Genomic DNA, 72,089 nt, shown 5'->3' with positions numbered 1-72,089 from the left:
GATTTTTTACAACTCTCTTATTGCCGCTAACCTCATCACCACCAAAAATTGAGGGGATACAAACCTCATCAAGAGGAGAGACAGGTATCCAGTGTTTGTTGGCTTTGGAAAGAATTTGTCATTTTAACTCTGCTGAATAGAAAGGACCTAAGGGTAGACCAGAAAGAGCACAAGACTAGGAATAAAGCAGAAGCTCAGTTAGGGAGACCTTATAGTGGGAGCAGCACTGAGGGAGTCAAATTTTAAAAAGAGATTGTGGAAATATAGTCTCATGGTTTGGGGTTTAGTCAATCTAAGAGAAGACAGTTTAACTACCAAAGACAGAAATCTAACAATTATGTGAGGCGATTTACTTTAGGCATATCAAGCAGAAATGGAGAAAACAGGTGGAAGATAGGAGATTAAGACAAAAAGCTTTAAGAGCTAGCTCCTTTGAGATCCTCAAAGGATAAGGGCCACACAGAGCCAGGAACTAGGTTAAAAACATGTTGAGGTCATTTGAGCAAAGCTGTTTTTCATCAGAAAAGAAATGGGGAAGACTGTGGTCTCTTTGTGCCCAAAGCTGAAGGATAAGGAAGTAGATTTGAAAATCTGAGATATTACCACATTAAAATCTAACTAGTGAGGTAAAACCATGAAACTATTGGGACACGGTCTGGTAAAAGAAAGTGAAAGACCAAGAAAAAAAGGACTAGTTTCCTATATACATCATGTATAGGATTAGGATTAATTTTTTAAAAATATGTGTTATTGCCCCATGCCATCTTCCCCTATATCCCCAATTCCAATAAAGCTTCTCACAATAAATAATTATGATAATTATAATAGCTAGAATTCATGTATATATATTTAACAATTACAGATAATTTTATATATCTTAATTCATATGATCCTTACAACAACCCTGTGAAGTAGATGCTTTTATTACCATTGTTTTACATATATATTTGTATACATGTATATTTATATACACATATATGTAAATGTGTGTGTTTGTTTGTATGTATGCATATGCCATGGGTCAGAGTCCACGATCTACTTAAAATTATATATCTAGCTAAGGAATGCAGAATAATACTTATTTATCTCTAGTAAAAGTTCCAATCTGACTTCTTATGTCTCTTACCTGAATAACAATGCAGACAATCCTTCTTTATCTGTACCTTAACAATAAGACATCCTTCCTTATCTATACCTTGCTTTTCTCAAGTAGTCTGTCTGTTAAGTGAAGCCCCAAATTCCAATATATAAAGTTCTTCCAACTTTTACTAATTACCAGACTCTATCAGAGCCTGGTCTACCATGCTTTTACATTAATAGTCTTTTGTGACTATAAGAGAATCCTTTTGAATTCTTGCAAATCAACTATGAACCATGACTCTCAGACACTTCAAATGTATGTATACACATATACATATGCATGCATATGGGTTCCTTTACTCTTTCTTTAATTCTTTGGGGCTTAGGAAAATGGTATGACTCAATGAATGTAGAGGGCCAGAATTCTGAAAAGACATACTTGAATCGAGGACAGCAGGGTACTTATAGTTAAGCACCTACTCAGTGTGAGATAATGAATAGTGATGTAATGGTTGTGCATGCTTAGTGTGCTGTGGTGAGGTAATCACTGAAGTATTTAAGGGCTGGGAGAATTGGGACACAAAAGAAGACTTCAGGCTGGAGACTCCTGACTTCATCTTTGACCAGACACATGGTAGCTCTCCTGCCTCCTTCATTCCTCCACTAAGACAAAAGACTCATGCTGATCCTGAGGTCCTCTGGAGAGCTAGTCTGGACATTACAAAAGAATATACAATTTAATTTTTTGAAAATATTGCAAATTATTTTCTAGAATAGTTGGGCAAATTGACAACTCAAAAGTGCATTTATATGCTCATTTTCCTCCAATATTTTACCTTTTTTTTTTTTTTTTTTTTTTTTTTTTTGTTTGCTGATCTAATGGGTATGGGGGAAGACTTGAGTTGATCTAAATAATTTTTCATGTATTTGTTTATAGCCCACATTTTATCCTTTAATAACTGTTCATATCTTATTCTTATATATGTCAGTTGCTTATACATCTTGAAAATAAGACCACTCGGAGAAACTTGCTTAAAAGATTTTCCCAGTTAACTATTTTCTTCTAATTTTAGCTGTACTATTTTTTATTTATATAAAACCATTTACATCTCATGCAATTAAAACTGCCCATTTTATATTCTATAATTTTTTCTATCACTTGCTGCATCATGAACTGTTCTCCTATCCATAAATCTGAAAAAAAATTTTTTCATCTAATGTATTTATGATGTGTTACTCATATCTTTTGACCAACATCCTTCATTTTAAATAATCAATCTTCCTTCTCTGATCACTTTATAGTAATCTCAGAAAGTAAGGAGAAGATAACATAGATTATTGTTCTTATTTTATATTAATCAGTTTTTCTTGATATACTTAGAATATAGCTGAGCATTGGCTGGTAAAAATGGGCCACTCTCTTTGTGGTCTTTAACAAAAGCCAAGATTATCAGAACCGCATTCATTCAAGAGAGGGATCAGTTTTGTGAAGTGTGATCATCCACAGGGAATAGTATGCGATTCTCCTTGCCATTTCTCCCATCAGCATCTTGTAGAAAAGTCATTAACTCCTAGAAAGAGCTACCATCTCCAGTTCTAGAGTTGAAGAGACATACAGATTCAGGAGTAGGAAGAAGATTGCCAATTATGAATTTAAGAGACTTACCCTGGTAGCTGAGATTTGACCTATAGAAAACAGCAGACCTGAAAACTTACTAATCCAATTCACTAGAAATACTATGGCCAGGGGAAATAATTTGAGGATATGGTATGAAGAGAAAATATATTAGGTTCCTGCACTACAAAATGGGTAAATTATCTGTCATATTTGCATCTTGAAATGTGTTTCACTACCAGAATACTGTAAATTTATAACCACTCTTATCAAGGATACTGGGTATATTTGTGGAAGAGTGTGCCCAGATTTATTGGGAGGAGGGAAATTGGGAAACATTTTATAGATACTATTCTTACTAGGCTATCTATGTATATGCCTTTATTTTGTACTAATTGTGTCCACTAACTGACTATTAAAGGCAAGCACATCAGCAAAGGATACTTTCACTTTGAGATATTTCTATTATATATTCCTTCCCTACTATAGGAAAAAAAAAAAAAGATGGTCTGCATTAAAAGGGAGATATAGAAACAATGAAAGGTGAAGTAACCCTAGTTGATATACTCCAATGGCTTCTTATCCCTAAGATCAAATATAAAATCCCCCCTTTTTTGGCATTGAAAACTCTTCATAATCTGGTCATTTCCTAATTCTAGTCTTCTCATATTTTACTTTCTTCAACATATTCTGTGATTCAGCACCATGGGCCTTTTTATAGTTCGTACAACAAGAAACTATCTCCTGACTCCGTCATTTCAGTGATGATCTCTTATAGTCTGTAATACTCTTCCTTCTCATCTCAACTTGCTAGTTTCCCTGACTTCATTAAAATCTTAAGTTCCTTCCTTAAGAAACCTTTCTTAGTCCTTAATCTTAGTGCCTTCCCTCTAAGACTACTCTCAATTTATATATATTTGTATGGATGTATATATTTACACACATATAAATACACGCTTACATAATATGTATTTGTAATATGTTGTATGTATACTTGGAAGTTTAATTTGAAAAAGGACATTGATATCTATTATCTCATCCTGTCAGTTGATCTTTAGAATCTTCCTAAGACAATTCAAATGGAAGTAATTAGGTTTCCTGGCTGGCACTGGTATACTTTTTCACATGGTATACAACAAGGTCAGCACAATGGCTCAATCAATAGACCTTCATTTTGGTTGTCAATCTAATACCTCTTCTCTCCCACACTTTCCTTTGAAGCTCCCCAAACACGGAGCTAGCTCTTGCGATGAGTGTCAATCTCATTATCAATGTGAACATCCCTGGAAACTGTACTGCCAATGTAAAGGAACTTATCTACTGTATTCAGAATTTCGCCATTTGCTGTAATTGATGGTTCCACATAAGGATGGTGTGGTGCTGGCTGATGGAGGACTGTTTTCTTGGTGTTAATTGTTAAACCAAAAAGCATAAGTAGCAGAGAATTGATCTATACTTTGTTGCATCTCAACTTCAGAGGCTGCATTGAGTGCACAATCAAACTGCCAAGTATTCCAACTCTACTGCAGAGAGCATAACTCTGTTGGGCTGGCCACATTGTTCCAATGCCAAATGTACACTTGCCAAAAAGACTATTTTATGGAGAATTCACACGGGGCAAGCACTCACAAGGTGTTCAGAAAAAGTGATATATGAACATTCTCAAGGTCTCTCAAGAACTCTAGAACTAATTGTATGATATAGAAGACAATGACACAGGACCACCAATATGTATGCTCTCATCAAAGAAGATGCTGTTCTTTATAAGCAAAGTAGTATTGAATTAGAAGAAATGCCTTTTTGCATTTAATTTTGAGGTCTTTATGTCCTAATACATGGTCAGTTTTGGTATAGGTTCCATGAACTGCTGAGAAGAAAGTGTACTGCTTTCTGTCTCTATTCAGTTTGCTTCAAAGATCTATGAAACCTAACTTTTCTAATATTCTATTTACCTCTTTAACTTCTTTCTTATTTGTTTTGTGGTTTCATTTATCTAATTCTGAGAATGCAAGGTTGAGATCTCCCACTATTATAGTTTTGCTGTCTATTTCTTCTTGAAACTCTCTTAACTTCTCCTTTAGTAAGTTAGATGCTATACCACTTGGTGCATATACGTTTAGTATTGATATTGCTTCATTGTCTACGCTACCCTTTAGCAAGATATAATTTCCTTCGTTATCTCTTAAGTAGATCAATTTTTGCTTTTGCTTGATCTGAGATCAGGATGGCTACCTTTTTTTTTTTTTTTTTTTTTTTTTTTTTTTTTTTTTTTTTTTTACTTCACTTGAAGCATAATAGATTCTGATACAGCCTTTTACCTTTACTCTGTATATATCACCCTGCTTTAAATGTGTTTTCTGTAAACATTTTGTAGTGTTCTGTCTTTTGATCCAGTCTGCTATCTGCCTTTGCTTTTGGGGAGAGTTCATCTCATTCACATTTATGGTTAAAATGACTAATTCTGTATTTCCTGCCATCTTATTATCCCAGATTATGCTTTTCTTTATCTTAATCTCCTTAACTCCCCTCCCCAGTATTGAACTTATTTGCATCACTTGCTTCACGTTGCTCTCCCTCTTTATAGTCCCTCCTACCTCCTTTTAATCCCTTCCCCTTCTTATACTTTTCCTTATTACTCTTTTCCTTTTCCCTTTTCCTCTCCCACTTTTTAACAAGGTGAGAGAAGTTTCTCTGTAAACCAAATATGTCAGTTATTTTCTCTCTGAGCCAAATCTGAGGAGAGTAAGATTCACACAATGCTCCTTCCCCTATCTAAATTCCCAAAGGTTTCCTTTGCCTCTTCATAAGATGTAATTTCCCTCTTTTTATCTCCTCTTTTCCATTTTTCTGATACTATCCCTTTCTATTTCTACTTCCCCCTTTTTAATATTTTATCAGTAAAATCAAATTATACATGAATCTTTATGTATGTCCATAACAGAAATACAGTTCTCAAGAATTCTTACCTTTTTCTTTTTCTCTTGAGTCTTATATTTGGAGGTCAAATTTTTTTGTTTAGTCCTGGTTTTTTCTTTGGAAACAAGTGGAATTCACCTATTTCATTAAATGTTCATCTTCTTCCATGGAAGAAAATGCTCAGCTTAGCTGTGTAGTTTATTCTTGGCTGTATTCCAAGTTCTTTTGCCTTTCAGAATATCAGATTCCAGGCCCTTCAATCCTTTAGTGTGGAAGCAGCTAGATCTTGAGTGATCTTTATTGTGGCTCCTTGGTATTTAAATTTTTTTGTTTTTGTTTTTTCTGGCTACTTGTAATATTTTTCCTTAGTCTGGTAGTTCTGAAATTTAGTCACAATATTCCTTGGGGTTTTTATTTTAGGGTCTTTTCCAGAAGGTGTTAGATGAATTCTTTCAATGCCTGTTTTACCTTCTGATTCTATTACCTCTGGGCAGTCCTCTTTGATGATTTCCTATAAAATAGTGTCTAGGCTCTTTTTTTTATCATAATTTTCAAGAAGTCCAATAATCCTCAGATTATCTCTCCTAGATTTATTTTCCAGGTCTGTTATTTTTCAAAGTAGATATTTAACATTTTTTTTTCTTTTTTTTCATTTTCTTGGTTTTGCTTGACTGATTTTTAATGTCTCAATGAATTATTCATTTCTAGTGTTCAGTTCTGATTTTCAATGAATTATTTTCTTCGTTAGCTTTTTAAATTTCTTTTTGTATATATCCAATTAAGTTTAAGTGAGTTGTTTTGCTCTAGGGAATTTTTTTCCATTTCACATCTTTCTTGGGAGTTTTGTTTTCCAATTCACCAGTCCTACTTTTCTGGGAGTTCTTTAGTTCTTTATGTTTTCCAATTTATAAATTCTGTTTCCCTGTACTCCCTGGGAATTCTTTACTTTTTCACATTCACATTTCAGGAAGTTGTTTTCTTTTTCCACTTTATCAAATTTTTCTTTAAGTGAGTTATAAGCCTTTTCTGTACTCTCTTGCATAGCTTCTCTTTTCTTTCCCTATTTTTTCCCTAGATGTTTTAAAAGATTTTTTATAATTTCTTTTAGAAGAGCCTTGTGTGATGGGGGCCAGGTTATATCCCCCTTTGGTGTTTTGTCTGGAGACTGTCTGCTAAGTCTCCTCGGGATTGAAAACCTACTCTTTCTGTATAGAAAGCTGTCCATGGTTAGACTTGGCTTTTTTACTCATTTTTTTAAAAAGCCCTTGGGGTCTGCCTTCAGAGTAAAGAGGTTGCCAGCTTCCTCTACAGAACAGGGATAGATAGATAGATGAGCTGCTAAGAGTGGCTGAATTACAAGAGTGCTATGGGAAAAGAGCCCTGCACTGGAAATGTTTCTGCCCTGGGAATGGTCTTGTGGATCGGCAACTGCCCTGAGGCTAGCAGCTGAGCAGCAAAAGTGTCACTTCCCAGGCAGAACCCTGCAGATTGGTGCTGCCCTGGGGCTAATGGCTGAGCAGCAAAAGTGGTGCTGCCCCGGGCACAATCCCAGTGGCTGCCCTGGGAAGAGCCCCTCACTAGAAGTATTTCTGCTCTGGGAAGCACAGCAGGCTTATGGAAATGATATTGCCCCATGCAGAACCCTCTTGCTGTGCAGATTTGTGGCTACCCTGGGCAAAGTCCTTCTATCCCCCTTTCCTCCCCGTGCAGATTAGAGGCTTCCCCCCTGCTGAGCTCCCCTGCCTTGCAGAAGTGTGGCTGCCCTGGGCAAAAGCCCTGTGCTGCAGAATGCAGCTGTACAGCTGTGCTGTGGTCTGTGCTGAGTCACTCATTTCTGGTGCTATGTGGGTGTAGCCAGACCCTGTTAGATTCTGGCATTTGGGGGGGGAGTACTCTACCTTTGGCCTTTTTGTAACTTCTCTGCTGATCTACTGCTTTGCAACCAAAGCAGAGCAGCCAACCTGTGGTAGAGTCCTCCCTGTAAAATCTCCACCATTGTCTGCTCAGTGTGCTAGCTTCTGATTCTATCTCCCTGCCTGCACTGGCCTGCCCCTGCCAATTAGGATAAACCTTTTCTGGCGATCTTCCAGATTATCTTGTGCTGGTAAGTTGTTGTACTTCCAATATTTGTGGATTTTACCAGTCAAACACTATTTTTGAGGCTGAATATGGTAATTAGTAGTGAGGGTATGAGAGGAGCTTAGAATGTCATGTGTGTCTTCTCTGCTATCTTGGCTCCGCCAGCTCACTTCTTTCTTGAGAATGATATGCCTGCCAAGAGAATCCCTCTTGGTGTTTCTTTAGCAACAAAGCTTTTTGACCATAGCTTTTGGGTTTAGTGAATTCCTTTGCCCTAACCTTCACCTGCCTAACCTTTTCATTGGTACCCTCCATCCCTCATAAGGAGAACCTGAGTTCAAATCCTGCTTCAGACACTTAATAGTTCCTACTTGTGTGACTCTGAGCAAGTCACTTAACCTTAATTGCCTTGCCAAAAAAAACAAAAAAAAAAAAAAATGGACCTGAAGATAAGACTTGAAGCAAGGACTACTCCAGGGGATCAAGGTTTTCTGGATGAGAAAGTAGGGGAAAACATTTAAATCCAGTGTCAACAGGGTTCTGGAGATACCCTAGGAAACCAGCCTGAAACCTAAATCCATCTCCTGTGGAGACATTCCAGGAGCAGAAACCTGAGGCTTTGGTCTCCCAAATAGGGAGGTTGCACAAGGAAATTGGCAGAAACCTAACAAGTAGGCTTGGGGTGGGGGTGGAGGGCAGTTCTAAGGACTGGACTGGAGCCAGTATGATCTGGTTCTTACTGTTCTAAGGGTTAACATTTTAAGTTTACTCAGATTGCTTTTGTTCTGACTCAAATCCATTTGGTTGCTAAGTAGAAAGGATCTGGAGAATGTATGGCTCTCTGTTATATTTTTAACAGGAAGCCAGGTCTATGAGACTCAAGAGCATGCAGAGTGCACTTTGCTTGCTCCCAATCCATACAGAAGAGGCTAAATATCCTTCTTTGGAAAAGGGGAAAGGAAGGAGGGAGGAAGAGAATAAGCATCTACATAGAACATACCATGTGTGTTATGTTCTTTATAAATATTATCTCATTAAATTTTTCCTAAAATTCTACTAAGGCGGGTGGTGGGGAAACAGGCCTAAAGAGGTCACATAACTTGCTTAGGATCACAAAGCTTATGAGTTTGTGAGGGCAGGAATTCAAACTGGGTTGTTCCTGACTTCAGGATTCTATTGAATTAACCACCTAGCTGTCTCAAAGGGAACACCAGGAGACGCTTCTCAAGTGATCTTGTGAGCTTTGAAATGTCAAGAGAATGAGCCACTGGAAACCTGGGAGCTTGAGTTCATGTCAGATTTGTGGACAGCCTAGAGAAGAATGAAATCATTTGGAATGGCATATGTGACCCAGTAAAAGCAATGGATTTGATGAAGTTTGGTGCAGGGCAGAGAGTTGTGGGAACTCCTGGTCAGTGTAGTTCCTTCATAAAATAATTATGAACCCAAAAAGTTAGACTGGCAAAAAGTTTATTGGCATTGAGAAGTCGGCCTTTGCTAGGAAGACTGACTTCCTTCCTGGCAAGGTCCAGAGACAGAGAGAGAAAGTTCCCAGCAGAGAAATCTCCTAGCAGAGAAATCCTGACAGAGAGGTAAAGAGGAGTGTGGTCCTGTTAGGGAAATAGGTGAGAGAGATAAAGAGGGAGCAATGCTGAAAGTGGGCAGAGGGTCCTCAAAGACAGCTATGCCAAGAGAGATAGAGGTTCCTTGGCATGATTCCTGCTCTTGGCCCTCTGCAAGGAGCTGAGCCCAGATGCCCCTTTTTATAAGGAATTTGAAACTTGGTTAGGGGCTGGGGGCAGTTTGAGTTGAAATAAGACCGAAATATTCTAATTGAATAGAAATTTTCCATTTGAATGAGTGTCTCTGGACTAATATCCAACTCAATAGAGCTCCCATAGAAATCTAGTTCTCCAGCTCAGGCTAAGTAGGAGTGGTCCTGGACGCAACTAGTCCCACCAAGATACAAAATTAAACCACTTTATCTTGATTCCCTGGGGCAGGTCTTTCTCAGGGGAGAGCTTCTCTGAGGGTTCAAGGAGTTTTTCCCCTTCAAGGAGTTCTCAATCTCTTTACTGCAAAGTCAGGACAGATTCAGGGTTCATCATTTCGATTGAATGCATACAAGGAGTGACTCATTCATTGGATATACCATATTTAGAAGGAAGGAAAATATTCATAAAAATCACTTCAAATTTGAGCCTGCTCTCCAAGGACATTGGTGGTATATAGGAAGTATATCCTCTACCCAAGTACTGAAGAAAAATGCTTTGCAACTTAAGTTTTTGCAATATCTTAGCAGTAAGTACTGTAATGCTGGAGAACCTTTTAAAAGATCTAATTGACTTTAACTGGCTAAATGGTACTGGTATGTTAATCATTGGAGGATATATATGGGAGAGACTAAGTGTAAATAGATATTGATATGGGGAAGCACAGTGAAATGGGGGGCTTAATCTTACTAGATTATATCTTCCTCTCTCCCACATTCTCTCTAATCCACTAATACTGACTTCCTTGCAGTTCCTTTCATAAGACATCCCATTTCCCCCATACCTAGAATTTTTTTTTAATCTTCTCTTCTACCTTTTGGTTTCCTTAGTTTCCTTTAAGTTTCAACTAAAATCATACCTTCTGCAGAAGCCTTTCTGATCACATGGCTAGCATCACAAAATGACAAAGTCACAAATCTGAGGCTGGATTTGATCTCTTAAAGTTGCGTCTTTCTGATTCTAAGCCTACTGCTCTATCCACTACACCCAGCTGTGCTCATGCACATGCATACCTATACACTCCACACCCAGACACACACCCAGATACACACACACAGTTTACTCCACCACCTATCTGCCCCACAAACAATAACAACACACATGTTCTTCTCCTACTCTTCCCTAATGAGAATCTTCCCTAATGAGAGATTTTTAAAAGAAAATATAGTTCAGCACCATAGCTAATTGCATCAAAGAAATGTAATATTTAGATAACATCTTGAGATTCCTTTCAATCCTATGATTCTATCTCATCAAACCAAAATAGTTGAGAAAATTTTGTCTTTTCTGTGTTTGACTGATTTTCATCTTTTCTTTCCTTACCTTCTTATCTAAGTTTTCACTGAATCACCATTTCAGGGAATTTCTTCTTCTCTTTTTCTAGTCTTCTGAAAGATAATAGGGTTAATATAAAGTCCCAGGTATATAACACATGTCAAATAGTTTTGCTTGCAACAGCCCTGTGAGTACAAGTGTATCATATCCATTTTACAGATGAGAGGCTTAGAGAGTCTGAATAGTTTCATGATTAATAAATGGAAGTTAGGACTTCTTTTTAGAGATTTAATCAAGACAACATTATTGAGGCATTCGTGAAGACCATTTTTGGAGCTTCATTTTATATTAATAAAATACCCTAAGCCAACAAGATAGAAGTTCAGCAAACACTTCAGAAATGGCTAGTTTTACAGCAATCTTCTGGGCTGGAAAAATTCCCAGTGACCCTCTCTCCAAGTTGAGTGAACCTGAGCATCTGCAGCCTTGATTAACCTTGGCTTTGGAGCTTCTCCCAAAGGCTCTGTAAAAAACCACCAGCATTTCCTGTTTTTTCAACCTACTGGGATAAAAACGTCCCTAGTCTTCATTGGCAGTTCTCTTCATTGTATATAAAAATCTAACCAGAAACCACTCATTTTTCCTATAAGGGTATACTTTCCAAGCAGTATAACCAGTAGAAAAGGGATTCTACCTTCAATGTGGAAAGGTTTCCAAGGGACTTTATAGACCATGCTTAATAAAAATGCTGTTGTACAGTATTCCCAAGCATTTTTTACCTTTGGTCGAACTCTAAGTCTATAGTTCTTGGCTTTTACTCTTCTATTGCAAACTTCTAAAAAACTATATATTTTAGGGACAAATAGTGGTCTGAGTGGGATGTGTGAAAGTTTCACTGATATCAGTGTTGTGTAGTCTTAAAGATCTCTGCCAATGTTCTATCAACTGATGTGGCAAGTTGGTGATGCAGTGTATAGAGTGACAGGCCTGGAGTCAGGAAAACTTATCTTACTGAGTTCAAATCTGGCCTCAGACACTTACTAGCTGTGTAAGCTTGAGCAAGTCACTTAAACCTGTTTGTCTCACTTGTAAACTGAAAATCCAGTTTTCTCATCTGTAAAATGAGCTAGAGAAGGAAATGGCAAACACTCCAGTGTTTTTGCCAAGAAAACCTCAAGTGGATGAAGAATGGGACATGACTAAAAATGACTGAATAACAAATAATCAGCTACTGAGACTTAATTGTAGTGCCATGGAAAGAGAGAGAATGAATAAGTTTACTAGTTAAGAAAATCTAGGTTCAAACCCTGTCCCCTGTCATATTTAATTTGTATTGTATTTTATGTATATACATTTAATTTCTCTTTCCAATGAATATAAACTTTTCCAATGAATATAAGTGAGTATAAGCAAATACTTAGGCAAGTTACTCTTTATGCCCTATGCAATTATCTAGGATTATAAATTTCCAAAAACAAAAACAAACAAACAAAAAAACCCACCCTTCCTCATTGGCAGAAAAGATGCTCTGCCAGGAACTCTTTTATTGATGAAATAACAAAACTGGTTTTAAAAAAAAGGCAATCTGTCAATAAACCATTTTCCTTTTCCTAGCAACTTGGTTTTTCTTTTAATAGTTAAATCTTTGAATTCACTGAAGATCTCAAATATAGGAATGAAGGGGGAGAAGCAAATAAATGCCAGAGAGAGACAATCACTGCCCACTGCTTTCTTATCTTTTTCCATAGACTTTTGTGCTCACATTTAATTAGAGATATTTCTAGACTAGAGATACTTTAACTGAAAGAGGCAGAGGGGGGTGTAGTGGATAAAGGGCAGACAATCAGAAAACTTGAATTTGAATCTTTTTTCCAGCAGGTATTTGTGTAATCCTGCATAAATTTATTTCACTAGCTTGAAGTATAGGATTCCTTTTCTATAGAATAGAGATAACAATTACTTTCCTTTTGTCATTGTTGTTGCTCAATCATGTATGACTCTTTATGAGCACATCTGGGATTTTCTTGGCAAAGATATGAAGTGGTCAGTCATTTCCTTCTTCAACTCATTACAAATGAGGAAACTGAAGTAAACAGGATTACATTTGCCCAGGGTCACATAGTAAGTGTTAGAGGTCAAATTTGAATTTAGCTCCTTCTGATTCCAGGCCCAGCATTCTTTCCACTGGGTCACCTACCTGGGGTAGTGCTTCTTAAATCTTTAAATACTATATAAAAATAGCTAGCAAATATCTAGCAATTTAACTTTTGTCTTAAAATCATAAAATGCTTTAAATGTGATTTAATCCTCACAATAATTTTGAGAGGTAGGTTCTATCATTGCTTCCATCTACCAGATAAAGTAATTGAGGCTGAGATTACATAGCTTGCTAGAGGTCACATAGCTAGCAAATATCTGAGAAGGTATTCAAATTTAGGTCACCCAATCTCCATGTTTAACTTTTCTAAGCAATATATATTCAATATATATTCTAAGCAATATATATATAGAGAGAGATGGCAGGAGTGATGGAAGAAGATGGCTTATGAGTTTAGAACTTAGAACTTAAATTTCCTTTCTGCTTTTCTAGTAATTAGTATGTTTCTTTCTACTGCCCCTGCCCTCAGAACTGATTTCATGAGCAACCAGAGCTCTTTGAGGAATTTCCTATAACATTGCCTAATGCCTTTTCTGTCTCTCTCTCTGTCTCTCTTGTTTTTGTGAGGCAATTGGGGTTAAGTGATTTTTCCCAGGGTCATATGAATAGGAAGTATTAAGTGTCTGAGGCCAAATTTGAACTCAGGTACTCTTGACTCCAGGGCCAATGCTCTACCCACTGTGCCACCTTATAGTACTTTTAGAGCTCCTCTTTCTTTTCTTCTTCTTTCCCTTCTTACCATTCCTCTCCCCACCCACCATGCACCAAGAGATCAAGTGATTTTTCCCAAGGTACAAGATAGTCAATATCTGTCATGGATAAGACTTGAACCCACAACTTCTGCCTCTGAAGTCAGTTTTCAAGCCACAATACTAGACTGTGTCATATTCTAAGACTTATATTTTTCTTATTCACTCATTATATTTTTCTCTTTCCATTGAATATAAACTCCTTGAGAGCTTTTCCAGATTCTAGCTTCATACATTTCACAACCTTTCTTCCCTTCTTTTTGTAAAAGAAGGAAGGAAAGGAGTCACGTTGGGGGAAAGGTAGAAAGGAAAGAAGACAGAAAGAAAGAGAGAAAGAAAGAAAGAAAAAAGGAAAGAAAAGAAAAAGAAAAAAAAGAATGAAGGAAAAAGGAAGGAAAAAAGAAAGATTAATTAATTATTAAGTTTCTTTCTATTGCTCCTGCCCCACAGATCATAGATCTCATGAGAACTGAGAGTGGTATGGGGGAGGGAGGGAGAGTCCCTAAATAAGGATAAAAGCAAAAAGAAAGCAAGTCCTTGGCCTTGCATTTATTTTTTATTTTTTATTTTTTATTTTTTTTGCTGAGGCAGTTGGAGTTAAATGACTTGCCCAAGGTCACATAGCTAGGAAGCAGTATCTGAGGTCAAATTTGAACTCAGGGCTTCCTGACTTCATGGCTGCTGCTGCTCTATCCACTGTGCCACCTAGCTACACCACTGGCCTTGCATTCTAATGAGGAAGACAACACACTAAAGGGAAGCAGAGGGGAGGACAAGATACCCCATTCATGTCATAGTTCGTGGTCCACAAAGACAGTATTGGTCAGGAGGGGAATGGAGTCTGACTGGTCAGGGCCCTCCACAAAATAGAGGCCTTAGGAGAAACTCACCAATGGAAGAAAGGGGTGGGCCTTATAGAGGAAAATAGAGCAGCTTGAGCAGACTATAGGGGTAGGAGGCTGCTGGGGTAAGGAGGTCCTAAACACTGAGGAAACTTCTAGGATGAGCCAGCAGTTCTAGGATGAGACATGATTCTAAAATTTATAATTTAATACATATATGTTGAATAAAATATTGCTGCTTTTTCATGTTTCTTCTAGATTTGCTTCATCAAATCTTAAATCATATATTGAATCATGACCCACCAGCTTTGAGAAACACCAAAGTCTTGTGATTTACTGATTGGAGATCGGTTATTTGAGCTAGTGCTATAGAAAATTCAGGATTTTGTGGCTATAAATGTAGACATAATAAGATTGCTTCTCTCCCACATTTAGAGAATACAGCCTAGATGGGCTAAGTTTACACATAGGCAGAGCAGGTGGCTGCTTACATAATTCATTCTCACCACCACACTTGCCAAAGAGATTTTTCCCATGCTGCTGTAATACCACCTCTAGAGGGATTAAGAATGACCTAAAACTGAATAAACTTCTTGAATTATATAGTTTTATGCTTATCTTTTGAGACAAGAAAATGGCCCAGTGCCCTGAGATTACAACAGCAGTAGTGGCAAACTTGGCATTTCCTCCTCCTGCCTCCCTTGCTTCTGAACACAGTGGAGATTTAAAAGCCAAAGGAGCAAGAAGCAAGGTACCCAACTGTATTTGTATCAAGGGTGCTGGTTCAGATAGTGGAAACACAGAAAAGAAACCCTCTCTCCAACAAAATGTTTTGGGGAATATGTTGAGGGGAATACAGAAAGAAGTACTAGTTGTTCGTAACCATTTCTTTTCCTTCCCTTCACCTAAGTGGGACTGGTAGCGGTATTTTAATCATGTTCTATTATGTGAAAGACTGCATCTGACTGATCCATTTTATTTCTTATAAATCTCTGTGGGCGACCATGTTCTTCGTATGGAAGAAAGTCACAGAGAAGAGAAGATAACAGTGTTGGAATCCTCACCTCCCCACATCCCTGCCCATTGTTAGAGAGTTTCTTTTCTTGGGGTTATTAATCACTAATAATTCATATGTTTTATAACTATTATTCCAAATGGCAGAATTACTCTGAACATGAGTCTTTCAATCTGCTCTAACAGAACAGGAGCATGAAATGATATGAAATCTAGTATGTTACACTGATATATCCCACTACAAGATTTCTTTGCATTTGAAGGATTTTTCCATTTAATGTTTACATAGTAAAGAGCAAATTTACTGCCTAGAATATTAAGAAAGATCAGAGGTTTGTGAATGGAAAACAGGATAGTCTGGGTGAGGGAGTCATAATTGGCAGGGGCAAAGGTCTAGAAAGAGTTGTGGGAGGTTGCCAACATCAAATGGTGCTCATTTTGTTGTTATTCCTTCATCCATGCGTGCATTTTTCATTCTCTGTGAGTCATCCTAGTCCTCAGAGTTCAGAGATTCACTAATATTTTCCAATTTTTTTTGTTATCCACTGTTTCCTTTAGCCAACTTATTTTCTTTTTTTTATATGATTTATTTTATTAAAGGTTTTTACTTTTCAAAACATATTCATGGATAATTCTTTGACATTAACCCTTGCAAAACCTTGTGTTCCAATTTCACCCCTCCCCTAGATGATAAGTAGTCCAATATATGTTAAACATTAGCCAACTTATTTTCAATTTTATACATGACAGCTCTTCCTTTGGTTGAGTGGATCCTGAAGTCTCCAATGAACTCCCTCTGCCACTCAGGCTTATTGAATCCCTAGCTTACTTGGGAATACAACTTGGATGTCACCTTCTTCATGAAGTTTCTTCTCATTCACATGGTTTTAGCTCTTCTATTTGAAATTACTTTATGTTGTTATGCATACGCTTTGTATTTGTATATATATGAAAAGTAATTGTATAAAAAGTTAGCTCGGTGCTGCTGTAGATGGAGTGTCAAGCTTCAGAGTCCAGAAGACTAAGTTCAAAACCTGCCTGAGATAATAGCTGTGTGATCCTTAGTTTCCTTATCTGTAAAAATGATCTGAAGAGCAAAAAGAAAAAACTATCTAGTATCTTTGCAAGCAACCCCCAAATTGTGTCACGAAAAGTTGGGACCCAAAAGACTGAACAACAATAAACAACAACATATTAAATGGGGAGACGAGAGTACCAGCTGCTGGAGGGATCAGGAAAACCCTCATACAGAAGATGGTACTGAGCTGAATTCTGGAGGAAGTTAGAGTTTCTAAGAGGTGGAGAGAGGAGATATTACATTCCAGGCCTGGGAAACAGCATATGCAAAAGCCTAGAGGCAGGAAGTTGTATCTGGAAAACAGCAAGAAACAGCTACTGAACTGGCTGTACAATAGTATGAGTTAAGGGGGTAATGTGCCAAAAAGCTATTAAAGTGGGTTGGAGCTAAGTTATGAAAGCCTTTAATGCCACATAGATGAGTTTGTATTGGACCCTGAAGGGAATAGGAAACAATCTGAATTTCCTGGTGTGGAGAATGATCCAGTCTGATTTATGCTTCAGCAATATCATTCTGCCAGCAGGTTGGAGACTGGGGTAGAGGGTGGGCAGACTAATTAAGAAGCTCCATTAGCTATCCATTTAAGAGGTCTGTGAGTAGGGAGAAGGGAACACATTATAAAACATGGAAGGACAGCTAAGTGGTACAATGGATAGAGCATTGGCTCTGGAGTCAGGAGGACCTGAGTTCAAATCCAGTCTTAGATACTTGACATTTACTGACTATGTGATCCTGAATAAGTCATTTAACCCTGATGGCCTCATCCCCCCCAAAATTAAAAGCATAGAATCTGGGGTACCCCTTTCTCAAATATGGGGACTCAGAAAAGCTAACCTATCTTCCAGATATATTGTGGATCTACAGCCATTCAAAAACAGTTTGTGGGCCCTCAGTGATGTTTCATTTTCCTCTACTCAACCTGAGAACAAATTAGTTTAAAGCAAAGACATAATAAAATTATCTAGCAAGAAAATTTTAAATAGAGCATACCTCCTGTTGACCTAAGTACATTCTTCTGCTAACACATATATCTTCAATGGGAAGAATAGGCACACAGAGGACCATACTTGAAGGATACAGATGATGAGGTCACATATGTGGATGGATAACTCATAATCACAGGGGCAGTTCACAGGGCAGATCATGAAGAGGCTAATCAGACTTTGATGCTGTAGAATCATTAGTGTTTGCTGGTATTGTCCTCATCTTGCTCTCGTGGGATTGGCTTTCTCCTGGCTACTATTTCTACTGGGAATGTTACTTCGTGGATAATGAATGTTTTTGCACGTTGTCTTGTCTGCTGTACTGTTTAGCTGGCCCCTGGTATTTCCATGGGCATATTGCTCTGGTTTGTAGTGGTCTTATTGTGAATGCTTGGTACATGGTCCCAACTTGTTCTGATGGCTTCTGAGAACCATGTAATATCTGTTGAATGTTTTGTTGGGCTACAAACTTATTTGTTTATTCTGGGTTAGAATACACGGAAGCCACCTGACAGTGGTTGGTGGAGATCCAACCCAGACCTGAAGAATGGATCTCCTCATGTGAGAGGATGAGACAAGGAGACTGAGAGGCAACTGCTGTTCTCTGACCTCTCTGACTGGGAGGCTGTTGCACTATCTGACCTCTCTCCTCTTCCCTCTGCCTCCAATTTATCTCATTCCCAGTCTGCAACACCTGTGTCAGCAAAGGCTGCCTTGCAACTCCTTCAGATGCTATGTTCCACAGCTGTGGAGGCTCTCAGAGAATTGACCTGTCCCTTAACACTGGGCCACTCAAAATATTTCAGTGCCTTTCTACTAGGGTCTAGTGACAAGAACTTCTCCTGATAAGGAAAGGGTTAGAGTTCTTCAGTCATGGCTAGTAAAAACAGCTAATAAAATACAAAGACATCCTTCAGAGGAAGATAACCTCTGACTTTTTGAACTATGAAGTCTATCTCCCCAGGGGAGATCAAAGCCCTCTATTTAACTGATAACTACCTAATTTAGTGGGAGACATTCCCCAGATCATTTCTGGTTTGGCGAAAAAGTGAATTAGAGCAAATGTACAAGAGTGAATTAGAAGGTAAGCTAAGGAGACAAGATCATTAATTTTCAACCACTGTCTGTCTTCATTCCACCTTTATTTTCTTCATTTTGTCTGCAGCAAAACTTGCTGACTTCATAATTATATTTTGGGTAGAGGAAGAACCTCAATCATCTTAGGGAACTTCCTTGAGATCAGACACTGACAATCACCCTACATGGTGCCTTGCACAAGAAGGAACTTAATCAATGTTAATTTTCTTTCTTTCTTTTTTAATTGAAGCTTTTTATTTTCAAAACATGTGCAAGGATAGTTTTTCATTACTGACCCTTATAAAACCTTATGTTCCAATTTTCCTCCCTCCCCCTCACCTCCTCTCCTAGATGGCAAGTAATCCAATATATGTTAAACATGGTAAAATATGTGTAAATCCAATATAGGTATACATATTTATACAATTATCTTGCTGCACAAAAAGAACTAGATCAAGAAGGGGAAAAAATGAGAAAGAAAATAAAATTTAAACAACAACAAAAGAAGTGAAAATGTTATTCTGTGTTCTACACTCAGTTCCCAAAGTCCTCTCTCTGGGTTCTCATCATCACAAGTTAATCATTGTTTATTGACTAATTAATTGACTGAGTCTTACTCTGATTTTCAACCACTGTGGAGATTAGGGATATAGTAAGACCAATTCCACTTCTGAAGGCCTATTTGTTGTTGCTTTGATCTCTCCTTAGGGGCATTTCTTTTGGTTCTTTTTTATGTCATACTATTGTTCATTCTATTGGGTCTCGTTATTTATTCCTTTCTTCAGTCTTTCCATTAGTTTTCTTGGGAGTGAATTTCTTCCTCCAGCCCCTTCCTTTTTTTCTGTTTTATTTTATTTGGCACTGCTCCAGTTGGTGGAAGGAACTGGGGCTGTCACAATCTTAACAGAATTTCCTCCATATTCTTCTGACTTCATATTTTTTGCCTCATGCTTACTATGATTATAGAGAGACAGTGTGCTGCCTTAATGGGAAAAGCACTGGTCTAGGAGAGAGAAAATGTGGGTTCTAGTGTTGATTATACTCTATCTACCTATGTGATCTTGGACAAATTATATTCTCTTTCTGAGCCTCATTTTTCAGTTTATTTGAATGGAGCAGATGATTCTCTTATGTTTCTTTCTAGTTCCACTGTGTGAGATATCTATGTTCACCTAGGTGGTTTGAATGTATCATTGCTGGCAGTGAGAGATATAATTTGAGACCTGGTCCTACCTTTGGAGAGGAAAGCCAGGAGCAGTGCATGCTAGCTGGGAAAAGGAATTGGAAGGGACAGGCAGGTCCAGTAGTACCACTAGGCTGGCTACAAAGGGAGATAACAGGCTATATACATTATCTATTGGACCTTTTCAAATATCTCTAATCTAGAGGGATGAAACATTAGGATTCTAATATTACTTTCCCTGATTAATCTTGAGGGAGAGACTTTAAAATAACCCTTAACTTATTCTCGGGCAGGTAGGTGGTATAGTAGATAGTTTTGGGCCTAGAGTCAGGAAGTTCAAATCTGGCCTCAGACACTTAGTAGTTGTATAACCCCGGGGGGAACTCATTTAACCTTGTTTGCCTCAGTTTCCTCACCTGTAAAAATGAGCAGGAAAAGGAAATGACAAACCACTCTAGTATTTTTGCCAAAAAAACTCCAAATGGGGTCAAGAAGAATCTCAACTGAAATGAGTGACAATAAGTTTACACTTTTTCTAGCTGAATTCCTTCCCTCTGAACATTGGTTACATGAAAAGCTATCACTGATAAGAAATAATGGTAAACCCATTTATCCAAGCAAACAGCAGCATACAGAAAAATCATGTAGCTTACAATATAGTAAGGAATACACAAAATAAATTCTTTAGCTAGAAGTGATATGAGATCTTAATTTAAATCAGATAAGAGTCTGATCTCACTTAAGGAAATAGATCCTAGCAATTTCCTTCTTTCTTTCTTTCTTTTTTTTTTATTAAAACTTTTTATTTATAAAACATATGCATGGGTAATTTTTCCAATATTGACCCTTGCAAAAACTTTTGTTCCAAATTCCTTCCACCCCCTCCCCTAATTGGCAGATAGTCTAATACATGTTAAATATGTTAAAATACATGTTAAATCCAATATATGTATTGGACATATATCTATACAATATAAATTCATATTTATACAGTTATCGTGCTACATACACAAACAAAAATCAGATAAAGATGGAAGAAAAAGAAAAACTGAGAAAACAAAATGCAAGTAAATAACAACGGAGAGAATGTTATGTTGTGTTCCACACTGTTTCCACGGTTCTCTCTCTGAATGTAGATGGCTCTCTTCATCACTGAACAAGTGGAAGTGGTTTGAATCATCTCATTGTTGAAGAGAGTCATGTCCATCAGAATTGATTATCGTATAGTCTTCTTGTTGCTGTGTATTATGATCTCCTGGTTCTGCTCATTTCACTTAGCATCAGTTCATGTAAGTCTCTCCAAGCCTCTCTAAAAATCATCCTGTTGGTCATTTCTTATGGAACAATAATATTGCATAACATTCATATAGCACTTATTCAGCCGTTCTCCAACTGATGGGCATCCACTCAGTTTCCAGTTTCTTTCCACTACAAAAAGGGCTGCCATAAACATTTTTGCACATGTGGGTCCCTGTCCCTCCTTTAAGATCTCTTTGGGATATAAGCCCAGTAGAAACACTGCTAGATCAAAGGGTATGCACAGTTTGATAACTTTTTGAGTATAGTTCCAATCTGCTCTCCAGAATGGCTGGATCAGTTCATAGGTCCACCAACAATATATCAGTGTCCCACTTTTCCCACATTCTCTCCAACATTGGTCATTATTGTTTCCTGTCATCTTAGCCAATCTGACAGGTATGTAGTCGTATCTCAGAGTTTGCTTAATTTGCATTTCTTTGATCAATAGTGATTTGGAGCACCTTTTCATGTGACTACAAAGAGTTTCAATTTCTTCATCTGAAAATTGGCTGTTCATATCCTTTGACCATTTATCAATTGGAGAATGACTTGAGCTATTATAAATTTGAGTAAATTCTCTATATTTTAGAAATGAGGACTTTATTAGATCCTTTGGATGTAAAAAATGTTTTTTCAGTTTATTGCTTCCCTTCTAATCTTGTTTGCATTAGTTTTGTTTGTACAAAACCTTTTTAACTTTAATATAATAAAAATTATCTATTTTATGATCAATAATGAACTCTAATTCTTCTTTGGTCACATTCTTTCTTCCTTCATGAATCTGAGAGGTAAACTATCCTATGTCCTTCTAATTTGTTTGTAATATCATTCTTTATGTCTAGATCATGAGCCCATTTCAACCTGATCTTGGTATACGAAGTTAGTTGTGAATCCATGCTTAGTTTCTGCCATACTAGTTTCTAATTTTCCCAGCAGTTTTTGTCAATAGTGTATTTTTATCCTAAAAGCTGGGGTCTTTGGATTTGTCAAATATTAGATTGCTATAGCCATTGACTATTTTGTTCTGTGAACCTAACCTATTCCACTGATCACCTTCTCTATTTCTTAGGCAGTACCAAATGATTTTTATGACTGCTGCTTTATAATGTAGTTTTAGATCTGGTACAGCTAGGCCACCTTCATTTGCTTTTCTTGAATTCCTTTGAAATTCTTGACCTTTTGTTCTTCCAGATGAATTTTGTTATCTTTTCTAGGTCAATAAAATAGTTTCTTGGGAGTTTGATTATTATAGCACTAAATAAATAGATTAGTTTAGGTAATATCTTTATATTCGCTGGACCTATTCAAGAGCACTTAATATTTTTCCAATTGTTTAGATCTGACTTTATTTGTATGGAAAGTGTTTGTAGTTTTGCTTATATAGTTCCTGACTTTCCCTTGGCAGATAGATTTCCAAATATTTATACTATTGACAGTTATTTTAAATGGAATTTCTCTTTGTATCTCTTGCTGTTGGATTTTGTTAGTGATGTATAAGAATGCAGATTATTTGTGTGGATTTATTTTGTATCCTACAACTTTGCTAAAGTTGTGGATTGCTTCTAATAGTTGATTCTCTAGCAATTTCGAAGGAGGCAAGACAGAAATCAGGGACAAGTTGAGGAGTTGAATTCCCCTACATGTTGGCTGCTTCTCTGTGTCTTTCCTAAAGAGGCATTAGAACCACTCCCAAAGAATCTTTTGCTCCCAAAGCATGTCTGTGTTCAGACATTCAGTCTTATCTGAGTCTTCATGGTGTCCATGGAGTTTTTTTAACAAAGATACTGGAGCAGTTTGCCATTTTCTTCTCCAGTGGATTAAGACCAACAGCAGTGAAGTGACTTGCCTGGGGTAACATAGTGTATGAGCTACATTTGAACGCAAGTCTTCTCCACTCTAGGCCATCCCAAAATACACTCAGAATTATTTTCACCAATATAGGATCAAGTCTCCTTTCATACATGTAGAGATACTCACTCAAAATGCCTCAGGCTTGGTCTGAATCCTGGTTATATTTGAGGTATTTTCTCACTGCAATAAGACTAAATGAAGAAGCTATTATAGGCTACTTGCACATTCAGGGTTTTTCTCTGGGTTTTGGTCAAGTGCTAAGTCCTACTTTATGCCTTTACTAGCATCTTTCCTACCATGACCAAAGAATGGTCTTAACTGGTGACCATAAAGTAGGATCAGAGAATGTCAGAGTTAGAAGGGACTTTGGGAATAATCTAGTTCCACCATCTCATTTTATAGAAGAGGAAAATGATGAGGTGAAATGATTTATCTGGGGTTATATAAATAGTAAGTTGAAGACCTATGAATGTGAACCCTATGTTTCTCAGCTCTTTTACCATTACATTAGCCTAGGGGGACTACTGATTTCAAAAAGATAGGAGAGAAAGCATAGACTCTACTAAGGAGTAGTGTTTATATCTCTGCTGGAGCTCCAAGGGGGCACAAGTGATTACATCTTATGAAGACTGAAGGGGAGATTAGGTTGAAGAGATATTTTTCATTGCAAATAAGTGATCTAGGAATTTTTTTTTTTTCTGAGTCAGGGAATGAAGAAAAGGAATCCATCCTTTGCCTCTTTGGGGCTCATAAATACTGGGAATCAGGTAAACCCTTAAGTAGGGTAGAAGGACAATCTGGAAAAGAGAAGGTGAGATCTGAGTTGGAAGAAAAATCAACATAAATTACAAAGTCAGATTGGGTTTATCCCAGGGTATCCATGCGGTGAAGAAATAAAAAAGCCAGAGTATAGTGAAAAGACTAACTGCTAAGCAAAGATTCTGAGACAAGGGAGTTGGTACTGAAAGTCAAAATTCAGGAAGTGCTAGGGAGTTGACGGCTTGTGTGACTCAGCCTCATTTCCTAATGTTCCAGTCATTTTATTGTGACTGCTTGTGTTCCATAATCTCTCTGGGCACTGATCTGTCATCATGTCTGTGGGTGGAACCTTCCAAATCTCCTGATTCATCCTCCTCCTTTTGATTTCTGGAGAATAAATGGAAAAAAACCCATTTATTTAGCACTATATTTCAAGCACTTTGCCAAGGCAGAGATAGAAATATGAAAGTAATGGCAATTTCTTGGGAAATGGGAAAACAATACCCAAAGAAGATTGGCATCCTAGGTGAGGTACTTAGGTCCATAAAGTTACAGGATGATGATAGGGATTTAGGGGAATATATTGACACATCCCAGGGAGCTTGGTGATATAGTAAATAGAGCACTAAGGTAGGAATTAGGAAGAATCATCTTTGTGAGTTCAAATCTGGCTTCAGTCATTTATTTTTTTTAATTTTTTTTCCTTTTTTATTATTAAAGCTTTTTCTTTTCTTTTCTTTTCTTTTTTTTAATTTTTCCAAATTATCCCCTCCCTCCCTCCACTCCCTCCCCCCCCATGACAGGTAATCCCATACATTTTACATGTGTTACAATATAACCTAGATACAATATATGTGTGTAAATACCATTTTCTTGTTGCACATTAATTATTAGCTTCCGAAGGTATAAGTAACCTGGGTAGATAGACAGTAGTGCTAACAATTTACATTAACTTCCCAGTGTTCCTTCTCTGGGTGTAGTTGGTTCTGTCCATCATTGATCAGCTGGAAGTGAGTTGGATCTTCTTTATGTTGAACATTTCCACTTCCATCAGAATACATCCTCATACAGTATTGTTGTTGAAGTGTATAGTGATCTTCTGGTTCTGCTCATTTCACTCAGCAACAGTTGATGTAAATCTCTCCAAGCCTCTCTGTATTCCTCCTGCTGGTCATTTCTTACAGAGCAATAATATTCCATAACCTTCATATACCACAATTTACCCAACCATTCTCCAATTGATGGACATCCATTCAACTTCCAGTTTCTAGCTACAACAAAAAGAGCTCTGGCTTTAGTTATTTATTAACTGTATGATCCTGGGCAAGCCTTTTAATCCTGTTTGCTTCAGCTTCCTCAGCTGTAAAATAAGCTACAAAAGGAAAAAGCAACCCACTCTTTTATTTTTGCTAAGAAAAACCCAAATGGGGTCCTGAAGAGAAACATATAACTGTACAATTGGCACATCCCATCCAGAAACAGTGGCAGATTTGATATGATCATGGTTCATTTCTGTCCCCCTCTCCCTCCCCTTCCCTTCCTTCTCCCTTTCTCCTCTATTTGGAGATAGACTGGTGAGGAGGATACTCACTGTGGGGATGGGTGGTGGGGGAAGGGAAAGGCATTTGAAGCTATGAAGGAGATAAGTGGCGAATCAGGAATGAAGGGAATCTTGGGTAGAGTTTTTCTTGAAGTAGTCATCTGAAAGAGGGATTTAGCCATCAGGAGAATGGGTGCAGAAGGTGATTAGTGAGACAGGGGAATTATAATTATAATTGACAGGAACTTAAAATTTTGTGAATAGTATCTTGGTCAGCTGCTTCATAGTTCATGCACTGATTTTGTAACAATCACATTAAATCCTTAAACAATTTTTTCCAGGGCCTTGGGCCTTCCATTTAACAGATAGCCAAAGCATTTTTTCTATTTCTTCACCACATTGTATTGCATCCTATAGATGCATCCTATGGTCTCTATAGAGTTCATTGTCAAGAAATGATCCAGAATTGTTTTCAAATTGTCCCTTCATGGCAGCCCCTAAACCACAGTCCCATGTGTCTTTTATACCTCCAGCACTGGATTGTCAGTCCAATAACAATATCCTTGATATTCATGTTGCATACATAGATACAATTAATCAGCAAACATTTAGTAAGTATCTACTTTGTGGCAGACACTGTGCTAAGCTTGAGGATACAAAGAAAGACACAAAGACAATACTTGTTCTCTAGCAGTTTGGAATCTAATAGGGGACTTTGTGTAAACAACTGTGTAGAAATATACCATACACAGAATAAATGAGAAATTATCAACAGCGGGAAAGCACTAGTACCAGGAATGATCAAGAAAGGCTTCTTGTTGAAGGTCAGACTTTAGCTTGAAGATATAAAGAAGATATAAGGATCACTGAAGTTAAAATATATAAATTAGAGAATATTGACTGCTATTATAATAATGTGCTCTAGGAATGGAAGTCATAATTATAGGCACATAATTAAGGGGGCTGGGATGGAGTAGGTATGTAAAAGCCAGGGCTCTGTGTTAGTATTAACCATTACATTATGATAGTGCTGTGTGTTTTAGAAGTATGAGTTTTTAGTGTGAGGAGAGTCTTTTCTCCTTGCTCCTTCCTCCTTCCCCTCCCTTTCCTCCTTTCGTGAAATAGCTGGCTCCTTTTGAGGTGTTAGCTACCCTGTGGGGGGATGGGAGAGCCACGATTCTCCAAAATGATATGTAGCATGAATTTCCTTATTTTATTGTTATTATTACTCACAGTGAAGATGACAAGTAGTGGGGTGATGCTGTGGAGATCAGAACTGAACAGCTGGGCTGTTGGTCCTGGTCCCTTTGCAAAAAGAGATAGTGTGTGTGTGTGTGTGTGTGTGTGTGTGTGTGTGTGTGTGTGTGTGTGTGTGTATGACGGGGGTGGAGATGGGGGAGTTCCTAGAGGATTGTTCTGTTTTTTGTCTTGTGTGACTTAAAACCAGGGTCTGAGGGGGCCAAGTGTGTATATTTTTTGGATCAGCTTCATTACTACTGACCTGTTTTTAGACAGCTATCTTATACTCACACGAATGTTGGAACATTCTTTTTTTTTTTTTTTTTTTTCTTCCTTCCTTCCTTCCTTCCTTCCTTCCTACCTATGTGAAAATTCTTTAATCACTTTAATTTTTTTTTTTTAGGTTATTCATGTACATTCATTTTTGACATATTTTCATATAAGACATGTTGGGAGAGAAAAATCAGAACAAAAAGAAAAGACGAGATTAAAAAAAAACAAGAAAAAAAGACAAAAGTAGCATATTGATCCATATTCAGTCTCAATAACTCTCTCTCTGGACAAAGTCAGAGCTTAATAAGTGTTGGTAAATATACAAATGGTGAAGGAATTAAAAAAAAGGCAATGAATCTGTGATTAGGATTTCTCTTATGGATCTTACCCAGGATTATTTCCTGTCTTCTTCTCCAGTCCCCCATCTTCTCCCATATGCATCAGCTTGCCTGTGGTATATTTATGCAAGCCCATTTTCCAAGCTGTTTAGGCAACCTTGCTGAATGCTAGGAGGCAGCACAAGACTGAGAGCTTCATAAGTTTGGAGCCTCCATTGTAAATACCTTTTAAGAGGAATTGAAGACTTCTGTAAGGAGCCCTATGATTCATTTTCCTGATGACTCCAGATCCTGTTTCATGTCTTTTGTATGAAGTACACAGAGAGCGTTCATTATGACACCGGAGAGTTAGCTTGATTCCTAAGACATGTCTAGGTATGGAGCGCCCACTGCAGGTTGCCCAGCAATCTTGAATGGTCAAATCTCCCCAAAGTAGAAATAATGCCTCCCCCCAAGGAACCAGGAAACATTAATCCTCCTATACTTTTACTTTGCCAATAATAAGATCAAGTTAATAATTCCCTTGAAAATTTATACAATGGATGTTTACATCTCTTTGGAAAGGTTGTCATAGCCAGAGTTGATTTAGAGGCTGTCAGTTCTGATTCAAAAAAATCAGTTAGACAGGAGTCAGGGGATTCAAGCTCCAGTGAGGCCATTAAATTAGTGTGATTTTGGGCAAAGCATTTCCCTTCTCTTGGCCTGGTTTCCCTCTATATAAAACAAGAGGTTTGGATTCAGTGATCTGTGAGGTCTTTGCCAGCTCTGATTTTCTCCCGATGATTCCATTCTGCTTCCTTGAAGCTCAGCCTTGATAAGCTCAGTAGGGCTTTTAACATTGGTTTGAAAATGGTGTTCTTCATTAATTTGGTTTTTGTCATCTGTTTTATCTTAAGCTTGCTGCACATTTGGGGAAGAACATGTGATATTTCTTTGGGATACTAGATGGATTGAAAATCATCCTTAAGTTTTTTCTTACGGTTTCCTTCCACAAAGAAGAAATCCATGCTTGCTATCTTCTTACCTAGCTCTGTATTCACCCTGCTGCCAATAACTTGATTAGCTGTGCTGGGAACTGTGTCAGAAAATAAAGAGATGTATTCTGGTAATTTTGGATGTTCTTTTTTATTACCCTGAAAAATAAAACCACATTTCATGTAAGTTATGTAAAATATTTGTATCTAAATTATGGCACGGCATATATACACATGTGATCATGTAGCATTTTGGTATCATAATGATGACAACAACATAATAATAACAGCAGCTAACATTTATAAATGCTTAAAGGATTTATAAAGGAAACATGAATATATTAAGCACCTATTTGTATGCCAGAAACTGTTAATACTTAAACTTATTCTTCCACTTGGTCCTTCCAACATCTCTGTGAGGTAAGGGCTATTATTATACCCATTTTACAGATGAGGAAACTGAGGCAGATAACAATTAAGTGACTTTAGGGTTTCACAAGTAGTTAATCTTTGAGGCTGCATTTGAACTCAAGTCTATTGGATTCCAGGCTCCTTGCTTTGTCTACTGTTCTTCAATGCTGCCTATAGATTTCAATATAAAGAGTTGAATTGAGTCCAAAAGACTTAGGTTCAAATAACTTCTCTGTACTAGAGCAAATCTCTAAGACTCCAGGTTTCAAAGAAATGATAGATCTGCATTGGTCAAACACCCTCTTCACTGAGGAAATAATGTCTTTTTTTTTTTTTTTTTTAAGGGATGTGTACATGTAGGGGTGGATGGTTGTAAAGTGCTTATTATATATATTACTTTCTTTGATCTTTCTAATGACCCAGTTTGGTCATGTTTTTGACAGATGGGGAAACAGAGCATAGCAAAATAAAGCAACCTGCTCCTCATTGTACAACTTGTTACCTGGTCTAAGTTCAATAATGAGAGTATTTTGTTCAGAAGGAATTTACTTATTTAATTTTTTTAAGGTCTTGGAAACTGTAGTTAGAATGGCAAGTGATTTCATTTCTAGATTCAGCATTATGTAGTAGAAAGAATAGTGGGTTTAGACTCAGGGTACAAGATGAAATGTCTTTTTTGGATATGACTAATGTGGGAATTAGTTTTATGTGACTGTATATTTGTTACATGGGTTTTGATTTGCCTTTTTTTTCTAAAGAAGGAAATAGGGATAATAATAATAATAATGATAGGGAGAAAAAGAGATATTTGCTAGGGAGAAAAAGATATTTGCTAGTAAGAAAATTAAATTAAAAAAATAAAGCATTTCAGAAGAGAAGTGGGCTTGGAATCAAGATCAAGGTTCAAATTCTTTCTCACTTATTAGCCATTGTGGTTGTTGTTATTGGTTCTTCGTTTTTGAACAGGAACAATAACATCATGGAGTGATGCCTTGACTCATGCATGAATTGGATAAATTATCTGTGTGACCTTTGGCAATTCACTCTGAGCCTTGTTTTCCCACTTTAAAGTGGTATTATGATAGGATTATTATAAGTATCAAATATGGTGACATATGAAATACTACTTTACAAGCGTTAAAGTGCTGTCAAAATAACTACACCAGCTATTTCAAATGTAGCCTTTTCCCAATTCCCACAGGATTCCTTTGGCATAAAAGTTCAGATGAAAAGAAAGTTAAGAAAAAATTCAGGTTGTTTAACCTGGAGGAAAAAAGCTGGAGAAATGTCATTTTCAACTTAATTAGATAATCTGCTTCTACAGAATTCTCTCAATCTATTTCAAAGGCTTCAATTATGGTCCAAAAAAACCCATTCTGTAGGAGGTGACCATGGGGACAGCACAAGAGGAAGCATTCTATCTGAATCACTGCTAAAAGGATTTGATTGATATCAGAGACTGTATCTATACCAAACTAATATTGCTAGTCTCTGGGCATTAATTTGCTAGATGCATTCTTCTGACCCATTGAATCCCCAAAGAAGGCTTGCTAGATATAAATTTCATCTTGTAAGACAGGATTTACCATTCTTATTTTTTAGAGAGGGGGAGGGTTCTTAAAGTTTTGTACCTTTTTTGCTTTTAAGTTTTCAGCAGTATTTTACTTTTCCAAATATATGTAAAATAGTTTTCAACATTTATTTTTGTAAAACTTTGTGTTGCAAATTTTTTTCCTTCCCTACCTTTCCTCCCCACCCCCAAAACAGCAAGTAATCTGATAGAGATTAAATATGTACAATCCTTTTCAACACATTTCCATACTTGTCTTGTTGTGTAAGAAAAATCAGAACAAAAGGGAAAAAAAAACATGATGAACCCCCCCCTACCTCCAGAGTTTTGTCCTTTTAATTTACAAGATTTAGAACTGAAAGGTACTGTCTAATTTAATTCTTCCATTTTGTAGGTGAGAGAACTGAAGGCTGAGAGAGGAAAAGGAACTTTCCCCCCCAAAATAGCAGAGATGGGATTTGAACCTGGGTTTGAGAGCAAATTCAGTTCTTTCTATGAAATCATTTTTAGAGTAGTGTCACTCCAAGGTGGTTTTGCAGTAGTAAAGTATTGTTTACCCCTTGCCAAATTGTGGATATCCCACAGTGGTGATTAAATTTAATTCAGTAAAATTTTATTAAGTGTCTACTATGTGGGAGACACTGGTACTTACTAAAGACACAAAACATGAAAATGAAACAGTCTCTGCCTGCAAACATTTTATATTGTATTCAGGGATTCTGCATGTACACACACATATGAGAAGGCTATTCCAGAGTTCTGAGATTTTACTCACACAGGGAAATATTGATGTGTTAATCACCTCCATGGCCAGGTTGGAATCTAATTAACAATCTAGTAACCACATCAGAGACCAAATTTGAAGGTAGGTCAATTCAGGCCTTATTGACTCCAAGCTTAGGATTCTGCCTATTAAATGACATTTTCCTCTATTCTAAAAATATGATGAAAATTGAGAACAAAAATATGCTGTTTTGCTTTTTTTTTTTTTTTTTTTTTTTTTTTTTTTTTTTTAATTTTATTTTATCACTACTGGGCATTTGGGTATTTTGGTTTAAAATGTTGCAGGTTTTAGGAATTTCTGAGGATTAGTGCTATAGTAATATTATTGAAGACTCCTTATACTTAATTTCTATAATTTCACTGGAGTGGGTACTTTATAACTGCTATAAAGACAATTATTCCTTTACAACAAGAGAGATGGTCTTTATAAGCTGCTTTGAGCCAAAAAACAATGAATCATATTTTAACCAAAATTTTGATAATTATCCTCTGTAAACTTAATGATATTGATCCTTTTATGAAATAAACTTACTGAATTCCTTCTCAAAAAAATATATATATGATGAGCACCCAAGTAAACATACAGACTTACTGATCACATCATGAAAGGTTTCCTGATGATAGACTTCTTTCCTAGAGGTGGTACATGAGAACCAAGAACAAATTTTTTATCTTCATCATTTGTTTGTTCTTTATTTTTAAAGCTGATCAATGGCACCATGAGGTAGTCTTGAACTTATGAGTGAATTGGATTTAAATGAGGTAGATTGCACAAAGTCATTAGACAATTAGACAAAGTCTTTGTTCCAGAGTCATCAAAGTCCAAGACAAAAGTCAGGATGATCGGTAATGATTTGGGGATCCAGTGATGACCGTGGTGCCTTTGATATCTAACCAAGCTCTAATTGGTTCATAGCACCTGTTCCCACCACCTTCATGGCCATTAGAACAAACTGTTCTTATCTACTTGTTCCACTAGAGGAAATCTTCTATGCTTATGTATTTGGAACTTATTTACTTGTTTACATACTGTATTCCACAAGCAGAATTAAGTTCCTTGAGGTCTAATACCGTTGGGATTTTACTTTTGGATCTTGAGAGCCTCATACAATGCTTGTACATAGTAGATAGGTACTTAAGAAGTGTTTGAATTTCCTGTTTTGGTGCGTTTGTTCAGGAAGGTCCAGGGACAGCAGAAACACAGTCTGTCTATCATGAAGCCAATATTTTAAACCTTTCCAATTTTGGGGGGCCAGCTAGAGTTTAGCTCTTCCACATTATTGGGAACTCAGGGTTATCTTTACTCCATGATGACACATTAGAAGATATTGAGTAGACAACATTAACATACAAAAATATATCTTACCATTTGATCATAGTCTTTCAAAAAACTCCAATTTTCAACCCTGGGAAGACATAACAGATTATATAAAATCTGAGATATTTTTCTTTCTAACTTTCATAATAAATAAATTCCTCTTTTGTAGTAAACTGGTTACAGAATACCTATCCATATTTCATTGTCTCTCTAAAATATTCCTTTTCACGATTCCTTTCACGATTGTTCTCAAAGCAGCCTTCCCAAACTCCTCCCTTCAGGGGAAGCTATTATCACAAGTGTTCTCAATTTATGCCACTATTACATCATATGCATATACATATAGACATACAAGTATGTGGTGTTTAAGCACAGGTGTTTAAGTACAGAAGCTTAAAATGCACCAATACTTTAGGAACACCCTGTATACACACATGTGTACACACACACACACACACACATCTATATAATATATATATATTATATAGGTGTGTGTGTGTGTGTGTATATATATATATATATATATATATATATATATTATATAGATGTGTGTGTGTGTATATATATATATATATATTTATATATATATATGTAGATAAATATGGATGAGAGACTAGATAAATATATGATTTAATCAGGGTAATAATAAAATTGCTTTAATGGGACCCCCTTCTTTACTTTTTTCTTTCTGTATATTTAAAAATATTTGATGATAATTCTTTTAGTGTCTATTGTTACCTATTATCCACTAACCTACCTTGTTCCCCACTTTCCTTCTCAGAAGAAGTCCTTCATTGTAATAAATATGTAGAGTGAAGAAAAACAAATCAACACATTAGCCATGTCTGAAAATTGGTTGTCTGAGTCTGTACTTCTAATCTATTACTAATATGACAAGAGGTAAAAGGTATTTCTTCATCATTATTTGGAAGTTATAATTGGTCATTGATCACAATTCTTTGGTCTTTCGAAGTAAACTGTCCCTTCTTCTCGTACTCCTCTCTGTCTTCCTTCCTATCCTCATCCCACTTTTGACTACATTTTAAAATGCCTTAAATTTCACTGACGATTCTCATTCATTAGCAATTGGATCAAATTCAAAGTTGCACTCATTTTTCTCCTTAAACCACCCCTTCCTTCAAGATCCCGAATTCCTGATGTAGACTCCACAATCTCTCCTTCCCTTGGCCTTGTTTCATGGGTATCATCTTGTACTTCTCCCATTCTGATCATTCTCTTTATCTGTCTTGTCATGTCTGCTTCTGCAATTTCTCTCTTTCCCATCCTCTCAACTTACATGGCCATTCCCTAGTTCAGGCCCCTATTGCTTCTCATATCAATCATTGTGATGATTTCCTAATTAATTTTCCTAATAGATTTTCCACTCTCCAATATATCCTTCACACAAGTTAAAAATTACCTTCCTAAGGCACAGTTATTCCTCTTCTAAAAACTTTTAATGGTTCCCTAATGCTTTGAGGGTAAGGTACAAACTTTTCAATTTGACAATTTTTTGTTTGTTGCTGCTCTGTGCAACTGGGTTACTTAGCTGCCCCTAGCCTGGAAATTAAAGTTCTCTATAATCTGACTTCAAGATACCTTCATGTATGCTTTTATTCCAGCTAAAGAACTAACAGCTACTCTTTGACCTCAAAAGGTTTCTCTCAGCCCTAGGGAAAACTCTTCCCCCGTACTGGGAAAGCATTTCTTTTTTCAGTTCAGCCTTCAAGAATCATTAGCTTTCTATAAGGCTTAGCTCAAGCTCATATTGTCTATGAGCTCACAAACTCTCCAGTTATTATTAGCTCCCAATCCTTCTTTAAATGACCATATATTATGCCATGTACAGAGATGCTGCAAGAAAATACAGCCTTCTTGGCAGCAGATAAAGTTTGTTTCTTTGTCACTCCGGTAGTCAGAACAGAGGAGGAGTAGGGACCTTAATAAATGATTATTGCATTGAATTAAAATGGTATTTTACTAAAAGACTTTGTATTTTATGTACTAAATTAAATAACAGTGAAGATTTCCCCTTCTCATCATTTTATTAAAAAATTAGACCACTAATTAATTACATTTGTATGGAACTAACCTTTCTTACTGATTTAAAAAAATTCTATTTTCCCAAATGAAATTCTAACATTAGATAACTGGAGAGAAATTGAAGCATGTTGAAATTCCAGGTCTTCAGGGATAAAAAAAAAACTGCATGTTTAATATACTAAGCTTTAGAGCTGGAAGGGATCCCAGAGAGCACCTAGTCCCCTCCCCTTCTTTTTTATAAATAAGGAAGCTAAAACCCAGAGAGATAAGTGGCTTGTGAGTATGGGAATTAAACTGGTCTTTCCATGCTCAATTTGGTATTGTTCCCACAAAATCTCTTGGACTTTGAATTGGCAAAGAATTTTGACAGTAAAAATGAAGGTAAATGATTTCTGTATTTCATGCCAGCTCTTGGATACATGTTCTCTTCTTTTCTCCTGAGCCCACCCTAACCTTCCTTCATTGACTATAAGCATCTCCCTGTTGAAGAAGCATGGTATATTGAACATCGGAGAATAGGAACCTCTTAAGATCATAAAAGGGGATACTAGATTAAGTCCCATGTTTATAAGTGAGGAAACTGAAGCTTAGAGAGACAGGAGAAATAACTTGTTTAAGGTAACAAAAGTATAAAGTGGAAGATCTGGGATTCAAATAACTTGTTTAAGGTAACAAAAGTATAAAATGGAAGATCTGGGATTAGAGGAAGATGCCCAGGCTAGGTACTTAATAAATGTTTCTGTTGAATGAATGACTGAATAGCTAGTGCACTTTGGAGACATGAGTTCAGGTCTCAGCTTTAGTTTTGCTAGCTCCCTGACCCTGGACAAACCATCTTATTCCTGGACTTTAATTCCTCCATTTATAAAATGGGGATGATAATGTTCCCTGCTTCTTACTTCCCCTCACTTTCCTCATAGTCCTGGGCTGAGGAAAGGGCTTTGTAGGCTATAGAATCTAGAGACATGAGAGTTACTGTTATTCTGATAACAGAAGAACTTTCATTTTTTTTGAAGGGTTTTACTGACTTCAAATCTAAGGTTTATAAATCCTGTTTTGAGCCAGAACTTGAAACAAGGTACTAAGTGAAATTGAGGAGATAAAGGTTAAATCTAGTTTAGTATTGACTTAATCCTACAACAGATAATGGTTTCCTAGTGATATAACATTTGGTGTATACTCAGTGTGGAGCATATAAACTAGGAACCTTAGCCAGGATGGACATTCAGAGAGAAGGCAAAGGATTGGAGGCAGGAGCTTAAGCTCTCAGAACCTAGGGGAGAAAATCAATTCGATCTTAGGTCTTCCTGGTGACTCTTGCACTTCCTCCACTAAGACCAAGGCCAGACTGAAAGGCTCTCCAGAAAGTTGCCCAGCCCCAGGAAGGAGACATTAAAGGATCTGGACTATAAGAAAGCTAACTGGACCCCAGGAAAGGAGCAAGACTTTGAAAGAGACAATAAAGAATTTGGACTTTAACACCTGGCTGCTACCAAAGACCTCCAGGAAACCGAACCAAGAAAGAACATTACATATTACTACATCATGAGCACCTACTGGGGGCTAGGAACTTCTAAAATGAAAAAATCAAACCAAGACATAGTTATTTTTGTAGTGATATATGAACTGTTTGCCTTAGAAGTATTCCAGACTCCCCTATTTTGGATTTTAGGATGAAAATAAAATAAGTTTATGAGAAAATGAGATTAAAATGAGTGTTATGCACTAGAGCACTGGCCTGAAAATCAGGAAACTTGAGTCCTCATCCTAGTCTACCATTTATTGACTGTGCTCCAAGCATAATATTGCTCATCTCTGGGCCTCGTTTTCTCCTGAGTTCCAACTATATGATCTCTCATGTTCTTCCCAGCTCTAACAATCTATGTTTTTAACTTTCCCCCAGTTCTAACACTCTGATTCTAAAATAACCCTCCAGTTCTAACATTCTGGTTCTAAGGTCTCCCCAGTGCTGACATTCTGTATTCTAATGTCTCCCTCAGGTCTAATAATCTGTGTTCTAAGATCTCCCCCAGTTTTAGCATTTTATGTTCCAAGGACTCCCCCAGTTCTAGAATTCTGTTACAAGACCTCTCCCAGTTCTAGCATTCTGTTTTCTCTTCCCCCTCTAAAATTCTCTCTTATAAAATTTCCTCCAATTCTAACAATTCTAAAGTCCGCTTCCCGGCCCCCCACCCCCTAACATTCAGAAGTTAAAATTAATTAAATTAAATGTAATGTAATTTAAACAATTCAGCTGAACAAACCCTTATCAAAGAGTTCCAATACATAAGGCATTGGGAGATAAGAACAAAAATTAACATTCTTTACCTCCAGGAAACCTACATTCTTCTGGGGGATATGACACTTATACTAGTCAATAAGTAATCCGAAGTGGGAGCCCACCCTAATCCCTGTAGGGGTAGGGGTGGGACAGAAATCAGAAAAGACTTTCTGGAGGAATTGGTACCTAAACAGAGGAAGGTAGGGCCTCTGGAAGGTGGAGGTGAGGTAGGGGTGTACCATGCATGAGTGGGGGATTTGAATGTATGACCTTTGTTTCGAACTTTGCTGAGTAACTCCCTAAGGGCCAAAAAGTGATGAAGTTATAGAGGGCAGCTAGGCTGCCTCCAGCCGAAGAGGACCGGAAAGGGAGCTTACTTACCAGCGTTTGTTGCTTCTGAGCTCAGCCTCCAGCAGCTCCCTCCACAGGTTATCCTGATGGACCTGGTTTGCCTGCAGTGCAGCCTGCTCAGCCTCCCGGCCTTGGGCCACCTGTGTCCTGGTGGGGTTGATATCTGCTGGAACACTTGGGAGGGAAGGGACGGAAACCAGGGCTGGGTCAAAGGGCCTGGGTGCTTGTTGCCTGGGGCCAGCTAATGTGGCTCTCTTCAGTGCTGGAGAAGGGCCCTCCATTCTGAAAGTATCTTGCATAAAGTGTCTGTCAGAGAGGTCTTCTGGTATCCATTACTCCCTCCTAGTGATGGAACCACCTGCATCCCAGAATATTAAAGCGAGCTTCTTTGCTTGTTATTTCCTGGTTCTGCCCCGTGCGCTGAGCCCCTGAGATCTGGGAGCTAGAACAGATCTCCAGGCTCATGTAGCCTGCTCTGGGCCAGAACAGAATCCCCTCTGTAAGTTATAAAGCTTCTCTCTTCTGTCTCGGCTTCCCTCCAAACCCCAGTCCACACGAGCGGGGCCAGTGAAGTTTGCTGGAGCTCAGAGACGGCCTGATCCTGTCTCTTTGTCGGAGAGCTTGCGACAGTGAGTGCTCCATCCATGCCAAGGGTTGCTCTAGTGTGTTTACAGTTGTTCCTGGAAACCAGACAAGCTCATGAATAATCACCAGAGATGAACCAGAAACCAGTGCTAAGAGAGAGGAACTAGCCCCTTCTGCCCCCGGATCCTTTACTCGGGGTGGGGGTGAGGGGTGTCAGAGCAGAACAGAGCTTTCTTTATCTAAACACTGTAGCATTTCCCTCTCATAAGTATAAAGAGCTTCTGTTAAGAATCTCCAAAGTAACTTGGGGTGGGAGTGGGAAAATCTAGATTCTAGTGAGAGTGGCCACTTGCAGCTATTTAATTTGGGTGGCCAGCATTTTATTCCAGGCAAAACGGTGCAGTGTATTATCTCAGGTGTATCATAGTGTGGGGGAGATAGAATGCATTACCCGAAAGTTCTAGATTAAAAATCAAAAAGTCCTAAGTTTCAGAACTCAACACTGTATGGCCATGATCAAATGGCTTAGCCTCTGGGAACTGTAGGCAATTATCTAGATTTCACATTCACAAAATTTATTAAATCACAGACTCTTTCTTCTTTGTGGGAGGTTTATATGATAAAGGTCTCATTTTAAAGATGTAAAAGCAATTGATTCAACTTTATAAGAATAAGAGCCATTCCTTCCCCAAATGATCATTGATCAAACACTATGATCAGGGACTTTTCAAGTCACTGGACATTTATTTTACTTTCTAAAGTAATTTAAATCATTTAAACAAACAAATAAATTAAAAAATACATTTAAATAAATAAGTTAAATTTTAAAAATTAAAAATAAGTTTTTATTGATGTCTTCTGGTTCTTTTTTGTTGTTATAATTATTCCCAATATTTCTTTCCCTCCCCCCTCAGAGTGCTCTACCTTATGAAAAATAATATTTTTTAAAGACCAAAAAAGCAAGAAAAAATCAGATCTGATCAATACTTCGAAAACATCTGAAAACATGTATAATGTGTAACTATTGTGAAAGACAAACTGGGGTAAGTTATTACAGAACAATTAAAATTCAATTCCTCAGAAACCTTGAGCAGACAATAAGAAATATTGAAAAGCTAAGTTTCCACAGAATGTTGTAAACCTCAAGGAAATGTAAGATAATAAGTTATCTCTGACCAATGAGCTTTCAAAAGAAAGGATTTACTTGGCTCCAAACTTTTGATAAAGATGTCTAGGCTAGAAACTGGTTTAAACTGAGCAGATTTGAGGATCCGGAAAAGGCTTTTCTTTATTGTGCTTGCTTAATAAGCTTCATGCATATAAACTGATATACCCCTAATAGAATTAGAACTTCATTAACAGAAAAGAGGATGTATGACAAGGGAGAGAGGACATGTTAAAGAGTGGCATGAAAGAAATGATCTACCCTAAAGGGATCTAACCAATCCATTCTTTGGGGAGGAGGGAACTGCGATAAAAATAACAGCATAAAGCTTGTCTGCTTCTGTGCCTAGTGCTCCCTCTTCCCATCAGAGGGGCACAGACCACTTCTGTTCAGAAACATCCAATTCCTCTGTATTTTCTCAATAAAATTTCTTTGTTACCTTTCAATCAGCTTGTTTCTAACACAGCTGTGGATCTCTTATCTCCAAAGGGGTGGGTTAGGAGTGTCCTTTCACATCTCTTCATTTTAGTCCTTTTTGATCTTTAATAATCTTGTTCCATTAATTTTTTGTTCTCATACACTTTTAATTTTTTGGTGTATGATATTCCTTCCCATTTTATTGCTGTAGTTATTGTGTATCCACCCCCCCACACATATAGGTTCTCTTCATTCTACATATTCTACATATGGATCTTTCTATCATTCTCCATATTCATTGCACACATAATTTCTTACAACTCAGTAGTATTCCATTACATTCATATACCACATTTTAAAAGTCATTTGCTAGATGTTAGGCGTTTACTTTGTTTCCAATTCTTTGTTGTCATAAAAAGTGCGGCTATAAATATTCTAGAGCACATTGGGGACTTTTTCCTTACCAATGGCTTCCTTGGGAATAATGCAGTCTTTGTTTCAAAAGAAATGGTTGGTCACTCTATTAGGGTATATAATTCCAAATTGTTTTGCAAAATGGTTGCACCATTTCACAGCTCTACCAACAGTATATTAGCATGCCTATAAATCCACAACCCGTCTAATATTGACTATTGCCATTTGTTGTCATCTTTACCAATTTTCAGAAAGTGAAGTAAAACCTCAGTGTTGTTTTGATTCACATTTCTCTTATTATTAGTGATTTGGAGTATTCTTCCATATGGTTGTAAACACTTTACAATTCTTTTGAGAACTGTTCATAATCATTGGCCACTTATCTATTGGGGAATGGTTATAAGTCCTACGTATATTTATTTTTGTTTATATACCTTGGAGAACAAATCCTTATCAGAGAGATTTTATATAATAACAAGCATTATTTAACATTTTCTCTGGGCTAGGTATAGTGCTAAGTTCTAGGGATACAAAGAAAAGCAAAAACCAAACCAAACCAAAACAAAACTCACAGACCCCAAAACAAGAAGCCAGTTCTTGATTTCAAGGAATTTGTGGTCATTGGAGATAGGCAGCAAGCAACTGTAAACAAATAAGATATATTCAGGACAAATTGAAAATAATTTTAGAGGGAAAACTTCTCTAAGAAAGTAAGATTTGGGGGCAGCTAGGTGGCGCAGTGGATAGAGCACCATCCCTGAATTCAGGAGGACCTGAGTTCAAATGTGGTCTCAGATACTTAACACTGCCTAGCTGTGTGACCCTGGGCAAGTTATTTAACCCCAGCCTCAGGAAAAAAAAAAAGTAAGATTTTTGCTGGACCCTGAAGGAAAACAGAAACCAGGAGACAGAGATGAGAAAAGAATTCTAGGTAAAGGGGGAAGGCAATGAAAATTCAAGGTCAAGAAATGGAATGTTTGGTGTAAGGAATAAGAAGGAGATCTGTATTACTGGATCACAGAATGAAGGGCAAGTAAGGTAGATTGGAAATGAAGAAAGGGTCTATTTCATAGCTGAGTAGAGAATGGACTGGAGTAGAGAGAGACTTGAGGTAGGGAAATCAAGCAGCAGAACTATTACAATAGTTCAGGTGCTGAGGTCAGGCAAGAGGGTGATGGCAGCATAAAAGAGAAGGGGTACATATGAGAGATGCTATGGAGGCAAAATCAACAGGTCATGATGACATATGTGGGGTGAGAAAGTTGAGAGTTGAGTATTTAGATTGCAAGCCTGGGTGGCTGAAAAGATAGCAGTGCTCTTAATAGTAATAGAGTAATTAAGAAGAGAGGTGGATTTTGGGGAAAAGATAATGAATTCAGTTTTAGACATGTTGAATTGAAGTTGTCTATGGAATAGATTATGGTAGGTAGTTGGAAAAGTTTAGGACAGAAATGATTTTGAGAATTGTCAACATGGAGATGATAATTGAATTCATGAGAGATGATGAAATTAATACATAGAATAGTATAGAGGGGGAATAAAAGAGGAGCCAGGACAAAGCTTTGAGGTATACCCAAAGTTTGTGGGTATGAAATGGATGAAAATCCGTAAAGAGATGTGATCAAACAGATATAAGGAGCACAGGCAAGATCCATATTAGGTTAAAAACTTAGAGAAATGAGAGTATCAAGGGGAAGAGGGTGATTAGTAGTGACAAAGACTAACAAGTACAAACAGAATGGAGGCTAAGAAAATTCCATTAGATTGGGTAACTAAAAGATCATAGGAACTTTGGTGAGAGATGTTTCAGTTGAATGATAACAGATTGCATCAAGTTAAGAAGAGAATGAAAGGAAAGAAAGTGGAAGCACTAATTTTGGGTGGTCACAAAAGGGAGGAGAGATATAGCATGATAGCTGGTGGAGATGGAAGGGTTAGTGAGGATTAGACAATAGAAAAACAGTAGATAGAGATTGAAGATACATGAAAGTGGGAATGAAAGAGGAGGGAAAGCTCCAAGAGAAGATGGGATAAAACATTATTTGAGCTATCTGGAAAGCAAGAATAACAATTTTCTTCAGCTAGTTTGTCTTTATATATGAAGAAATACCTAAAGTTAACTAAATGTAAAATAGAAATTTGAGCATTAAAATAAAATTGAAAAACTACTTATCTTCTATTATTTTTTACAATAGATATGTGTGTGTACAATAACAAATATCCATTTAAAAAGATATCATACGTGGTTGTGGAAAGACCTCTGTACTGGCAATCACAGTACTTAGGTTATAGTCATGACTCCACTCTTTAATCAGAAGAGTAGGTATAACATTAAGATGGAGTAGCAAAATTGATGAGATATTTCAGGATAATGAAGTTTTCACACTAATGAGCTTGCTGGACATGACGGAAGAGTCAGGAAAGTCCCAAAGTAAAGCAGCTAACTAAGAAATAACCAGTTACAAAAGAATTTAACAGTTCCATGATGTCTTAACTCTTTATGGGATTTTCTGGCTTTATTCTGCTGCCTGTTTCCCCAGTGTCATTTTTACATTATTTTATGTTTCTCTGAAACAAAGGAAAATCCTTTTTTTTAATTATAGCTTTTTATTTTCAAAATTTATACATGGATAATTTTTGTATTTATCCCTATAAAACTGTGTGTTCTAATTTCCCTCTCCTTTCTTCTCCCTTCCCCCAGTCGGCAAGTGATCCAATATATGTTAAACATGTGCAATTCCTCTATACATATATTGACTAATATCATGAGAAAAATCAGATCCAAAAGAAAACAAAGTGCAAACAAACAACAACAAAAAGAGTGAAAATAGTATGTGGTGATCTGCATTCAGTTCCCACTGCTCTCTCTCTGGGTACAGATGGCTTTCTTCATCACAAGATCATTGGAACTGGTCTGAATCACTTCATTGCTGATGAGCCACATCTGTCAGAATTGATCATTGTATAATCTTGCTGTTGTCATATATAATGAACTCTTGGTTCTGCTCATTTCATTTAGCATCAGTTCATGTAAGTCTCTGCAGGCTTCTCTAAAATCGGCCTGCTGAAGATTTCTTATAGAACAATAATATTCCATTATATTCATATACTATAACTTGTTGATCCATTCTTCAATTGATAGGTGTCCATTCAGTTTCCAGTTTCTTGCCATTACAAAAAGGGCTGCCACAAACATTTTTGTACATGTGGGTCCCTTTTAAATGGAAATACTTTGAAGCAAATTAAGGCTCCTTTTAAAAATAGTGTTTTGTGTTTGTTTTTTCAATTATATATATATATGCATTTAGATTATGAAAAAAAAAGACATTTAACATTCCAGCCAAAGAAAGTATAATACTATTCAACTGAGCCCACTGGTTGAAGATAGTAAAATATATTATACTTCCCCCTGAAGAGGGATTTTAAAGAATTTAACTGCGAAAAGACTGGCAGGAACTGCCCATCAAAAAAAGAAAGAATATAAAAGCTCTGAAATCTTATAGGTCTGAATTTTCTTAGCCACATATGTTCCCTATTTATATGCTTTTCTACTATTATAATTTAAGTTCATTCTCATTCTTCTCTATAGATTTTGTATATTTATGGGAGATTGCGTTCCATTTTTCTGAATGCTTTGTAAATTACTCTTCTGGTTGTGTCATTTGATAAAATAACTCTACTAAAGAATTTAGTCTATTGGTTTATTGCTAAGGGGAAGCAGTCTTATGGGGGCTCATGAGTTAGTATTATGAAAATTTCCACCTAAAAGAAAACTCCTAGGACAATGAAAGTAATAGTATCTATACCTGTGAAGACTCAACCTACCTTTGTTGCAATGGTTCAGAGGAATAATCCCAGAAGAAGTGTTACATTAAAGTTAAATTGATTAGGATCTTTGTTATTCTATTCTTTTTGTGGTTTTGTTATCTTTGCTTATAACTGTGCCTTATCTATATGTCTTTATATTGACTTGTGATGTTGCAGGTCTCAGAGAAAGAAACCACTTTAAAATCTTCATTTTACAGAAGAAGAATCTAAACTGAGAGGATTGTGTATTGCCTAAGATTATAATGGCAAAGCTGAAATCTAGATCAAATTCCTCTGATCTTTTGATTCCAGATATTTAGTACAGCTTGGAGTAGAAGCTTAGTATTATATGCCCACTAAAAATATCTGTTTTAAAATTGGAGGCCACTACACAACATTGTCTGTATCTACTTGTCTTTTATGTTCTTTTGTAGGAACATGAAAACAAATGCTGACATTTAATGAAAGTGAAAAATTATCATGATAAAGAAACATGGGGGTAGAAATTACATCAGAGCTTGAGGACTGGTGCTATGGCCAGGCAATTGAGAACCTATTTTTTCTTGTCTGACCTATCACAGAATACTTACCTTGTTCCAACTTGGCATTTGAAGTTCATCACATTTCCTGAGGAGTTCAGTAACTTTGGAGACCCATAGAATGATAAAATGAAGCAAATAATTGGAAAATTCAGATTTATGTGGATAAATTGTTGATTAAATTACTAGCTATGAGACCTTCTGCAAGGTTCTTAACTTCTCAGTGCTGGCACTCATTATACTAAAAACTTCCTTTTCCCAAGGTAAAGAAGAATGAGACTCTATGCAGCAGTGTTGGAATCTATCAAAAAGGGGCAAAATTTCAGAGCACTTAGTGCTGTAGCAAACACTTAGGATCATAGGATTTGTTCTTGAAGGAGCCTTAGAAATCATCTGGTTAAAACTCTTCATTTTAAAAATAAGGAAACTAAGGTCTAGCAACATATAGTGACTTCCCCCAGACCACCAAGGAAATAAATGATGTTGTTTCAGGGTAGAAGAAACCTGTGTTTAGATCTGCTCTGTGAGATTATGTTGACTTGGCTGAGGGAAAGGCAGGGATAGGATTTATATTGCACCCTATAGCATCATTATCTATTTGACATGACAATACTTGGACAATCAGTAATTATTAACTATAAATTTTGAGTATAGCAAGGGATTGATCAAGGGGTTCCTCTGAATCCCTCAAACCCTCTTGAAGAAATTTCAGGGTGTAAAGGGCAAGTTAATAGTTACAATAAAATGTGAGGCTTCATTCCTTTCAGATTTTGAAGTGGGTCATCAGACTTTGATAGACATTTGTAAAAGCATTATAAAGAAGTGTTTTTATTTTGCTACTTTGCTATTTGGGCAGCTAGGTAGTACAGTGGATAGCATGCCAGGCCTGGAGTCATGAAGACTTATCTTTTGAAGCTCAAATCTGGCTTCAGATATAGCTGTGTGACCTTAATCAAGTCACTTACCCCTGTTTGCCTCAATTTCCTTATCTGTAGAATGAGCTGGAGAAGGAAATGGTAAATCACTCCAATCAACTTCATTCAGCATCAGTTCGTACATGTTTTTCCAGCTTTTTCTAAAATCTGCCTGTTCATCAATTATTATTGCATAATAGTATTCCATTACACATTCATATGCCATAACTAGTTCAGCCATTTCCCAATTGATGGGTATTCTCTCAGTTTTCAAAATTTTATCATACAAAAGGCTGGTATAAATATTTTTGCACATGTAAGCTATATTATAAAGCAGCAGTCATCAAAACCATTTGGTACTGGCTAAGACCACTCCTACTTAGTCCAAGCTGAAGATTGAGATTTCTATCCAACTCTAGGAGTTGGACATTAGTCCAGGGACACTCATTCAGTTCCAAGATTCTCTATTATGATTCCAACTCAAACTGCTCCCAGCCCCCGTCAAGAGCTGCCCATAAAACAAGCTTTCCCTCAGCTCAATCCCTTGCAGAGGACCTAACATGCCATGCCAAGGAACCTCTCTCTCTCCTTGGCATAGCTGCAACCCTCTGCCCACTGAAAAGACATTCTCTTTCAGTGTTACTCTCTCTTTATCTCTCCTATCTATTTCCCTAACAAGACCTTATTTACCTCTCTGTTGGGATTTTTCTGCTATAACCCTTCTCTGCTAGAGGGTTTCTCTGCTAGATCTTTAATAACAAACTTCTTTTGCCAGTCTAACTTTTTGGATTTGTAAATTCATTTACGAAGGACCTGCACTGACAAGAAGGAAGTTGCCTTGTGCCAAGCCTCATAGTTTGGCTTCCTGACTGGCAATCGAGGGGATATGAACCTCATCATTTTCACCTTTTTGGTTGTTTGGTTTTTTTGTATTTTGTTTTCTTTCTCATTTTTTTCCTTTTTGATCTGATTTTTCTTGTACAGCATGACAATTGTGGAAATATGTACAGAAGAACTTTACATGTTTAACATATATTGGATTACTTGTCTGGGGAGTGGGAAGGGAGAATAAATTTTGGAACACAAGGTTTTGCAAAGGTGAATGTTGAAAACTATCTATGTATATGTTTTAAAAATAAAAAGCTTTTAAAAAGGAGCTCAGGGGCAGCTAAATGGTGCAGTAGATAGAACACTGTCCCTGTCCATTGTCAAGAACTGCCAAGAAGACAAGTTCTAAGCTGCCTCAGACACTTAATGCTTCCTAACTGTGTGACCCTGGGCAAGTCACTTAACCCCAATTGTCTCAAAAAAAAAGAAAAAAAAAAGAGCCCATAATTTTTCAGGATGTCCAATACTTCAATGAAAAGAATTCTTAAGTTATCAAACACTGGCTCATCCTAAATGCACTGAAAAGTGGGATCAGTGTAAACTAGTGGTAGTTAATAAAACCATTAAAATATAGCATTTTATTTTTCCCAATTGCATGTAAAAAATTAATTACTATTTACTCTGTGGTCTTCCCTCCTATTCTGTTCTATGAAATGCTTGCTCCATAGGTTATGAATTTCATTTCATCTTAAATCTTATACTTTCCTTCTCCTATCACCATGCAGAAACTGAAATTCAGCTCCCTTCTTGATGACACAACTTTCCTGGCTGCCCTTTCCAACACTGGTTGCATTTTGCCTCATTCGCCAGATTCACTGTGGTAAGGGAGTCATATTACTTCTTGTTCCCAGTTGCTAGCTTCAGTTCTTTCTCTGCCACCATTACTCGGTAATTTCTCTTTTGAGAGTCATTTGATACATATTTATCACCCAGTCAAGGTTATATTAGTTATAGTCTATATCTTTCCAGAGCAGCAGCAATAGCTTTTACCACCTTCAGCCATTGGCTTAGCTGGCTAGTATTGCACTCTCTTCAACTTCATTTCCTCCTCCATGCCTAGAACTTTCTCCTTCCTCATCTCTGCTTCCTGGCTTCGATGTCTTCCTTTAAGTCTCAGCTAAATTTTCACCTTCTGCAAAAAAGCCTTTCCAAGTTCTCTTAAATCTTAGTGCTTTCCCTCTGAGACTACCTTCAATTTATACTTTTTATATCTTCTTTACTTATAGTTGTTTGCATGCTGTCTCTTTCATTAGACTATCAGCTTCTCTGAGATCTAGGACTGCTTGTTTTTTTCCTTTAAAAAAAAAGTCTCCTCATATATGCCTCTTACATAATAGACATTTCATAAATACTAATTGAATGACTGAGTTCACTTACTACTGAGAGACCTACTATTTAGAGGAAAAAGAACCTCTGTTATATGTATTCATGCTGCTAAGAGAGAAAGATGGTTAAATAGACTTAGGCAACCTTTTAGACACTCTGGGGCTCAGTTTCCTTCTCTGTACAATGAAGGGATTAGACTAATAGGCTTCTGAAGTCTAATTTAGCTCTGAATCTGAGATCTATGTATAATTGGACCTATGTGTGGGCAGTGTTGGTGTTTCTTGGGAAAGAGATAACTATGTGGGTCCACAAGCCCAGTGACAGGAAAATGCTTTGGGCTTGGTTGGAAGTCTAATTTTCAAGTTGTCTTTTCTAGATTTAGTTCACTGTCCTTGGGTGATAATGCCCCATAATAATAGTAGTTCCAGGCAAGGAGGAAAAAAAGCAATCTTTATTTTTAAAAATTATGTGTGTGTGTTTAAACTAGAGGGATCTTGTGCAGTTCTTTAAAGTTAAGGAGGGGACCTCCATAGTAGAGGGAGTACAGAGATTAGAATCAGGAAGACTCATCTTCCTGAATTCAAATGTGACCTCAGATACTTATTGGCTATGTGATTTGCCTCAGTTTTTCCTCAGCAAAATGAGATGCTTTAATATCTTGCCTGAGAAAATCCTAAATGGGATCACCAAAAGTTGGATAGGATTGAATCTACTAAACAATAAAACAACAAAGCTAACAGGATTTATAGCTGGAAGAAGTTTGAGAAATCACCTAATCCAATCTCTTCATTTAACTGATGAAGAAACTGAGTCTCAGAAAAATTAAATGATTCACTCAGGATTATAGAGAAAATCAATAGCAGAAGGATAAATTTGAAGTCAGCTCCTCTAATGCCAAAGCCAGAATTTAACTCTATCATCATAGCATCCTTTAAGAGAGCTCATCAGTTTCATCTGTCTAATGGTTGAAATGCATGTCATGTGCATATCATGAACAGATTCAAATGTTAGATTTAGAATGAAGACAATTTGAAGGGACTTACAGAAAGTCTATCTATTTTCCTTTCTTTGATTGCATGGGATAGAATAAGGGAAGTATAAGTTCCTAAAGCTTTGTTTTGTTCCAATCCCATCTGAGCATTGTTTTTAGTTCTGGGCACCACATTTTAGGAAGGCCTTTAATAAATTGGAATGTATATGTAGTAAAGTCATAAAACTGTGAAAGGATTGGAGATCATGTCATATGGGAATTGTGAATGTCCAACTTAGATAAGATGGATTTCATTCATTTAACCCAAAAAACAAAATAACAATACAAACAACTTTCCATGGCTCTTAATGGTCATGACACTCTGGGCATGGGTGGAACACTCTGTTATGTATTTACTGAGATATAAAGTTCAGGTAAGATATAGTACCTGCCTTCAGGTACTTTGTACATGAATGTTTAAAATATCCAAAGACCTTTTGTGATGAAGAGGGATTCAAATTATTCTGGGTGGTTCTAGGAGATAGAGCTAAGATCAATGGACTGAAGTCTTAGAGAAGCTAATTTCCATTTGGCTTAAAGAATTTTTTGACAAAGGAATGGGTTGCCTCAGGAAGTAGGGAATATCCTCTTGTTAGAGTTCATAGGCTGATAGATTTAGAGTCAGGAAGGCTTCAACACCCTAAGGAAATCATGGCCTAGAGAGATTAAGTGACATGCCCATCATTGCCCAGCAATAAGCAATCTAAGTAGGATTTCAGTGAAGGAATTCTGTCTGGCCTCTTTGCATTGTCCCACTCCCTTTTCAAAAGTGTTCCAGTAGAGATTTTATTACGCTTGGTAGAGATATTATAAATGGATTCCTAGTGATGGGTTGGCGATTGTTCTAGAGAATCTTTTCCATTTTTAAGTCTTTGAGATGTAAGCCTGACATATCATAGTTCATACATAGGTCATAAGATTTCAATCCAGAAGGGGTTTTATCCTATTACTTCATTCTAAGTCCAATGACTTTATTAGGTCCGCTTCTCATTTAGTAGAGAAAAGAACTCTTTATGGAGGTGACCCAATGTTTTCTTCAGTTTATAAATAAGGTAAGCAAGGTACAGAGAAGAGCAGAATCTTGCTCAAAGTCACACAGATAGTTAGGATCAGAGCCAGGATTCATATTTGGTTCCTTTGGGTTTGCTAATTACCATGATTGCTAGTTACCACTAATCTCCACCTTCTGATTTGAGAAGGTAGAGGGTAGGCATTGGAGAGCTATTTTCATATCCTCTACTTATTCCCAAACTGACACCACATAATTTCCCACCTGGCTGCAGGCCTTTGTCATGCCCTCATGTAAAACATGTAGGTTTTCTATAACAATCTATCTTTATCATCAAGGACAATGACACTACTGTATTTAAACTATGAAGATTCCCTCCCTGATGTGCTTTATTTTTTATTTTTATATTTTCTTTTTAAGGCAAGACATACTTTATTCTCTAAAAAATTGCCCATCGTAGAAACTCTACAAAAAGAGAGAGGGAGGGAAGGCAGCAGCATGGTGGGAGGGTGGGGAAGGTATTTGCAGGATTCTAGATCAGGAAGCAGAACCACAAAAGAAGGTTAAGAAGCTGGACCATGAAAGACATCCAGAGGCTTTCCCAAATCACCTGGCTCACCACACTGTTATTGCCAATGGAGGCTGTGATTTTCCACATGGGTATGGCACAAGACACTATCATTTGATACTGAGCCCAGTAATGAAAGGATTATGCCCAGGATCTGAAGGCTGGCAGAAGCCATGCATGAGATTTAAGAGAATTTTTGTCTAGGAGAGGAATGAGTGCAGCCAAAGAGCAGGATAGAATATGGGCCCTGATGTACTTTTATGAGGAAGCAGAACTGGCTTGTATGAAGACAAAGTCAAGAAGAAGAATTGGGCCTAGATCAAATACATACTTGGAATCTGTGTTAGTGATGACAAAAATTTAAAAACATTGAGGGCTTACTTTATAAGTTATAGAAGAAGATGATCAAAAGAAATTGGGAAAAAATCTCTAAAAAGCAATACTATTCTCCAAAAAGCAATCAATGAGATATTAATTAATGACTCACATACCTTCTTTTAATCATTTAAAAAATAATGTAAGAACTATTTGCACATGTAATGAGAGTATTGCCCAATGAAAATATGACAAAGGAACATGATGGCTTTTGCAAATGGCTTTCTGCAATAAATTGTATCTTTACACTATGTGGTTGAAAGGTGCAAGAAATAATATGAACCTGCTATATTCATTGCTTGTTGATTACCATAGAATATTTGACTTTTTAGAACAAAACTCAGTTTTTTAGCTTCTTTTCCACACTGAAGTCTCCGATGCATATATTAAATCCTCACAAAACTTCATGATAAATACAACCAGAGAAAGAATTGTTTGATAACTGATTATTAACATCATGATATGAAAAAAGGAGATGTATATTCACTAAGGTGTTTATTCCTGCTATAGAATAAGTCTTTTATTTCCAAATGAAAGAGGGATTTCCTATTGATTGTGAATTCTTCCACTTTAATAGGTGCTCCTATTTTTAGAAGACCTTTCATTGATCATATTTGGTCCAAGAGTATGACAAGACTTTCTAAATTAAATCTAGTAATTAATATAAGAAAAATCAATTGGATGAAAAAATATCACTTGGTTAGACTATCACTGGTTGACAGTCTATGTGCCCCTGGTAATTGTTTTTACAAGTATTATGACCATAGCCACTGAAGACCAGAAGGAAAAGTCCTTGCCAACAAAATCCACTGTCGAAAGTTTTAATGTGATTTCTTCAGTGGAAATGACATTAGAGGAGAGGAACTGCTAATCTGCTTTGTTGCTACATCCTAGGGACTATAGGACCTTTTCATCTAACTTTTATAGCTGAAATTCCCTATTAAATTGTGAGCTCCTTGAGAGCAGATTTTCTTACTCTAATATTTGTAGACCTGAAACTTAGCACATTTTTGTGCATATAGTAAATACATGCTTCATCCATTCATTTGATGATGTTGTCCCTTGAAGAGACATGATCTACCAGAAAGCTCCCATCTCCACTGAGGTCTTATCTCTATGCAGAGCTGTTCTGTTGTCCTCAACAAGCATCTCTGATGAATTATGTTCTTCTGCCACCTTCTGGTAACATCAGCAAACTGTAGTCATTGTTATGGGAGTCTCAGTTCTGAGACTCAAGGCTTGTGATTCCAGTCTTCAGTTAGCCATCCCAGCTAGCTAGAGAAGTCATAAGGCAAAGTTTGTCTGTCTCTGTCTTTTGAACTCTCTGGATTCTACCATAATCTGAGTAAAGTTGGCGACCTTTACTCCCCAGCAACCAAATCCCAGCACTCCATATAATATAAACTAGCACAATTCCTAGGAAAAAAAAAAAAAAAAACACTTACATACTAAGGAACTATATACTCAGAATCACATAAGATTATTAGAAACATTAAAAGCAAAGTTTGGAATAAGATAGATTAAAAAGCCAAAAAAAAAGCCTACAAACTAATCTATCAATCTTACAGGGAGGATGGGATGGAAGGGATAAGGAATGGACCTCTAATAGAATCAATAACTTCCATCCATTTCTGTTGAAAAAGCCAGAGTAAGTAGGACCTTTGAATGGGAAATCCTGGAGACAAGAGGCACCTTGAAAAGTAAACTTATTTGAACAACTTGAAAGGCTTAAATTATTTCAAGACTTTCAAAGTTGCTTTTCTTTACAGTGCCTTTGATATTGTATAAAATATTTAGACTCTACTCATGTCAATCTGTATCAATTCACATATGTCTTTACCATGTGAAAGCCCATTTTTCATTGTTTCTTACAGCATATTCTATTACTTTCATATACTATAATTATTAATCAATTTCCAATTGATGGGCACTTAGTTTTCAGTTCTTTGCCACTGCAAAAAAGAATCATAATAATCATTTTTCAAAAGATAGAATATACTTGATAGGAGGAGAGAGAGAACTCTAATAATGGAGTATTTAGCCAGCGTATGATTCCTGGCTGAGTACCCAGAATTAAGGAAGAAAGTTTTTTCTCAGGGCAAAAAATACATTTATCAGAATTTTTCTAGAGAACTGTATAAAAAATTTATGGCTACTTCAATTCAATAGGCTATTATTGAGGAGGACCTCCATCCCTGCCCTGACCTCACCAATAGCTAAAGGAGTAGAGATTCATATGGAAAGGTAGGAGTAGACCAGTCCACAAAACGTTTGCGAGTAAGAGTGACTGGTAGTCCCGTCTGCTTGTTCACTAGCTTAGCTTAAGACTATCCCTATTTGGTTTTGCAAGGGTCAATGGTGGAAAAAATACCCATGTATATGCTTTGTAAAAGCTTTAATTAAAAAAAAAAAAAAAGACTATCCCTATTTAATTAAAAATAAAAAAGGGAATTGAATGACGACAGGAAGGAAGGGAGAATGGTTTAAAATAGAGGATATGTTAAGGTGAGGGATAGTAAGAGCAGAACAAATCCATTATAAGGGGCTATTTATTATGAGGGGAGAGTATGAACTAGGTGGCCTGGAATCAGGAAGATTTTTTTTTCCATTTCAAATTTGGCCTCAAATACTTATTAGATGTGTGACCATGGGCAAGTTACTTAACCTCATTTGCCTCAGTTTCCTCATCTGTAAAATGAGCTGAAGAAGGAAACGACAAACCGCTCTAGTATCTCTGCCAAGAAAAACACAAATGGCATCAGGAAGCATCAGATAAGACTGAACAACAACAAAAATGTGCCAGGCAATTAAAAAGGGCAGTAGGACATGAGGGAAAAGAAAAGGCAAGCAGTAGTGTGTTGGCTTTGTTCTGATAAAGATAGGAGGAGAGTCTTGGGATCCAAAAGTTCTAAATATAGATTACTAGTACTAATCTCATTCCCTTTTTTCCCCTATTTTTTTCCCCTTTTAAAGAGTTGTGTGGGGATCAAAAGAAACAAATATAATAATTAGGGATGATAAAAGTAAATACTAATAAATTATAAACTAGTAAATATAGTTTAGCATGAAATAGTATTATCCAGTAAAATGTAATAATACTTATAAAGCTAATAATCAATCATGAATGTGAATCTGATGAGTTTAACCAAAACCCCTAGGAAGATAATAGACTGTCTGAAATCCAAACCCAACAATAATATTGTTTATAAGAAACACACTTAAAGCAATGATTCATGTAGAGTTAAAATGAAGAGTTGGAGTAAAAGTTTTTATATCTTGATTGAATAAAAAAAATGTTAAGAGCAATAATGTTTTTAGACAAAGCAACAATAAAAACAAACAAGATTAAAAGAGATAATCAGAGAAAATAAATTATATTTAAAGCACCATATATGTGGCAAGAATATAGATACTCAATATGCATGTACCAAATGACATAGAATCTAAGTTTTTAAAAGAAAAAGTAAATGAACTATAGGAAAAACTAGAGAGTAAAATAGTAACTGTAATATACTTCAATATCCCCTTTTTATACTTAGATAAATCTGACAATAAGATAAAGGAGGATATTGGAGCAGTTAGATGATGTGATAGAGCACTGGCCCTGGAGTTAGGAGGATCTGAGTTCAAATTTGACCTCAGAAACTTAATACTTATTAGCTATATATTCCTAGGCAAATCACTTAACTCCAATTGCCTCTCAAAAAAATGAAAGAAAGATTTTAAGAATCTATGTAGAATTTTAATTATATTTGCTGAAATGCACACATATTCTTGTTATATCTTTTGTTCTGATATGAAAAATTATAATTAGTATGATGGTATCACAAATACAGAGCTGGAAGGTCCTTGAAATCCATAATTCTCTCTTATTTGATCATAACACTGAGGCCTAGAAATTGAGTGATTTGTTAATAATCCAGAAGTAGTAATTGACAGAGCCTGGAGTTAAATCATAGATTCTCTTAGTCCAAAGCCTTTTCCATGAAAGCAAACTTCCCCTCCTCCCCTAATTTAGGTAAATTTCTTGAACTTGAGTTGTGTCTTTCTTCCTTGCATCTACAAATATGTTATTAGACCCTCCCCATTTTATCCCCAAACACCAATCTATTTATTCCTCCCTCTTTCTCTCTCCCTTTAATGTTCTGTTTCTCTGAATTGTAGTTGTTCTCTGGGTGCAAGTTTTTTGGGGAGCTTCTGGAGGCAGCTTTAGTTTAAGTTCAGTTCCAACAATAATGAAATGCAGCCAGGAATTAAATCTTTTAAAATCCTGAATCTTTTCCTGGGCTGGGTTAGTTTTCTTAGAGGCCTATCTCTCTCTTTGGTTCCCGAGAGCTCTTGTCCAAATGTCTCCAGCCAGCAGGAAGGTTGAAGTGGGAATGAATCTTCACTCGGAACCTCCCAAGAAGTTTTCCCAAAGTCCTCCCTGGCCCTGAGAGCTTCTTGCTTATATGGTGCACACTGAGTATACACCAATCATTATATCACAAGGAAACCATTATTTGTTGTAGGATTAAATCAATGCTAAATTAGATTTAATCATTGTCTCTTCAATTCCACTCAGTACCTTGCTTCAAGTTCTGGCCCATAACATCTCCTTGTAGAGTCAGATCAATCATATTGAATTAGATAAGTATTGTCTCTATTCATTCCAGTGACTTAGCACCTTATAAGAATCCTAACATCTCTCCATATTAGTCAATTTTCATTCTTGTACTTAATGGCACACCATGTTTTACCGACCCATCCCTAGCAGTGTCCCTCTTCTGTATACCGATTGGCAGTATTGCCCCTCAAACCCATTAAAACTGAATCCTGATCTTCTCCAACTGGACTCTAACCAATCTATTTTAATTGTCAATAAATATAATTTTCTAGCCTTGTCTCTTCTCTCTTGCTTTTCTACACCTCCTTCTTCTATTATATAGATGTATTTCTCTCCAAAACCTTGTATTACATATTTTCCTTTAATGGGTATTTTAATATTCTTACTTATACTAGAAACTTGTATGGGTGAGAGAGCATGACTGAGCTCTGATGAGCTACTGCTAAGGCTGGTTAGTCTCAGTCCCCATGAATCTTGGGGTATACGTCAGGAATATGAGTAAAACGGATTCACCTTTACTTATAGAAATTCAGAGAGAGCAGAGATCATGAGCACAGGACTCAATATGCTGAGAGAGCAAACATGGACATTTGCCAATAGATTCACTCATTGGAACTCCCAAGGAAGAAGAGTTAAAAAGATGGCCCACATTCCTTTATTTCTCTTCTCACTCCCATCCTTATCTAGGGCACATGATGATTCTGGAGGAGAATAGAAAGATCCCTGTTTGTGCCCAGAAAGAGTAAAAGGGGAAAACAGAGACAGTATAGTCTATTTTCTTTCTTTTTCATCCTAAGTTCAATATTACACAAATGATTTTGCTTTAACATTCTTCATAGCTAACAACAAAAGCCTTATCATGTGTAAATATAATAATCTCAAATTTTATACAAAGCATTATAGAATTAAAGAAAACAATGTCTATTCTAAAACATGTTTAATATTAATCATGTCCAAATGGACATGAACATAGACTACTGCCTTCAGAATCTCTTTAAATAATGGGACTAACTATAAAGTGACTTCTAAGTAGTTTGCATACATTTCTGCACATGTTCTAATCCTAGATTAAATAACATAGTAAAATCAGATTTCCCATTAAGGTGACACAAGATAGCTCATAAGTTACTATTTTTCCCTCACATAATTGTCTGTACTAAAATCCTATTCCTTAAAACAAAAACTAAAAAAGTTCCTGATTTTTGCGCAGTTTAATTCTTTTCACAAACTTTTCACAAGTTTCTCTATCTTTGTTTAATTTTAAATATCATTTTGAAAAAATAAGATGCTTCAAGAACTGCATTTCATAACTTTAAGCACTATTTTTTTTTATTATTAATAGCTTTTTATTTTCAAAATACATGCAAAAACAGTTTTCAACATTCACCCTTGCAAAATCTTGTTTCAAATTTTTCTCCCTCCCTTCCTCCCACACCCTCCTCTACACAGCAAGTAATCCAATATCGATTAAACATGTGCATTTCTTCTAAACATATTTTTACATTTATCATCAAGCACTAATTTTAATTCTTGCTTAGGCTATGGAATGGTTACAAATTCAGATGAAAGTAATAAGATCTTTCCCACTTGCAGCTTACTAGAGTAATTAGATGCTTTAGTATTAATTTAATAACTAATAAATCCTATATTGCAATGGCAAACTTCTAGTTAGTCTGATAATAGAAATTTACTATGAGAGTTATAAGCAGGGACATAGTTATAACAGCATTAAAAGTGGTCCTCAAGACATATATATCAGTATAAGTAGCCTAGCATATAGTACCAGGTAGATGGATTTCTTTTTTCCCCCCACTTAATAGTATTTTATTTAATTTTCTTCAATTGCATGTAAAAATAGTTTTCAACATTCATTTTTGTAATATTTTTAATTCCAAATTTTTATCCCTCCCCCAAATAGCAAGCAATCCATTTTAGGTTATACATGTACAATCATTTTAAACATATTTCCATATTAGTCATGTCGTGAAAGAAAAATCACAATAAAAGGGAAAAATAAGAAAGAAAAAAAAAAACAGCAAAAGTGAAAACAGTATGCTATGATTCACATTCAGTTTTCATAGTTCTTCTGGATGCAGATGGCATTTTCCATTCCCATAGACAGATTTCTTATATGGGAAAATGACTAAATAAAAGTCCAATCTTAGCTTTCCCAAAGTAACATCCTTATCTCATTTTCAGGGACAGATATTCATTAACCTTAAATCTCAGACGTTGCTTCCATTGAGCTGCTGACTGCTGCTTTCTGAAAGCACCCATTTTAAGGATAGTTCAAGGATACAACAAACCTATGGATGAAACTCTCCCCCAAAAAATCAGAGTCCCCTCAAAAGGAAAAAAATAATCTCCTTAAACAACAATCTCATTAATAACAATAAATTTGGATATGTGTTATTGATACCATAAAATTATTGCAATAAATTAGTGTATAAATAAAATTTAGTAGGCCTTCTAAAAATAACACAAAGATCTTCATTTAAATATGTATACAAAAGAATTTTATAATCACTTAACTTTCATGAATTACTTGGAAACCTCTAAACTAACAGGCATCTCCTATTCAAATGTAGAACAAAACTAAATCTATAAAATTGGAATTAATTTTTACTAAATTGTGCAAATTGTCTTTAAGGTTCATAAGTTCCCAAAGCTCCGTAATAAAATAAATAAATAAATAAATATTTATTTATTTTGTTACGGCGCTTTGGGAACTTATGATTACAACTCAGATGATTAAGATTTCTGTAACAGAAAACTCTGCTATGCTTTCATTTTTATATATTATAATTATGATGATTTGTTCATTATTGTAAAATTTATAAACAAATTTTATTAAAAATATATAAAATTATTTATAAATTTATTGAAATTATTTTGCAAATAAAATAAATTCCTGAATTTATTTTTTCTTTTCTTCAAAACTCAGTTCAGGTGCCTCTACTACATGAAGCCTTTCTAGATCCTCTTAACTTTAAGATTTTTGGCCTCCAAATTATCTTTAATTTTATAGATAAATGTACATATTTCTAAATATCATCCTTCTATAGTCAATGGGATGGAGATTCAGTTTTTCTAAGCACACAACACACACACACACATGCACACTCTAAATTAGTCTTATTAAAATAACAAAATTTACTGGCCTTTAAAAATTTACTCAATATCTTTTCCTTCTTTTTGTCTTAAAATATCACTAGAAATTAAGAAAATAATTACACTCTGGAATCCCACATAAATAATGAATATGTGATACAGCCCATAGAAAAACAACTCTAGCCAATTGCTCTAAACAATCAGATTAGCATACATATATAAATATATCCTTGGATGTAGCAATCTTGAAAATTATGTTTCCATTTTGTGCAAGGATCCTCATTTACTCAGTAGGAAGTCTACAATACAGAAAACTCTTGCTCAGAGTTGATATGAATTCATGACTAGATGATTCCAAGAGTCTTTGTGGATTTACAAAGGAAATTTTATAAGGTTTCTTCTTATCAATTTTCCTTTTTAAAATACAAATGTAAGTACTTGATTAAAACAAAACGCCCAATAACTTAGTTAATCTCCTAATTTTCATAAGTTATACCCAAATAATTTTAAGTTACAATTACTAGTCTGTCCTAGACCCACCAGAGTACCTTTGACCACTGTCCTTTGCAGTGTGAACTCTACCCGGCTCGTCTCCTCTGAGGCCCTCAAAGGTCTCTGGCCACAATCTCTTGAATCTATAGTTTACTAACTGGTAGCACACTCAAGAACAGCCATGTGTAATCTTAAAAGCCTTTATTGTACCTACTCACATAATACCCTGACTGATGCCCTGACTTGTTGGCTCCCGAGTGAACACCTGGTCAGAAGACCCATATATATAGGGGAAAACTGGAAGTTTAGTTTATTAAATTATAGTACTTCAGACTATTACAGCACATGGTCAGCAGGGCCAATAAAATAAAATAAAATAAAAACAGTTTTCTTATCCAACAGTATAATTTTTAAACTAACAACATTTGGATTATAAGAGAAGTCATTGATATGAGTATTTCTTTCTTTCTGTCTGTCTTTTTTCCCAGGCACTTTCAAGGTCATAGTTTATTTACTACTTCAGGTAAAAAGCTAGTAAACAGATCACAGATTCCTTAAATTTCAATCCTAGAATGATATACCATTTAGTATTTTTTGCCCTTAATATTAAACAAAATAATTCTAAACACCTGAAAGTCCCAATATTAGTATGCAATATGGTAATAAAAAATTTGATGATTTGTCAATGTTTAGTATTTACATTATGAAACCAATGGTGATATGTATAACAAGCAGTGACAAAGTGATAATAACTAATTTAATAAAGCCAAAATTTATAATTTTAAATAATGAGCAAATTATCATAATTATTATATATTAAAAATGAAAACATAGCAGAACTTCCTGTTACAGAAATCTTAATTATCTGAGCTGTAGTCATTATAATGAGTATACTTCTTAAAGATCTATTTCATTTGTGTCTATCTCCAATTTATAACACGGGGCCTGGTATGAATCAATAATCAGTCAACAATCTTTTACTATGTATTAGGACTTATCTTCAGGGACCTTACTTTCTATCAAGAGAGACAGTATGTACATATATCTATAAAATTAAGGATAATTTTTGGGTCAAGAATCTTAAAGTTGAGGGTATCTAGAAAGGCTTCACATAATAGAGGCACCTGGAGTGAGTTTTGAAGAAAAGAGATTCACTTATTAGCATTTCATAAATGCTCATAGAATTGAATTGAGAACGGAGCCTCCTTCAAGACCTGGTTTATTAAAAGAGATCATAAGTTTAAAGCCCGTTTCTCCTTTAGATGCCCCAGGACCTCCTGTTTTTAGTTGAAAATACCTACTCAAATTTTTGACTTGCCATTGGAAGACTCCTGTTCTATGGTGTCTCCACAGTTCTGTGGCTGGGATCAAGGAGAAGAAGGGAAGTGTTGGTGCTTCAATCCCTATGCTGGTCACCTACATCCCTTAATGTAAGAAAGATAGAAGAACCCTCTTAAATTGTCTGGAAGTTCCCAGGCCTTGGCAGGCTCCTACACTGATGCCTGGGTTTCCCAGCAGTCCCAATAATAAATCCATCCTTTCCCCTCACTTACATAAGGAGCTATTTGTGCTGATAGTTCAGTGAACATTAATCCCAGGGCCCCAGAGAAGTGGAACTAAAGGGAGGGTAATTAGGGAAATAGAGAAGAGAATGAACTGAGAAAGTTGAGAAGACACTGTCTATAATCAGGCCAAAGGCAAGTGGGGGAGAGGACCAGTTATAAGACTAGAGTTCATTCCAGTGAAAACTCCGTCCCTTCTCCCAGACCTGGTTGCCTTGGATCTAATCCTTTGGACATCTCCCTCTGAAAAGGAAGTTCTGTGCTCTAAGAAGAATCCTCTACTGTATTTCAGAGCTTGTTATTGATTAACATTATCAGCTCAGGACAATTTACCTTTTATTAGTGTTATTAGCTCCAAAGGTCATGCCATGAATGCTACGTGAATATTAGCTTACAAGTGGGGTTAGATTCCACTTTAAAATATCACAAAACCCCAAATGGAAAATACACAGGACAATCCTAGTTCAATCAATGAGTCATTTTATGACTCTGAACAAGCTTTTGCATCTTTCAAAATCTTAGAAGTTATTAGAGTAATAATGGCACAATGGAAGATCACCAGCTCTGGAGTCAGAAGAACTGACTTCAAAATCAACTTCTGATAATTACTGCTTCTATGACTCTGGACACATCATCTCTCTGGATCCCAATTTGCTCATCTGTAGAATGAAAGAATAGTACTAGATAGTCCTTCCAGTTCTGAATCTATGAGTCTAAATCCAGTCTTCTTATGCTATAGTTTTATTGTTGCTCTGATAGCTTTTATCTCAGCTATGTTACTTTGGACAAAGCAGGTCAAGTCAACAAGCATTTATTAAATGCTTCTATCAAACAATAACTGGGCCCTAAGTGTCTTTCCATTACTGTCATAACTCACAACCATAGAATATTCTCTTCTCACTTCTTCTACTTCTTCTATAAAACAGTGAACACTGTGAAGCCTGGCTGGGAGCAGATAAGGGGATTCCTTCCTCTCCTTCTATATCAAGGAGTATAAAGTATAGTATAAAGTGAAGACTTTATTGGTGAGAAAATGAGTTCCCAAAGAGAAAATTGAATTGTCCAGTATTGAATGATAAATAGTAGGAGATCTGAGTTTGTTTCTCAATCTTCCACTGGTTATGTGACTATCACATAGCAATGTCCTTTAACTGAGTGTAATCATCTGTAAGATGGTGATAATATGTCCACTGTGTGTGTTTCGGGGAGGAGAGGAGAGAACAGAGGAGAAGATGGAAGGGCAGAGAAGAAGAGATTAGGTTCCTAACTTTTTTGTGTCACCCTTTTGGTGGTCTGGTTAACCTACAGAGGCTTTCTCAGAATATATTTTTGAAATTTCTTTTAAAAATATTATTTTTTATGGGTTACATATGTACATTTATTTATTTTTTAATATATTTCCATGTGAGTTTATATTGGGAGATAAAAATCAGAACAAAAGGGAAAAACTCCAAGACAAAAAAAAGAAGAAAAAAAAGTGGAAATATGCTTTGATGCACATTTAGCCCCCATAATTCTCTCTCAGGATGTGAATGTATTTTCTATTCAAAGTGTGTTGGAATTGCTTTGGAGCACTGAATTTCTGAGAAGAGTGAAGTCTATCATAGTTGATCATCACATAATCTTGTTGTTGCTATGTATAATGCTTTCCTGGTTCTGCTTGCTTCACTCAGCTTCAGTCCAATGTAAATCTTTCCAGGCTTTTCAGAATATTTTTAATATTAAATTTCAGTTAGAGATTAGTAAAAATAAAGTTGTAATTTGTTTCTCCTCTCTAAGTTTAAGGACTCTCTGAAATCTATCCATGAACTCCTTAGGGGTCTGTGATTCCCAGCGTAAGAGCACCTGTTCTAATATTACACTTAATTGGATTTTTGTAGGATCAAATGGAAAAAAAAAAAAAAAAAGGCAACTAAAGTGTTATGGCAGTATTAGTTATAAATATCAGAGTCATGAAAGACTGTTGTTAGGAGGGATCTTAGAAAAAGCCACTCAAGTGAGGGGACACAGCAGACTAGAGGCACAGTTTATGCCCTTTGCATTGTGCGATGTATTTTCTCTATGGATTGGTGCTAACAAGAGCAGATTACATTGTAAAAATCCATATCTGACACAGTTTTCTTTATATGGTCATAATAATGGAAAGAATGTTGTCCTTGAAGTGAAGAAGACCTGGATTTGAATCTTACTTTGGACATTAATAGGTCATATAATCAAAGATAAATCATTTGATCTTTCTGAGATACAGTTTCTTCATCTATAAAGTAGTAACATCAGTACATCCACGATTTTGGTTAGATTTGAGATAGAACATCAGAGCTATCTTATTCTTTCAAGACTGATTTGACAATGGCAGATAAGCTCTAACCTAGTGATTTCCTTGGTAGGGGGAGCTTCTAGTGAGGAAAATCCTTCTACCAATGCACATCAGCAAGTATCCTTCTACTCACATAACTGGAAACGAGGTTTTCTCTGACTGAAATACAGCATCATTGCACTCAGGCTTTTCTACTGGCAGACATGCACAATAGAAACAGGATTTAGGCTAGCTAGGTAGGTGAAGGACATTAATAGCTATGTGACCTTCAGTGGGTCATTTTAAACTGTCTGTTCCTTCACACTGCCCTTGTCTCCCTAGCCAGCCTTTTGTTCTGGTTCAAATTCATTTGAAGTTAAGCTAGAGAAGATCATAGGAATGAGTCATAGTGTCTGAAACCCTGTCTAGACAGGGTGCAATCTATATGGCTAAATAGATATAATCTATATTAAGTAAATAGTCCAAACTGAAGATCTTTTAAGTATTTCTGTATGGTCAAAAGATCTTTACAAGAAGTAGGTGGGATTCTCATTTTCTAGAGAATGTCAATTGCCACAAGCCCTCATCCCAACTCCATTCTTAGCAAACACTGTACAGTGAGGGCTTATTAGGCCAGACCTGACACTGGAATCATGTTAGTTCAGATTAAAGGTTAGAATGAAATGGGGGTACTCAGAGCTCCTTGAACACCTAACATAAGGTTCATTTTGGCCCTAACATGGCAAGGATATGCAACAAAGATACAGTTTAGTCTCTTTAAACTTGTCTCCATATGAAAATATGTTGACTTGAGCTGTCTTCTGGTATATTACCAAATGTAAAGGGCATTGACTCCACTGGGAGGTACTTTTTATTCTCTGTTCAGTTTTTCAATCATGTCTGACTCATCATAACCCTATTTGGGACTCTCTTGGCAAAGATATTGGAGTGGTTTGATATTTACTTCTCCATTTCATTTTATAGATGAGGAAACCCAGGCAGACAGGAATAAGTGACTCACAGCTAGTAAGAGTCTGAGGTCAGATCTGAACTAATCTAGTAGCCCCTAGGTGACCAGAAAACTACTTCAATGCACTCAAAAGTCTCCAGAAAGCTGCAACAAGGAAGGCAAGAGCTGGAGACTTCCCTCCTTTTAGGTCAATTAAATCCTGTATTTGTTGCATTAAGGAAGATCTAGCTTAACTCATGTTGAGAGAGGATTTGTTTGGTGGCAGTAACCCCTTAACATGACAGTCCTACCATAGAGATACAAGGCAAAAAGGTATAGAAAGAGAGTAGATGGCTTTGTCCTAAACTAGTACTTCTGGGAATGGGACTAGAGAAAAGTCTGACATGGAGTCCCCTTTGTAATAGAGTAGACTCTTCTATCAGCTGCCTAATAAATCTTTAGCTGACTTCTAAGCTTATTGGCCAACAGCATCTCCATGAATAAAGCCATTTATTCTCTTTCCAGAAAGTTGATTATAGCTGCCTTGGCTTAACTGGCTGAGCTACAACATGGTGTCATTCATTTCTCTTCACATGATCTGAGAATGAGGTGAGGGGTGAAGAAGGGGAATGGGAAAGGGAGGGAGAAAGATGGGAAAAGAGAGAGAGAGAGAGAGAGAAAAAAAGGAAGGAGAGAGGAAGAGAGCATTATGGTTTTAGATATATACCTATATATCTATATCTTTCTCCTTGATCTGGGAGCAAGAGGAGGGGAGAAGGGGGAGACGCAAAGAAAAGGGGAAAAAAGAAGAGGCAGAGGGATGGAAAAACAGGAAGAGGAGAGAGGATTGATTATCTCTTTCTGCCTGATCTAACAGAAGAGAAAGGGGGAGAGCAAAGTAAGGGTAAAGAAAAAGAGGGAAAGGTGGAAAGCATTATTAATACTTATCATTGATACCTACATTGAAACTCCTACTTTACTATGTTTTTCATATCCAACAACTGCTATCACATTCACATTAACCCTAAAAGGTTGTATGAACTTGCCTTATGTTATCACTTTATTAGAAAAAACTATGGACAACAAACATATCCTTGTAATACTCACACCTATGCTTTTTCAGTTCTGAGGTTAACATCAGGTGAGTGTTTCCCAGGCTTTTTCATACCATCCCTATATAATCACAATGGTAACTGACATGACTATAGCCTATTTTTCATTGTACAAAGTATTTTATGTACAGTATTCTCAAAGTTATATCCTTACAGTTATATATAGAATCATGTGAGGTTAAATACTATAGTTATTATTATTACCATTTTATAAATGAAAAAACAGAAAGATAAAAACAACTTGTTAAGGATCACATAAATATTGAGTATTAAAATAGGATTTTAATCCTGATTTTTCCTGACTCCAAATCCAGTTCTGTGTACTAGCTGCTTCTTTCACTAAAAGAATTCTGTGCTGAGGAGAACATAGGTTTACCATGGAGATGACCATAATATGACTTATTCTGCCACAATGGAAGAAATCCTTGGAGACAATCATGTAGCTAATATCTGATACACATTGTTTGAGTAAATTTTGTGACTAGTTAAAAGAAAGTGAAGCAAATTAAAAAACTTTTTTTTCTAGGCAAGACAATTAAAAAAAAAAATTTTAATAATATTTTATTTTTTCAAATACGTACAAAGATAGTCTTCAACATTCACCTTTGCAAAACTTTGCATTACAAATTTCTTCTCCCTCTCTTTCCCCCTCCCCAAGACAGCAAGCTATCCAATACAGGTTAAACATGTGTAAGCCTTCTAAGTATATTTCCATATTCATCATGCAGTACAGGAAAAATCAGATCAAAAAAACCCAAACAAACAAACAAACCCACAAGCAAACAAACAGTGAAAATAATATGCTTTTGATCCACATTTAGTCTCCATAGTTGTCTTTCTGAATGTGGATGGCACTTCACAAGTCTATTGGAATTGCCTTCAATCACCTCATTGTTAAAAGAGCCAAATCTGTCATAGTTGAACATCATGCATTCTTGCTGTTGCTGTATACAATGTTCTCTTGGTTCTACTCACTTCATTTAGTATCAGTTCAGATAAATCTTTCCAGGCTTTTCTGAAATCAACCTGTTCATCATTTCTTATAGAACAATAATATTCCATTATTTGTAATATAACATAATTAATTCAGCCATTCCCCAACTGTTGGGCATCCACTCAATTTCCAGTTCCTTGCTACTACAAAAGGGATGCTACAAATATTTTTGCAAAGATGGGTCCTTTCCCCCCTTTATGATCTCTCTGGGATATAAACTCAGTAGAGACACTGCTGGATCAAAGAATATGCAATTTTTACCCCTTTGGGTATAATTCCAAATTGCTCTCCAGAATGGTTGGATCAGTTCACAAGTCCACCAACAATGTACCAGTGTCCCAATTTTCCTACATCCCCTTCAACATTCATCATTATCTTTTCCTGTCTTTTTAATCAATCTGAGAGGTATGAAGTGGTATCTCAGAGTAAGACAACAGTTTATTATCACTTAAATAGCTGTTAATAAATGAGTCACTCACTCTAGCTAGATATAGATAGTTTAGAAAGGACCATTTTTATTGAGTCCCCAAAGGAGGGGAAGATTTTATAGTTAGTTGCTGCTGGGGACAATGGATTAACCTTTAGATGTGGCTGATCATACCCCTCACTGATAGATCATTAAGTGATAGTGAGTGCTTTATGAGCTTCAACTGCCTCTTATTAATCTTGGCTTGAAAATCTAAACTGCTTCAGTCCGGATCATACCTATTAGCTGTCCCCCTACAGAGCTCAAATCACCTCTAATTTTGACAAGGAGAGAATAGGACTAAAAATCTGGCCTCTGGGGAGAGGCCCAGCCTAAGCTGGTTCTTTGTTTACATGTAAACAAGATAGGGGTCCCAAGTTAAATGGTTAGCTAGTGAATGTCCAGGAGGCTAGAAGTGATCATATTCAACCATACTCAGTAAGCACTGGGAGAGTTGGGCATTTTGAACTACATTGATAAATGGGGTTTGACAAAATGGGGAATAGAATTAATTACAGGGTTTTTAAGTGACAGCTTAATTTTAAATTCATCAATTTACAGGTCTTTGTGAATCCACAGTCTCAAGTACTTCCATTGTATGTGAAAAGGTTTGGCACATAGCAAATCATACCCAAAGATGGTATCATCCACTTACAAGACACTGAAGCTGTGCTCTTGGGACACAGGAGAAGTAGTGCATGCATGGACATTATACACTGGCCTATCACATGGTTGGGAATAATCTTTTTCCACTGACTGTATAGCCAGAACTGTTTCTATCTTTAAAATTATTTGACTGAACACAGTTGGAACTTTACCTGTGTTTATATGTGAAGGTGACTCATTTACATCAGAACACCATGCAGTAAAGAGGAGGGCCTGAAAATAACCAATAAAACAGATTAGAAGGATAGCAATAAACTGGGGAAAATTTTTTTATATTCAAGGGTACCAATAAGGCCTCATTTCTAAGACATATAAAGAATTGATATAAATTTGTAAGTATTCAAGCCATTCTCCAATTGGTAAATGGTCAAAGAATATGAACAGACAATTGTCAGATGAAGAAAATGAAACCATTTCTAATCATATGAAAAGGTGCTCCAAATCACTATTGATCAGAGAAATGCAAATCAAGATAACTCTGTGGTACTACTTTCACCTCTCAGATTGACCAAGATGATAGGAAAAGATAATAATGAATGTAGGAAAACTGGGACACTAATACATTGTTGGTGGAGTTGTGAACTGATCCAACCATTCTGGAGAGCAAAGGGCTATCAAAATTTTCATACCTTTTGATACAGCAGTGTTCCTATTGGACTTATATCCCTAAGAAATTATAAACATATAATAAATAACAAATTATAAAAAATAAACATGTACAAAAATGTTTGTGGCAGCCCTTTTTGTAGAGGCAAGAAACTGGAAACTGAGGAGATGTCCATAGATTGGAGAATGGCTGAATAAGATATGGTATATGAATATTATGGAATATTTTTGTTCTATAAGAAACCACCAGCAGGATGAATACAGAGAGGCCTGGAGAGACTTACAATAACTGATGCTGAGTGAATGAGCAGAACCAGAACAACATTGTACACAGCAACAAGATTATACAAAGATCAATTCTGATGAATGTGGTTCTTTTCAACAATGAGATGATTCAAGGCAGTTCCAATGATCTTGTGATGAAGAGAGACATCTACACCCTGTGGGGAATGTAGAGATAAGTGAAGAACTTAAAGGAATGTTTAAATTCTTTTTTTGTATTTTATTATTCATTATTTCTATGTCTCTGTGACCTGCATAAGTATATTGTGTGTTAGCCAATATTTACTTGACCCAAAATGATGACATTTATTACTATTCAATGTTATCAGTATTTAGACTATTAGTTGAATGCTGTTAGCTTAGTAATCTAAATTTTGAAGGTCTGTTGGCACCTATATCTAACATTCAATTAAGGGGAGAGAACACCTATTTCTCAATGCTCCCCAACTTATGATCTAATTCTTTGTAACAGAAACCTTCCATTCCAATCTCTCCAAATAGCAACAACCTCAGCCTTCCCCTCCCCTTCTCTTACTTGTGATGTAATTTCTTGTATAAAAGCTATGTATCTTTACTACTTCTTTAGTCCTCCTACCACAAGCTTTCTCTTTCTTATCTCGGGATGGGACGGCTCATCCTCTAGAGGTTTTCAATAAACAACTTTTCTGTCTTCTACTGAGTAATCTCTGAGTAGTCATTTTGGGTAAGGGTCTTCTACATCCCTCACAACCCAGAGAGGGACTGTGGGGACTGAGTGTGGTTCACAGCATAGCACTTGCATTCTTTTTGTTGTTGTTGTTTGCTTGCATTTTGTTTCCTTTCTCATTTTTTTCCCTTTTTAATCTTGATGAGATGCAAATGATGAGGCTTGTGGTAGTGAAGAGGTGCAAGAATTGGGGTGGGGAATCCCCTCTGGTCAGGTCCAATGCAAAAGAATGTGCAAACCTGAAAAGTCTGCATGACAAAAGAGCTTTATTGTTGGCACTGAGTAGCCAGCTTTGCTAGGAAGACAGACTTCTTAGTGGCAAGGTCCTGTTGGGGAGATGGCAAAGGTTAACACCGAGAAAAGAATATCTTCACAATGGGCAAGAGTCCTGGCAGAACAGCTTTGCCAAGAATTGGGCTTCCTTAGCCAACATAATCCTGTTCTGGACTTCTGCAAAGATTTGGAGTTCAGAATTGTCTTTTATTAGCAGTCTGAGGCTCTGGCTTCAATCAATGCCCCAGGCCTATATTTGCAGTTGAAAAGAGAATACTTATCTTGGAGTTTCTAACTACTCTTATTATCAGGCTGAATAAAATCACTTAAGTTGGGACAGTATTGTCTGGGAAAGGCGTGTTTTTCCCAGGGAGAGCTTGAGACCCCAGTCATCCTTCTTTTATAGATGAAAGGGTACACAGTTTCAGGGATCACTGTTAAGTCCAAGCTCGCTCCCTGGAGGCCTCAGAATCAGCCAGAGTCAGTCCTTGGTCTTTAGGGGAAGGAGTAAAAGAAACAGGCAAACTGCCAGGAGTTTTGCCAAAGATCTCTCCTCAATTTTGGAGTCCAGAATCTCCATCTTTCTCCTCCTTGTCTTGCCACCAAGTGAGGTCTGGACTGTCTCACTCCACCCCTTAATCCTTGCCTACTTTATCTATATACACCAAATATTGAGTAAGCATCAAACAGTGAGAAGAGGCTTTTTTCCAAACATATGCTAATAGAGTCATTGTCTTATATCTAATAGTTCTTAAATAGCCTTAAGTGCTTGGTTGTCTGATTCAGCCCTTTACAATTTGCCCCCATAAATCCAATTTCTTTTGTGTAGCATGATAATTGTATAAATATGTATACATATATTAGATTTAATATTTTTTTAAAAACATGTTTTACCTATATTGGATTACTTCCCATTTAGGGGAGGGAGGAGGGGGAGGGGGGCAATTTGGAACACAAAGTTTTGGAAAGGTTTTACCCTTGAACTTGAAAGGATTAATGCTATATAGAAAATGAACCAAAAAGGTTGAAGTTTCAGACCAGTGTTAGGAGGTGTTTCAAGAGATTTTCAGGCTCTAACTCATCTCCAAGTCAAGGGGCAAAGTTTATTATAATTGTAACACCAATTGAAATGGGCTAAGTTCTAAAGGAATTTAGCTGAGAACCAGGAGCAAGAAGATAAATTTATAGGAAAAAGTTAGAGAGACCAGGAGCTTCATGTTACCTATTTGTTGATTTTATGGCTGTAGATTTGAAGGGCAATCTATTCACTATTATCTCAGGAACTTTGTTATCACTTTGCAACAGATTGTTTATTTGACAGTCAGCAATGTTTGTAGAATTGCAGTTCTCCTAAAGCCAGGGGTCCTCAGGTTTATTGCAACGTTTCCCCTAGAAGCTGCAATTTGTCAAATTAAATTGTAGACCTAATTGGATTATACTCCAAAGTATTGGGAAAATGTTTACATTGTTGTTCTTGCTACAATGAGCAAGTAAATACTTAGAAGTATATATCTCTTTGAAAAAGCTAATCAAATGTTAAGTGGCTAAATGAGCCAAGGCCTAATAATTGGGCTTCTAATATAAAAGTAACACAATTTGTGGGGGTTTGAGCCTATATCAGAGAAGCAGCTTTCTGACTCTTCAGGTGACTGGAGAATGGAGGTGGTAAAATATAATAGAACTAGCCTTTAAGAGTTCAACCAGAATGAAACCATGGTATATATATGTGGTAACTTCGAAATTAGAATTAGGCTCTTAAACCTCTGAGGAATCATTGGAGAGAGACTGGGGTTAAGTGACTTGCCCAGGGTCACACAGCTAGGCAGTGTTAAATGTCTGAGACCACATTTGAACTCAGCTCCTCCTGACTTCACAGCTGATGCAAGTATTTGACTTTTTTTGGTTACTTTTCTGGTCCCATTTGTCTTCTTTGTTGACTATGAAATTTCATATAAATTCCTTGAAGTGTTAGAAATACATTAGGGGAAATTTGTTTTTGATGTGGTTAGTGGCAGTATAGAGAGTTGTGGCAACCTTGCTTTGGTCAGCACAGGTCCAATGTAAAAGAATTCACAAACCCAAAAAATTTGGATGGCAAAAGGGAAGTTTTATTGGCACTGAGAAGTCAGTCCTGGCAGAGAGATAAGCAGAGGTATTAACATAGAGAAGAGGATTTCTTTTCACAGTGGGCAGGGGTCCTGGTAGGTGGCTGTGCCATTTCAGACCTCTGTAAATTATGAGTTTAAAATTGTTCTTTTTTATTAGAGATCAATTGAATGAAATTCCTTCAATGTTGTCACTGCCCCCAGGCCTAGATTTCCAATTGAATGATACCTCTTAAGTTCAAGCTAAATAGGAGTGATCCTGGACTAATTTTTAGCTCAATAGAGGGTGTAAGTTACTCCTACCAAGATAACAGAATGAAGCCACTTTATCTTGCTTGATTCCCTGAGGTGAGCCTCTCCCAGAGGAGAATTTCTCAAGATTTCAAGGAGAGTTTCTCTTCTCCCCCAAAGTCAGAGGATAGTTTCAAAGTCTGTCCCCCCCATAATTTTGATTACCCTTAGAATAAGGGCCCAGAGGAAATTTTTCTGTACTTTTTAAGGGGATTCTTTTATGGCACAGGAACTTTTAAAGAATTTTGATGTCTTTATAGAAGTGGATCTTTAGAATTTTTTTCCCAGACCACAGTGGGCAGCCAGTATACATCAATAGAATCATGGAAGAGTTTTCACCTAGAACAGTTAGCATCTCATCCAAAAGTGAAGGAGTACTTTGTGGTACACTCTAGATCTTAAATCTCTTGCGGAACAGGAAAATTGGCATTTGTATGGACACTGAATTTGTTTACCATGGATGGGAAGACTCATTCCATTATCTGCTTGGCTAGAACTGTTTTTAATATTTAAAACTGTCTTGGTGTATTTGAGATTTTTCTTCCCTTCAAGTTTGCAGGTGGAGAACAGCTGATAAAAGTGATACCATGCAAGTTCTGAAGAATACCTCACTTTTCCCCAAGTTAGGCCATCAGACCCTGAATTTTGGGCTTTTTAAATTTATTATTTTTTTTAGTTCTAGATGCAGGAGATAGAGAGTCAAACCTGGGAATCCATGAGCATTCATTCATGGCTGGATTGTAGCCAAAGTAAAACAGACCAAATGTTTGAAGCAGCCCAGATGTGAGAAGTATTGGAGAAATGTTTGTGAATTTATTCCTATCCTCAAGGAATTCATTGTGTAATGGGAAAGCCAACATGCAAACAATTCTATAATCTGTAATTACATGGACTTATGTTTAAATTAATCAACAAGGAAGGCCCTAGGATTATAGAAGGATTAGGAAGATTTTCCTGTGGAAGATGGAATTTTAGTTAAGACTTGAAGGAAACCAGGAAAATGAGGGTGAATAAAATTAAAACCTCTTTTTTTTTTTTTTGTCAATGGGAGGTCAAAGTGTATTTATTAAGCCCTCATTATTTGCCATGCATTTGTGCTATTCATGACACAAATCTGAAAATAGTTTCTGCTCTTACAAGAGTTTATATGGGGGGAGAAGGGGAGACAGAGGAAGGAGTGAAAAAGAGGAAGATACCCTGCATTTACAATATATAAATATAAGGTGGTTAAATAAACACTGAGCTCTGGGGTTTTGAGGGACAAATCCAAATAATTCCACTAGTTTTCATATGTCTTAAATCTTCCTATTTCCCCTTTCCCTTCAAGAGAGCCAAATATCCTAGTCTTCTTTGCATCACAGTGTTGGGGTGCCTGTTTTCAGATAGGTGCAAAGTCCATGGTCTTTCCAATTCCACATCAACTACTTCTGGTCTAAGGACTGACTCAAAATCTGGACAGCATTGTCCTGGCCCAGAAGGGACAATAGGGACAGAAGCGTGGACAAGGGACGTAACAGGGACTTAGAGGAGGAATTGATCTCTGAGTCAGCCTTCTATTCTTGGGTCCCCAGGACTGGAGAGAAGGAGTAGTAGGAAGGTAAGTCAGACTTTGTCCTCCAGGATTTCTGAGACAAGGAAAGGGGAGGTAGGGACAGGGTCTATACTCGTGAGCCGCAATCTAAAG

General features: G+C 36.6%; 1 protein-coding gene across 1 annotated transcript; it reads right to left on the bottom strand.

Moving 5' to 3' along the window:
- Nucleotides 1–24,623: 24,623 nt before the first annotated feature.
- Nucleotides 24,624–37,526, bottom strand: CIMIP5 (ciliary microtubule inner protein 5). Its single transcript, XM_074287115.1, has 3 exons — nucleotides 36,882–37,526; nucleotides 32,225–32,264; nucleotides 24,624–28,253 (listed from the first exon to the last, which is right to left on the bottom strand). Exons 1-3 carry the CDS (start codon nucleotides 37,148–37,150, stop codon nucleotides 28,062–28,064), a joined length of 501 nt encoding a protein of 166 aa, XP_074143216.1. The 5' UTR covers nucleotides 37,151–37,526; the 3' UTR covers nucleotides 24,624–28,061.
- Nucleotides 37,527–72,089: the final 34,563 nt, after the last annotated feature.

The sequence above is a fragment of the Sminthopsis crassicaudata genome, chromosome 2 (assembly GCF_048593235.1).
Source record: "Sminthopsis crassicaudata isolate SCR6 chromosome 2, ASM4859323v1, whole genome shotgun sequence".
In the NCBI taxonomy this organism is placed as follows: Eukaryota; Metazoa; Chordata; class Mammalia; order Dasyuromorphia; family Dasyuridae; genus Sminthopsis; species Sminthopsis crassicaudata.
The sequence above is the reverse complement of the archived record's forward strand: the minus strand, read 5'-3'. Positions and strand labels throughout refer to the sequence as shown.

Bases quoted from the DNA above. Each gene is read 5' to 3' on its own strand.
- CIMIP5 (XM_074287115.1), bottom strand. From the start codon at position 37,150: ATGCAAGATACTTTCAGAATGGAGGGCCCTTCTCCAGCACTGAAGAGA. The intron at 32,265-36,881 runs GTAAGTAAGCTC...ATGTCTTCCCAG, and splicing joins CTCAGAAGCAACAAACGCTG to GGTTGAAAATTGGAGTTTTT. The intron at 28,254-32,224 runs GTAAGATATATT...TTTATTTTTCAG, and splicing joins TGAAAGACTATGATCAAATG to GGTAATAAAAAAGAACATCC.